Here is a 71375-nt window from a genome sequence, read left to right as displayed (position 1 = left end):
TGCGTGCCCCGTGGCCGTGACAAACATAGCAGTGACTTTTAGCACACCTAGAAACCACGTCCTCAACTTTCTGCTGATGTACCTCAGCCTGGTCAGTGGAGTCACGCTGATTTCCACCATCTGAGGAACCATTCCTATATTTTCACCTGGTCCACAAAGATTTATATACTAATTCCCTGCAAAGCACTATAAGGAAAAAGGAAAAAAAAAAAAAAAAGTCTCCTAGCCAGGTCCGCAAGTCCTATTTCATAAATGAGTTATCTCAGCATGGCTGGGTCGGATCTTACTGAGAGGACAATACATTCAGTGCTGTCATGTAAATCATTTCCTTTTGAATACTTACGTCTAATCAACTTCAGACCTTGTTTTGGACACATTGTACGTTTCATAATCTGGAGAACTCTCTCTGATGAAATCCTTGCCTCCTGACCCCAAAATACATCTGAACAAAATTGTCCCATCAGGAGTTCAGATAATTGCTTGGCCTTTCCTGTCAGTCATAAAACAGACCAATCCAACTTTTTTGGACACTTCCCCACACTTTAATGTGCTTTTCAAACACATTCCGAGCAGCATAACAGAATCGGAATGGTGCTTTTATAAATGTGTGGTACTTCGTATGCTCAGGCAAAGAAATCAGAGCCTCTCTCTGCTGGTTCCGTGTGTATTATTGTGCGAAAAAAGTTTACCAGCGTGGAGCTCAGCAATTATTGTTCTTACAGCTCCGTTAGTCTTAAATCTTATTTATGTAAAGTGGGTTTTTTTCTCTCACTGCAACTCCTGGGCTATCCCTTGCCTTCTGCCAGAGCTTAGGAAGCACCGAGGAGCCCAGGCACAGTTTTAAGACTGTCTCTCATGCCCAGAGTGAGAGTTTTTAAGAGAAATGCCCTTCTGCAAATTGCTCTGGGGCCGGTGCACTGGAGGAAGCCCGGCACATTTCTGCCGGTGAATGGCAAGCTGCCCCATGCACTTGGCCGCTGCTAAGTCCCGAACAATGAGAAGCATTGCAAATATTCAGACATCACAGACGAGGGTTTACCGAGATCACAGTCTCAAGTTGAAAGCCTGGGAATTCCTCAAGGAAAAGGTGTGGTCTGGGGCAGCGCATGTGAGCTGAGAGCTTTCCAAGTGCGTCTGCAGCTCTCAACATCTGATGGGAAGATTAAGTTCGTGGGCAAAACACATTGTGAAAATGGAAAGCAGACTGCTACATTTATCAGCAAGCTGAAAGGACAAAATGTACATGAATGCTTGAAAAGAAAAAAAAAAAATATTAAAAGGCCCTTCTACATCAAGAGGAAACCTTCCCAAGGAGCAGCCAGCAGGGCTCGGGTGCCACAGGGAAATCCTGCAGCCGTGCCCTTGAGGATGCTCCAGTGGATAGGGTGCTGTGTCAGTACAACTCACAGCTCCTGTGGGCACCTCCAGGCATATGGGTGCTGTGCATCCCAGCCGTGCTCTCAAGACTTCCCAATTCTTCCCAATTCTCCCTTTGCGAGAGGGTAATCCCATGCAGAGCTCTTGCTTGGTTTATAAATCAAGCTTCGAGTCCAAGGAAAAGCGTGGCTCTTTGGAGAGAAAATAGTTATCACTTTTTCATAGCCCTGCTTTTCTCCTCTTCATTTTTTTTTTTTTTTTTTTTTTTTTCTGGGAAAAGCTTTTATCTCATCAGTCCCCTGTGCTGTGAGGTGGTGCTTGTGATTTCCAGGTTGGATGCCCGTTTTTTCTACAGCCACCTTCTTGTTTCTTCACCTCACCTGCTCTTTGTGGCTGCTTCATATCTCTGGTGGTGTTGCTGGTGTATCCTTGCAGTGCAAAAGGCTTGCATCATGCGGGAAAAACAGCCTGGATGCTGCTGCTTTGGGCACAGAAATGAGCACACCGCAGGCCAGAGGTTTTGTCAGCTCTGGGCACCTCAGCTGTTTCCCTATATATATTCACCCCAGGAAATAAAAATAGTAAAGTAGAGTAGAGTAAAGTAAAGTACAGTAAAGTTAAGTAAAGTAAAACAAAGCAAAGCGAAGTAAAGTAGATTAAAATAAAATAAAATAAAATAAAATAAAATAAAATAAAATAAAATAAAATAAAATAAAATAAAATAAAATAAAATAAAATAAAATAAAATAAAAAATAAAGAAGTTTGCATTTACTACTGTTTTAATCAGCACCTTCATCAGCATCTCTTCATTACATCCTGGCCATGTGCAAGATTGGTTATTCGACTTTTTTAACATTTTATGTTATTTTTTCTGTAACTTACTGCTCACTCCGTGTCCCCCCGGTGCAGGCAGCTTCGCTGGGGCTGTTTGCAGCCCGGAGCCCCCCGTGTCCGTGTCCGTGCCCGTGCCCGGTCCCCACGCCGCGGGGCCGCGAGGTGTCGCTGCCGCCCCGGGCACGGCACGGCCCGGCCCGGCCCCGGGCTGCCGCGGGACCCGCTCGGCATCCCCGGGACAAACCCCCGAGATTCGCCACCCGTGGGGCTGCCACGCGTGGGAGCATCACGGCATCACCGGGGTTTTCAGCTGAGCCTATTCCCCAGAAGACTTGTCGCGTGTTTTTTTTTTTTTTTTTTTTTTTTTAATAATTATTATAATATATATATTTTTTTACTGAATTTAATGAATTCTGAGCTGTGCGTGGTGATGCTCCGTGGTTCTCCCGAGTAGAGGGAGCGGTTTGTCATGGGGCTTAAGGCAAAGCCTCCTCGCTGCCTATTTCTTCGTGCTGGCCCCCGGCACGCGTCCCTGAGCCAAGCCACTGTGGTGTGACCTCGCTGTGAGTGCCAAGGATGCTCCTGGCTCTTGGCCCTGATAACCTGGTTGTGGTGGTGGATCACAGCACCCAGATCTGCCCAGGACCTCAGCAGCATCCTCCCTGCACCAACGTTCAGCAGTCAACAGCGGCTCCCTTCTAATTCAATAGGAGTTTCCAATCGACTTTCATGGGAGAAACATGGAAAACGAGATTTGGGGTAACCCTTCAAAGGCATTGGGAGGCTGAATGGGAAAACCTGCCAGGTTGTTTGCTCTTTTTGCAGGTTAGCCCAGGTGCTGCCCTAGCAAGCTGCTGGTGCTCCATCCTGCATCACCCTGCGCCCCTGTAGGAGCTCGAGGAGCTCAGTCCCTCAGGTATCTGCTCTTCTCCAGGCTGGGCTTTGGGAAGCTTCATCCAGAAGCAAGCCTCTGCACATTTTGAAGATTTTTCTTTGGATATGTTGATGCTGTGGTAGGTTTCACGAGGAATCAGTAAACAAAGAGTGAAGTTACCGTAATAAACAAACATCGAAATGCAAACACTGGAATGTCAAGGCAGAAGTCTCAGCTTGGTTTGCATTTTAACAGACACAGAAATAACGACAAGCTGAGGAAACATGTGAGTTCCTAAGGCTGCCTGAGCAAACCCATACAAGTCAGACTGAGAGCCATCAAACTTATTTATGCTGAATAATATCCCGTTGCTCCCTGAATGCATAAGGGAGTCCTCAGTGGAGCTATCAAGGAATCTGATTCCAGTAAGTTATACACAATTCTGGCCTTGTTTTCTAAACATATGCATTAATTTTTTGGTAAGAAGCCCACTACATTTTTTTTTAATTTTTATTTTTTGGCCAATGCTCTCCTTTTCTATAGCTCTGATAAAGCTCAGTCTGTGAAATCCTTCTTAAGATACCTCAAAGACAGTGTTGACATCAACAAGAAGGAAGCGGTGCTATAGCAAAATAAATGTAATAAGGGAAAGTCTGGGCTGTGATTACAGGTGATGGAATAGAAGATGCCCTGCCAAACAGCCAAGCACTGCTATTGCCTTGCCTTGGGGTTTAGTCCCTTTTCCAAATAAATACTGGGGGATTCTGTTGAACACCTCCTCTTGAAGGATGCCTGCCTCAGGGATGGCATAGTAAGGGCATGGGCAGGACTTAGATTTGTGGAGAAAGAAAGACAACTGCTGCTATTAAGCAGAGAAAGCTGAATGGAATAAATAGCTTGCCTGAGTAAAATGAAGCTTTTCTTTTTATTTCTTCTTCTTCTTTTTTTTTTTTTTTTTTTTTCTCTTATTCTTTTTATGCTCAACAAAAAAGAAAAAAGAAAAAAGAAAAAGGAAAATAAATAAAAAAAAAAAGGAAAATCCCCATTGATTGCATCCAGCTGTTAAAATTTTATGATACAGAGATCCCCAGTTGTCATGACCACTTCATGTAGTTTAATATGCAGTCGTATTCTTTTCAGTTTCATTTTCTCCCCAAACTTTAGTTAATAAAACACCTTTCAGACAGCCTGTTCCTAGCAGTTATAGACTGCCTGGTCTTCTTGTACAATGAGGAGAGACCGAGTGTGCAGCTTTGGGAAGGAATTCCCACACAGGCACGTGGGCTGTTACCTGTGGGATGCTCGGCATGTGGGGAAGGCACCGCAGCCACAGCTCCCACGGATGTCAGCCAGAGCCACACTTAAACCCTTACCCGTATGTTGGAGACACATGCTGAACAGAAGCAGCTCGTTCCCAATAACCCTAGAAACAAAACCTCTCAGCCCTGTCCAAGACTCCCCTTGCCTTCAGAGGGCATTGGGCTCAGGCCCAGCATGGATAAATCTCTCCAGACCCTGGAAATTCAGAGGCAGACCAGCACATCCCGAAACACTGTGCATCTCTCCTCTTTTTCATCCACAGTGAGCGCAGGGGATGAACCTGCACGGTGCATTTCCAGCCTGGCTTTCCAGAAGGCTTGTCTGCTGTTCAGTTGTCATTGATAAAACACCGAGTGTAAAAGCAATGCCCATGTTTTCTGCTTCTGGAGGGGCTAATATTTTCAGTCTGCTGCTGGGAATGCTCTTTGCTCACGCAAGCTATGCTATAGCATGCTAGCATTTCTCTGGCTTGCTACCAGTACCCCTATATGCAGAAAAAAAACTACATTAGGAAAGAATAAAGGCTGAGTGTATGTATCGGTAGCTCCAGGATCAGACCGGCTGATTTAATTAATCCCAGAGCAAGTGTTTCAAATAAGGGAATCCAAAATTACAATTAAACTACAGAAGGAATCAAAATACACTATGGGTCAGGGGGTTTTGCCATGCTCTGCCTTGTGAAAGCTTCTTTTTGAGCTTCAGCAGTCCTTTGCATCATTCTTTCGCCTTCGTGGTGTTGAAAATCGTTTGGAGAATCCATTTAATGGTGCAGTTTTATGTAGAAGGTAACTGCACGGCCGCCCTAAATATAAAGCAGTCGGAGTGACTTCAAATAAACGGGTCTGGTTTTGCGAGGGGTAGCGCCGATAAACATTTGGGTCAGCCAATGCGTTCTGCGGGCAATGTTTAAAGGAAACATTAGCTGTTAACATGCTTAGCTTGAGGAAGCTGAGTCCTCCCTGTGCCAGTATTTATAGTAATAGTTTAATAGGAAGCCTCTAATGATAACATCTTACTACTTGTTTAATCCTCTTTTACTCAGCAAAATAACTGAGTTAATTTGGGAAGGAGAAAGAATGCGGATGCCGTGCCTGGCTTGGGACAGGACAGCATCTCTGGGCGAGGACAGCTTCATGGCCCCACGGACAAGGTGCTTCCAGGGGCAAGGTCACTGGCTGCCCCTTTTGGTGCCTATCTCTTGCTGCATCTGGGATGGGAACAGTGGGTTTTTAAACGAAAGAGAGGAGAAGAGAGGACAAAAGAGAAGAGAAGAGAAGAGAAGAGAAGAGAAGAGAAGAGAAGAGAAGAGAAGAGAAGAGAAGAGAAGAGAAGAGAAGAGAAGAGAAGAGAAGAGAAGAGAAGAGAAGAGAAGAGAAAAGAAAAGAAAAGAAAAGAAAAGAAAAGAAAAGAAAAGAAAAGAAAAGAAAAGAAAAGAAAAGAAAAGAAAAGAAAAGAAAAGAAAAGAAAAGAAAAGAAAAGAAAAGAAAAGAAAAGAAAAGAAAAGGAATTTTCAGCTTGGGGGGACATTTGGTGAGATGGAGTCCAGCAGAATAAAAAAGAAAGGAGGAAAAAGCAGTAGAATTACTACAAGAGCTGTCACCATCACAGGGCTCATTCAATCTGTGCCTTCCCTTCCCGTGCCCCCCAGCTCGGGGACGGCTGCAGCACAGCTCCTGGCACCCAGGCATCACCACAGCACTTTTATAATTTTGCCTGGAAAAGAGGTGCTTCCAGGGGGGCTTCCTCCAAGTTGAAATGAGGGAAGAGGCAAAAACAGAAACAAGGAGAGATGCAGGGAAACTGCTGAGTTTGTGTGAGTACAGATGAGGCTGGTACCCACGTCTTTGAGGTCTCTGCTAAGCTGCATCCCGACATCTCCCAGGGCTGAGGGACCTGTCCTGGTAACAGGATAATGACTGGGACATCTTAAAGTCCCCAGCATAGACAGGGTCTGAAAGTAGAAAAACCCAGCTGCCATGCTCAACATACCCTCGGCAAGGCTGGAGTGATGAGAGCAAAGTGAGGGAAATCAGAAAGGAATCGTAAAATGAAAGGATGTAAATAAATTCCTTTGTGCTGTTAGGCCAAACCGCGGTGATGCATTTTTTTTTTCAAGGAGTCCCTCTCTAAAAAAAACAAAAAAAAAGGAATTTACTGCATGTCCCAGTTAATCTGCAGAAAGAGTGTGTGGTTGGGATCGTTCATGACAGGGAACATCATTTCAAAGCACCAGCCTGCGTAAAGCTAAAGCTGGAAGCCTCGGCTGGGGTATTCACCAAAGGGAAAAAACAAAAAACAGGACAAAAAAAAAAAAAAAAAAAAAAAGAAGAAGAAAACACCCCCCCACACACACACACATAACTAAATCTAATTTCTCAAATCTGTAAGTATCCTAATGCAGAATTGAAAAGTGCAATAAATGTCTGCAAATTATTCCCCATTTTTTTCTAAGATCAGAAGCTGTTATTCATGTATTAGTCCCTGCTCTCGTTGCACTGAAACAGAAAGCAGTGCTGGGCATATGGGCACTAAGTATTAAAGACAACAAAAATTATGATTCAGCCCACAAATGGAGGGCTGGATCCTGCCAGGGCTGAGGTCCTTTTGTGTCCTACAAAATTAGGAACCGCGGATACTCAGCACCAAAGCAGAAATGCTGAGTATCCTCCGGGGCTGGGCTCAGGGCTTAGCGGAAAGTCAGACAGAAAAGAAAACAATGAATGCAAGTGCCACCAAGCTCGGACGAGACAAAAACTGCACCAAAGCTGTCGCCTTTTGTTTTTAGCCCCCCAGCAGCTGGAATTAGCCATGTGAGGCTGCCCAGGCACCTAGGCAGTGAGTTGTTCCCGTTTGGCAGCTGGCAGCAGGGCATGCACGTTATTTAGAAAAAGGAGAAATTGTCCGAGTGAGCAGCGTAGCCGAACAAATCATAAATGATAATAAAAGTGGTGGTTCAGTTTATATAGCTGGGGCTCCGAAGCAGAATTACAGATTATGACAGGTTAATGGGGATTGTGACATTCCCTATACATGTAAATAAACACTGAATTTGAGAACCTCTGTTTTCCCAAAGCACTAGTAAATAAAAGTATAACAGAGACCTCATGTAAAGTAACCATATGCTTATAATTATACAAACATTGTAGATCCCCTGTGTGAAATTTCACATCTTTATTGCTTCTATTTTAATGTTTACAAAGTTGGTAGTAATTTTTCAAAAACAAATCTGATCCTAAACAGGAAAGACAATTTCCTACATAATTTTAATTTTCTACGCCAGGGCGGACGAAATGAGAACCACTCTGATATTACAAACATCCCCACTTTCTCGTGCCGCAGTTTGTTTCCCCGATGTCAGGATGTGTTTCGATGCTCCAAGAATGCAGGAGTGGCTCCGCTTTCATGCCCATATATTAAGTTTTTAACTGTGAGCAGGAGACAATGTGGTTCCAATCTAGGACAGTGACAAAAATGTGGGGAGCTTGCAGGGAAGCGACGTTGCCACTGGTTCATGGCAAAATAAAACGCTGCGGAGAGCAACAGTTGTCGCATAGGGTTAGCCCCGTTACTTTCCCCGACTTTGACTTTTCTTGTGAAAAGACCGACCGGCGAAGACAGAAGCGAAATGAGCAGCAACATGAAAGTCCTTGCCTGCCTGGGGGACTGTACAAGTGCCCGCAGAGAGTGTGGGGCTTCCCTGGGGGAGCCACGCATCCCATACGGGGTGGCCGAGAGCGAAGCTGCTTTCCTTGCCGGGCCGCAACACGAGGCTGGTGCAGGATTTTCTAAAGCAACTCTATTTATCCGGGCGTGCTCTGCCTATTTTCACCTCCTTTTGGTTCTCATGCTGTTGTTTTGATGGTTAAAATTCTTGGTCTGCTTAGGTTTTTGAGGTTTATGTAGCAGTTTTCAAAGTGTGCCGGCTGAAACATGCACGCCGAGAAAAAAAAAATGATGGTTTGCTGTAACGAGCGAAAACACAAAATTCGGCTAATGTGGTGGGCCAACAGAAGGCAGCTTGGTGCTGTGTCCTCGAGGATGCTGTGAGCTGGGATCAGGCAGGGAGAGGGAGAGAGAGAGGAGCTGGAAGGAGGAAGGTCGCTCTGGGAAGTGGAAGCAACTTCTGGGTCAAAATCCACCTCCCGAAAACAAATATTCCTGCTAGTACAGGGCACTGCACAACAACATTTTCGGGAGTGCTGCAGCAAGGAAGCAGAGATGCTAAATATGTTGTAGATGAAAGCGACGAGAGCCTGATGCCCCAGACCTGGGGCCTTTGGAAGACAAGTCCCATTCCCAAAGCCATGGCGTGTGGGGGCTGGTGTAAGGCTGGAAATCAGCACATATGGACCACACGGGCGTTTCAGAAAAATGTTATGCTGCCTGCCATGCCCGTAGGAATCCCTGCCCCCTGATTATGTGATTTGAACACAGCCCTTAAGTGCTATTTGTGGTAAAGGAGGAGGAAGCCCATATTATTTGCTAGTCATCCTAATAGAGGATGATTTGGGGTCGCAGAAATAAAAGCACGCGATGCGGTCGTTCGTGTTAAAATCAACCACAATCTAGCTGAAAAAAAAATATTAAAAAATAATAAAAGAGAGGAAGAGGGACTGCCTGCAAACTGATCAGCACTGTACAAATGCCACTCGCACACCTTTTGTAGATCTTCCAAGAGCCCACAAAATAGAAATGCACCGAGTGTTGCTTAGGCCATCGCTTGACCACTTGTGCAGGGATGAATTTCCACCTCTTACACCAGCCCCCCAAAAGCTGCTCCCTTATTGATAATTACGAGATAAATTTCTATTAAGTTTTCAGGGGATAAAAAAATAAATTACATTGTTTTTAGCCGTCTCCTGGTTTTCAGATTTTGCCTCTGGTGATCCTTTTTTCCAGAATAGAAAAATTGACAGAAAGCAAGAAATTCGAAACATGTGAAAATTGTGTGTCCTTGTGCAAGGAAATTCAGGAAACAGCCTTTAAAACTGCGGTTTAGAAAGCTTCCCCAAATTGCTTCAGCTTGGAGAAATGTATATCAAACAGAAAATTGTTACAAAATATTTATAATGCAATTATAACCTGAAGCCCGGCCAACTTTTATTGTTGAGAAAACCGGAAAGGAAACCATTTAAATAAAAAATAAAAATGCTATTATTCTTTTCTGGCCGCGGCTATTCTTCTTTCCCTGCTCTCATTGTTGCTGCTGCCGGCATCGTGCCGTGTGCCGAGCCGCGAGCCCCGGGGCCGCCGCCTTGGTGCGTGGGCCCTGAGCCTCCCAATTTTCTCCTCCCCAGAATGACCCCAAACTTCTCCAGGCATTTGGGGACTTGCGAGTCCCTCGCGCCGATGGGGCCGTGGCACGCCACGTCTTCTCGGTTCCTTGCGCTCCGTCCTTCACTTAGCTCGCTGTTGTGACAATTAACTGCATGCTCTTGAACAATGGCATTGTCTTCGGTCATGTCAATAGGACGGGGCCTGACGCTGCCATAAACAGGCCGAGGGGCAGCACGGGTTGGGTTATTCTGCTCTTTCTGCTACCTGCTTACGTTGTTGGGGTGCTGGTTTCATGACAGCCCGAGCACCGAGAGGTGACCTGAGCCATGAAAAGACCTCTGTGGAGTGCAAGGGGCTTCAAATCGAGCCCGTGATACATAAATGGGGATGGAGAGCAGCCGTCCGAGTCGATTTCAGAGAGTGCACAAAAAGCACGAAAGCAGCAGGTAGAAATGAAGTCAGCGTGGTGAGGGGTGCTCTGGGGACCACTCGACCCTTGCAGCTCCGCATTAGTATGAAACCACCTTCCCTCGGGAGGAGAGGAGGCCGATGGAGGAAAAAGCTGAGAACAAAGAGGGAAGGGGAGAGAGGGACTGAGAGACAAAGGGAGGAAGGGAACAGGCACGCGGGGAGCTGCAGGGGGACCCTGGAAAACAGCGGGGTGGGAGTGGGAAAGGGCAGCCGTGCAGCAGCAGCAGCGCTGGGCACCACAAGGAGGGGATGTGGGAAGCGGAACAATATCAGAAAAGGGAAAATAGGACAATGAAATGCAGCACGACAGAAAAGAATGGGCCCCGGGGGACTCAGGTTGGGCAGAAGTTGGCAGAGAAGAAACCAGAGCTGGGCAGCTGATGGGAGATAGCAGAGAGGAGCGTGGAAAGGGTGAGGAGGGCACAAAAGGGGCAGGAGGAAACAAAACAACAAAAAAAAGTAGCGATAAGGCTCCAGCAGAAAGTGGGTCACGGCCAGAAAAAATAGCCCAAATGCTCAGCATGGAGCGGAAAGGATGGGAACGGCGAAGGGGAGCAGAAGGAACAAAAGTGAGGCACCAGAGCAGCGGGGCTGAGGGGAGGGGAGCAGAAAGCAGCAGATTAAAGGGAAGGGGAATGAACATAAGGGGAGACGTGAAGCCAGGGGATGGGCATGGGAAGTGAAAGACGAGACAGAAGCCAAGCCAAGGACTGGCCCTCTCTAACCCAAGTGATAAGGGGTGTCCCGCATTCATGTGGTCCCATCCAGAGTGCTGGCTGGGGGCAGCCCCTGGCACAAACTACAGCTTGGAGCAAGACCAGGAGCTGGCTGGGAGAGCGCAGGCTGGCAGGGACCAGCACCAGCCCAGTGGGGCTGCCCCAGAGTGGTTTTGTTCCCCGGTTACTTGGGACCTGAGTCTTGTAGGCTTTGAATGCCCTCCTCACCATCCTCATGGAAGAAATGAGGACAACGGGGTAAGAGAGGAGAGCAGAGGAGCTCAGCATGAGGCAGAGCAATGTGGGGAGGCAGAGGAGGATGGGTTGTGGCTGCGTGCTGTGGTTCAGGCAGGATAACAAGGAAGAGTTGGGAAGAAGCAAGGAGGGAGCAGGAGAGAGGGGATTGCGCAAATTTGTCCTTTTTGTCCAGGGCTGTGAACCCTGGAGGTGGATGGATGTAATCATTTGGATTGAAAAGTCTTACACCAGGGGACGCAATTTTCTGAAAAGCCACATGTATCTGGGTGGGTGAATCCTTCTGACAGTGCAGGAGGCACCTGGGCCCTGCAAGGAGCGGGCTGTCCTGACTGCCCCGCTGATCCCGCAGGTGCTGCTGGTCCCGTGCTGCCATTCCTGGGCCCCAGCCTCCTCTTGGGGTGGTTTCCTCTCAGACAAATTGTAAGAGAAAGACAGCACAGAACCATAGACACATTAGGGTTGGAAGAGACCTTCAAGATCAGCTGGTCTTACCACCAATGTCACCCACTGAACCGTGTCCCCAAGCACCACGTCCAACCTCTCCTTGAGCACCCCCAGGGACGGTGACTCCACCACCTCCCTGGGCACCCCGTCCCAGTGCCTGGCTGCTCCTTCTGAGCAGAAATGTCTCCTCATTTCCAGCCTGGTGCAACTTGAGGCCATTCCCTCTAGTCCTAGGGCATTATCTGTGAGAAGAGGCCGACCCCAGCTCCCCACACCTCCTTCCACTACCTGCGACTGTCACTTACGACGTGACCCTGGGCTGGCTCAGACCTCCCCCCCCACCCCCCGCAGGTGCCCCGCACCCCCGTGTGTCCCCATCAGCCCTCCCCTCCCGCGTCTCCCCTTTCCCTCCCCGACCCCTCCGCGCACCCTTGGCCCCCCTTGGCCCCACATCGCCCCTCCTCGGCCCCCCGCCGCCGGCCGGCCGGGGCACCCAGCCCGCCCCACGGGGCGGTCCGGGGGCGGCGGGGCGGTCCGGGCGGCGTCGGGGCGGGGCGGGCCGAGCCGGGCCGGGCCCGCCCGGGTGCAGTTCCCCGCTCGGCGCCGCTCGGCCGCGCAGTCCCCGCCGCACGTCGGGCCGCCGGAGCCTCACGTCGGGCCGCCGCCCCGCCGCCCCGATCGCTATGAATGCGAGCCGGGCCCTGCTCTCCGCCGCCTTGCTCGCCGGCCTCCTCTGGGATTTACCGTGCTGCCTGCCGGCCTCCCTCCCCGCCGCCGAGGAGCTCGCCAAGGGCGGCAGGGGCCGCAGGGCGCCGCGGTCCCCCCGGGAGAGCCGGCAGAGGCAGGGGGGACAGCCCGGGGGCCGGGCGCCCCCCAGGGCGGAGCCCCACGAGTACATGCTGTCCCTCTTCAGGACCTACTCCATCGCCGAGAAGCTGGGCATCAACGCCAGCTTTTTCCAGTCGTCCAAGTCCGCCAACACCATCACTAGTTTCGTGGATAGGGGACAAGGTAAGCGCCGACCGCCCCCCCCCCCAGTACTCCCCCATCTCCCCGCAGCGTGCTTTATTTTTTTGTTGTTACGCTTTTCTTTTCTCTCCTTCTTCTTTCCTTTCCTTCTTTTTATTTTCCTCCCCCTCGGTGTCTTTGGGGAACTCGTGCTTTTATTTTAAAGCAAAGCGGCCCGCAGCGCGAATCGCGGAGCTGCGTGTGGGGAGCCGCGCGTGGTCGTCCCCAAATCGGCTCGGGGGCAGGGAAAAAGCAGCCCCCGATCTGCACGGGTGTAAATGAAACCTTGACAAAAAATGAAAGAAAAAAAAAAAAAAAAAAAAAAAAAAAAGCTCTTCTGGTTTATTTCCTTCTGCCAAAGAAAAGATCTCTCTCCCTTATCGCTCCAGCTCTAAGGCAAATAGAAAGTTCAAACTGACCGAGGGCAAACATTTGCTGCCTAAAGCCGCCCTGCTTTATCGGGATTTACCTGGAAGAGCCCCGGGAAGCGCCGGGGCCGGGCTGCGGCGTTTGCCTGGGGCCGCCCCGAGCCCAGGTAGTGCCGGGCCCCGACGTGCCCCGACGGGGCGGGCGGAGCGGGGCTCAGCCGCGGGCTGCCGCCTGTTTGGGGCCGCATCCCCCTTCCTTTAAAAGTCCTGGATGTGGGGACAGCCCCGGGGGTGGCCGTGGATGAGGAGGACCCGGCCCTCGGCTCCCCCGGGGCAGGGGCTGCGCCCCTCGAGGGGAGCCCCTCGGAGGGAGAGGCGCAGGTAGGACGGGGAGGGGACGGGGACAGCCGTGTCCCAGGCCTTGACCCCGCTGTCCCCAAGGCAGCAGCGATGCCGCTGGGCTCCCGGGACCCCTCCGCGACCCGCAGCCCCGGGGGGGGGCCTCGCTCTGCTTTCCCCTCGCTCTTTGATGGCTCGGACTCAGGGCAGCGGGCACAGGTTGCGTGCGGGTCCGGGGGAAAACAGAAATTCCCTTCCCTCAAAATGCCCCCCGAATAGTTATTGATTTATTTAGGTATTTATTAATTCGCATTATGCCGGTTTGCGGGCCGTTAATGACAGACTCATTAAGAGGTTCTTAACGAAGGTCGTGCGTCTTTTCCTTCTCCCCATCCTGAAGACCCCGCAGCCCCCTCCCGGGATCCCTCGGGACTCGCCGGGACCCCTCGATTTTGGGGACCAAACACGGCACCGCGCAAACCCCACGGCTTCCCGGAGCTGCAGCAGCCCCAAAACCAAGCCGGATCCTTCTTCGACCCTTCATCCTCTTCTCCCCTACACCCCCTGCAGGGGCCAGCTCTGTCCCCGTCCTTGTCCCCGTGTGTCCCCCCCCCCCGGCTCGGGGGCTTGGGTGTCCCTCGGTGCCCCTTGGGTGCCGGGGCCGGGGGCGCCGTCGGGGCTGGGGGCGTGGGTCGGTGCCCCCGCGGTGCCCAGACGGCTCCTAGGGACAGGGGACAAGGGACAAGGGACAGGGGACAGGAGGGATTTGCTTTCCGCCTTCGTCCCATGAAGGTCTTTAAAAAAAGGGGGTGCGGGATGGGGACTTCCCAGGCACAGGGTTTCGAAAGCTCAGCCTTAAAAGAACGGCCTCGGCCGCTTTTCCCCCGCAGGAAAATCGGGGGAGATAAAGCCCCGTTCGCGATCATCCTATTCTTGCTAAGCCGAAGAAAGACAGTTAATTTAACAAATTTAGCTCATCTTGCTGCATGGGAGATTGTACTCCGGGGGAAGTGATTTGCTAACAGAAGTCCCGGTTTGATTAAGGGAAAGCCTCACTTTTCCCCCATTGATTTTGATTTGATGTGTCACAGGCTGTGACCTTCTGCTGGACCTTCAGAGGGTTGCTTAGCATCAAGCCACTGATTGGAGTATTTCAACTCAGTGATCTAATTGAGTGTTCATGTCATAACATATCAAATATTGTCTAGTCTCCCGTAATGAAGCGGACCAGCCAATGGCACATCACCAAAAAAACTTCAAGAGAAGCTTCCGTTCCTCTGAAGTGGGAGCTGGTTTGCTGCCCACCTCCCCGTGGGCTCCTAGCCCGCTTAATTGGCGAGCTGCGGTGGTGCTGCTGATGAGCAGCCTTTGCTGGGGGAAAGCAGAGGGGGTGGTGGTTGGGGGAAAAACTTGCTGTCGATTCATTTGCAGACAATCTAGCCGCCCAAATGGACCCAATTAGACGGGCTGCGCTTTACCTACGGCCGTGGCCCTACCTTGCGGGCAGGATTTGGGGGGGATGCAGCCGAATAGGGGGGCGGTTTTGGCCGCACAGCATCGCTCCCCGATGGGGTTCGCACCCTGGGACGGCCCTGCCCGGCCCCAGCCATCGCACCCTGATCTCGGCTTCTTTCTTTCCTTCCCCCTGGAGCTAATAGGATCCCTTTCAGGCTAGCTCGAGAGCTGCACCACTGCCATATATACATACATATATATATGCATTTTTTTTTTCCCAGCGATAGAAAGAGTGCAAAAAGGGATGGGGGGGGGGGAGAGGATTTGCGATTCCCCCTTCTCCACCCCCTCCCGCCCCCCACTCGCTCCCCCTTGTTACGGTCGCAAGATCAGACAGGACCTAGCTGAATGTAGGAAAATTACTGTTGGCACATGAAGTAACTCATTAAAACGCAGATGGTGCTCTCGCTGGCCTCAGGACCCCCAGCATTGGCGCTCCACGGCAAGGCAGGACAATTAGGAGCTGCAAGGGCTCCACCAGGCAGGAAAAAAAAAAAAGAGGGGGGGGGGGGAGAAAAAAAAGAGGAGAGCGGAGGGAGCTGGAGAAGGCAGCCCTAAACAAGCAAAGCCACAAGGAGCACGAACGGCGGCACGGCTCGGAACAAACCGAAAAGCAAATCGTGCGAGGGATGCGCGATTTTCAACGGGGTGTCCCTGGAGAAGCGGCACCCGCGGGTGGTGGGGGGGTGGCTGCCGGGGTTTCGTCTCGCCTCCCCCTTTTTGGGGCCGAAAAGCTCCCGGAGCAGCGGGATTTTCGCCCGGCAGGGACGGGGAGACGGCAACGGGAGCTCGTCTCCTTTTTTCCTCCCTTTTTCCTCCGCCGGCTCCATCGGATGGGCTTGGGGTGAGCTGCCTTTAGGGTAGCGAGGGGGGCGAGGAGGATGGGGGGAGCCCCCGGGCAGGGGCTGGAGGTGGTCCGGCTGTTCGCAGGGCAGAAGGAGAGAGCGTAAATCCCTCTCGGAGTTCCTCTGGTGCAACATGTTGATGCAAAACAGCGGGTTTCTGGGCGGACCGAGAGCTGCGCCGCAGTGCAATCCGCGCAGCGCCTTTTGCCCAGGCAGTGTTGTCGTTGGCAGAAGGAAAATGAAATATAAGCGGGGAAGTATTTTAATGGGGAAGGAGGGAATTCGCAACTGTTAATTATTTGGTGACCTTGTATTCGATTTGTTTGAGCCCCTTATAAAAACACTAATGCACACCAGACGGCCGCAGCGAGGCAGCGAGCAGCCGCTTCCAAGCCCAGCCGTGCGCCCGGGCGAGGAGCGAGCTCTAAAGCCGTTACCGGGGCAAATTCGGTGAAAAATATATTTTTTTCGATGATTTTTTTTTCTTTTTTTTTTTTTTTTTTTCCTTAGTTTGCGTTCGTTTCCTTTTGGGAATCCTCCTCGGGCAGAGGCGGAGCGGGGACGCGCAGCGCCCGCGGCACAGGTAGCAGTGCGGGGTCGCTCGGAGAAGGGAAAGGGGGGGTTCGAGCGTGTCGAGATGCCCATTTCGAACCCCATCCTACAACCGATTTTTATTTTATTTTATTATTATTATTTTTTAATCCAGAAATCCCCCTGCAGGGCTTGCTAGGAGGTCCCTTTTATGATGATAATGATGATGATGATGATTATGACGATTATTATGATTTTATTATTATTATTTTTTTTTTTTTTTTTTTTTTTTTGAGGACGGTGGGATCGAGCTCTCCGCTTTGGGGCTTTTCAATTTCCAGTGGCCAGGGCCGGGCTGACCCTAACCGGGAACCCGGAGGCGAGAAAACCCGGGGCAGCCCCGGGCCAAGCCCGGGCAGCGGCTGAGCCCCCAGCCCGCAGCCTCGCCGTCCTCCTTCTCCTCCTCCCTCCGCAGTCCTGGAGAAAAAAAGCAGCTGGTCGGAGAAATGCTCGTTCCCTTTCGCCGGAGATTTCGCGGCAGGCTGCGATCCGGACTCGTTGTGTGCCTGAAATGTGGTTTCCGAGCGAGAGGGGACGTTTCAGCCCTTGCTAGTTGTGGGCAGATCTGGATATTGTTTGGATTTTTTTTTTTTCCTTCCCTGAATCCCGGCTCTTCCAGCTCTATCGCCCAGAAATAATCCTCCGAAGCGTCCCCTCGCTGCTTTTCTTAGCTCCGAGCCCCGGGGATATTCGGTCCCGTTCCGGCGACGCGAACGAAGCCGGGAGGGGCAGGGAGACGCCGTGATTTCTCCTCGATCGAAATATTTCGGGGGGCGAAACGGTGGCAAACGGGGGGGGTGTTGGTGCCTCTTACGGCAGGCAGAGCCCCCCCGGGGAAGCCCCTCTCCTCCCCAGCGCATATCCCGCGGGGGGGCGGGAGGACCCGGAGCTCGGAGCCCCCCGGAGCCCTCCCCGGAGCCCTCCGGAGCCCCTCCCGGAGCTCTCGGGGACCGGGACCGGCTGCTGGGAAGCGGCGAAACCGAGCCGGGGATTGGGGCTGCCGCTGCCCATGCCGGGGCAACCTTCCCGGCACGGATGCTGCGAGCCGGGGATGGAAGGTAGGTTGCAGCCGTGTGCCTCCCCGCCGAGTTTTGGGGCTGGAAACAGCCCCCCCACGTTGGTTTGCTCGGCTTTGGGCAGGTTTAGGAACTCACCCGAGGAATTCGTCCGTCTTTCCCCTGATACTCGCCAGCCAGGCGAACGAAACGTTTCGATCTCCTCAAGCCGGTGTAATATTAAAAAAAAAAAAAAAAAAAAAAAAAAAAAAAAGGAAACACGCTCAGAGCCGGGGAATTGAGAGCAGGGGAAATACCACACATGGAGACGCAGCCCCTTGTTCGCAGGGCTCCGAAAGCAAATACCTGTCAGCGTTGCGACTCCGCAGGCAAGGGGCAGCCCGTCCCAATTACACGGGCTTTAATTTCGAGCGAGCGGCTGCGAGGGGTCTTTGAAAACGGCAAATGTGCTTTTGGTTTGCGAGTTTAAATACGGCTCGAAAGAGAATTAGGGAAGCGGGGGAAATTCTTCTCGAATGCGGTTTTGGGTATAATTTGCAGTGATGTAAAGTTCAGATCCGAGCCCTGATGAGTTGGCCGGCAGCCCGGTACCTGATCTGCCATGAAAAGGGAAACTCGGCGTAGCCTTCCTTAACCCCCGGCTCGCCTCTAAGGCCGGGCTGCCTGCGACAAAGAGGGGCTGGGAAGCCCGAGGTGCTTCCCACGGGGAATTAAAGGAAACGTCGCGGCCCCAAAAGGGGTTTCGCTGCGGGGATGACGGAGACGCCGGCACCGCGAAGAGGGGAGAAGCCGGGGAAGGGGCGGGCAGGGGGCTCGGCACAGCCCCCCCGACCCCTGCCCGTGTCCCTGCCCCTGTCCTTGCCCCTATCCCTGCCCCTGTCCCCGTCCCAAAGCTTTGGGGAGGGCTCTGCTCCGTCCCCCGCCGGTGGCACACGCTTAAATCCGGCGTAGTCTGCTCCCTTCCCTCTCCCCCCCGCCCGCCCCCAATATTTTATCTTGGCCTGCAAAAATAAACAACGGCGAGTGGAAATAAGGCTAATGCTCCTTACGCAGCTAACATTCGTCTAAATTAACGCTGCGAGCATAAACACGTCCCCTCGGGGCGTTTGCAGCGATGTGTGCTTCCCCCTGCCCGGCTCTCTCCAAATAATTCAGGAACGGGAATAACAATAGGGACGGCCTCAGCTGGCCCGAGAAAAAGGCAGAGCTTTGAGCAGGGTGGTGGAAAACACGGGGTTCACCCCAAATCCTTCTCTGGTTTGGAGGAAACCCGGAGATGCCGAGTCCCGGGACGCACAAAGGGATGGGGACAGCCCGGGTGTCCCCGCGTCTCCCTCGTCCTGTGTGCTGGAACAAAGGTCCCCAAAGCAGAGCCACCCCTGCCCTGCTCCTGGAGGCTCCCGAGGTGCCGCTTTCTCTCCCTGATTTTTTTTTTCTTATTATTATTTTTTTCTCCTCTGTGTTTTTTTGATTTATTTATTTTTTTTTCCCACCCTCTCGACCGCACTGGGAGCGAGCCAGTCCCGGGTTAGGATTATGTATTCATCTGGAATTATTAGGTTACGAGAGCGAATAAATAGCGTTTATCTGATCGGATCCGAAGCCGCTTATTTAAAATAGCCGGGATCCCTGCCCCTCGCTGACAAAAGAGCCGGGACCGCCGCAACCAGAGGGGCTTTTCCACCGCCGAGCTGCTGCTGCCGGAGCCCGGCTCGCAGCCCCGCTCGCCCGGGGCCACCTTCCTGCTCCCGGTGGCCTTGTCCCCATCGTACCGGGCCACACGACGGGCCACCGGAGCGCCCCAACCCTCCAGGCTGCGCTGCGGCTTGGGAGGATGCTGGTGGAGAGCGCGTTTTGCACGGCCACCCCCCCGGGGAAAACTTTGGGAGCCGCAGAGAGGAGCTGGTTCCCCCCCTTGCTCCCCCAAAAAGGGTCTGCAGAGCCTTCACAACCCCAGAAACAGGGACCCGAAGGGAGTTTGTCCCCCCTTTTCCCTGCTGCCTAACCCACACCCCCGGCGGGGCCGCGCCGCGCTGCCACCTGTGCCCTCCCCCGGGAAAGGGCTGGGGGAGGAGATTTGGCTCCGGAGGGACATGGGGCTGGAAGCAGCCCCCTGCTCCCCCCCTCCACCCCATACCGAAAGGGGAGTAACAAAGAGGGCGAGCATCTCCCTCGGGAACCAAACCTGCCCCCCCCCCAACACCCCGGCAGAGGTGGAGCCGTGGCCAGTCCTAAAGCTGGGGGGTGAGGGCAGAGGTAAGGGGGCCGCATCCTAACCCCGGGGGTGAGGGCAGGGTTAAGGGGCTTCTCTGCTTCCCTGGGGGTCGCTGGAGAAGTGGGGGGGAGGCGGAAAGCTTCGCCGCAGCCCGGCGATGCCAGGAGCCCCCGCTGCACCCACCAGGTGCCCCCGGCCGTGTGCGCGCAGGCAGCGCTGGGGGGGCGACAGGCGAGGGGGAGGAGGAGAGGGGCTTGGGGGGAGGACGAGGAGAGGGTCGTGCCCTCGGGGTGCACACCCCCTTCTGGCTGACCCCCCTCTGCGCCGCTCCCCAGGGCTGTTTTTATTTATTTTATTTCATTTTCGGATCTATAGAGGGGATGTAATGATCACCTGGGGCATCCCCATCTTTCGGGGGGTTATTTCTTACAGTCTCCCCCCGGGACCTCCCCGACAGGGCTCCCTCTCCCCAGGGCAGCCACTGGGGCAGGTTTCTTCCCCACCGTTCCCACCGGAGCCCCCACCCTCCATCTCTTCCCTCTCGGTGGCTGGGGGAAGACGCAGCTCCGGTGCGTAAATCCGCGCTGCTGGCCTGCGTGCTGAGCCGCACTCATTTTTACATCGCTGTGGCATGCCTGAAGGGTCTTGGTTTCCATAAATCATCCCGTTGTCCCTCCTGCCCCCCCAGGAGGTTCCCCCAGACCTGTCAAGTAGAGCCGAGGTTGTGAAATACACTGATTAGGAATAGCGATGACCTTTGGTATCAATAAATAACAGGGGCTGTATATTTCTTTAGGCTCCCTTTCGGCCTCTGGAGCAGGCTGAGCTTGGAAAAGCAGCGAGGGGCTGCTGAACAGAGGCTCCACTGACACTTTTACTATTGAAATATACACAAGCTTTACTAGCTTCTGGGGAAACCCGGGGGCTTTGGGAATTTTTGTATTTGCTGGGTTGTAAACATTTTATTGGAAAGCAGCTCAGGGGAATCTGGTTTGCTTTCTGTGCTGCATTTTGTACACCCATGTGTCAAAAAAGAAGTCTATTTTTTTTTTTCTCTTGAAGAAGAACATATAAGTATATATGTGCATATGTACATGTGGGCATATGTATACAAGCACACTGTGGATGCTGGCTGGGCTGATGGGCCAAGGCCATGCCTGAGTAGAGTAGGGGCTGCCATGTGCTGCCTCTGGTGTGGGAATGGGATCTCCTCTCTGGGGTGGGTCCCTTCCCTTCCCTTCCCTTCCCTTCCCTTCCCTTCCCTTCCCTTCCCTTCCCTTCCCTTCCCTTCCCTTCCCTTCCCTTCCCTTCCCTTCCCTTCCCTTCCCTTCCCTTCCCTTCCCTTCCCTTCCCTTCCCTTCCCTTCCCTTCCCTTCCCTTCCCTTCCCTTCCCTTCCCTTCCCTTCCCTTCCCTTCCCTTCCCTTCCCTTCCCTTCCCTTCCCTTCCCTTCCCTTCCCTTCCCTTCCCTTCCCTTCCCTTCCCTTCCCTTCCCTTCCCTTCCCTTCCCTTCCCTTCCCTTCCCATCCCCATCCCCATCCCCATCCCCATCCCCATCCCCATCCCCATCCCCATCCCCATCCCCATTCCCATCCTTCCCTCTGCACCTTGACCCCACCTCAGACCCAGGGGTCCCCCCGGGGTGGTTTTGGGGCTCCCCACCCTCCCTCCCTCCCCCTCCCCGTACCCCCCTCATCTCCCCCACCCCGAGCACTCCCTTTTAATCCTCTTTTCTCCCCCTTGCAGACGACCTCTCCCCGGCTCCCCTGAGGCGCCAGAAGTACCTCTTCGACGTGTCCACCCTCTCGGACAAGGAGGAGCTGGTGGGGGCCGAGCTGCGCCTGTTCCGCCGCCCCCCCCGCGGCCGCCCGCCGCCCCCTCCGCCCCCTCCGGCCGCCCCCGTCCTGCAGCTCTTCCCCTGCCTCTCCCCGCTGCCCCTGGGCTCCCGCAGCCTGGAGGCTGGGCCCGGAGGCTGGGAGGTTTTCGACGTGCGCCAGGGCCTGCGGGGGGAGCGGCCCCGACGGCAGCTCTGCCTGGAGCTCCGCGCCTCGCCCGGCCGCGGCTCCCCCCTGCCCCGCCGCTGGCTGGACCTACGCGGGCTGGGCTTCGGCAGGGGGACGAGACCCCCTCAGGAGAGGGCCCTGCTGGTGGTCTTCACCCGCTCCCGGCGGCGGAGCCTCCTCGGGGAGCTGCGGGCAGAGCTGGGGGCTCCCCCACCTCCTCCTCCTCCTCCTCCTCAGCAGCCCCCCGCCGGCCGCCGGCCGCCCCGTCAGCGCCGCACCGCCTCGGCCAGCCGGCACGGCAAAAGGCACGGCAAGAAGGCGAGGCTGCGCTGCAGCAAGAAGCCCCTGCACGTCAACTTCAAGGAGCTGGGCTGGGACGACTGGATCATCGCCCCCCTGGAGTACGAGGCGTACCACTGCGAGGGGGTGTGCGACTTCCCGCTGCGCTCCCACCTGGAGCCCACCAACCACGCCATCATCCAGACCCTGATGAACTCCATGGACCCCGGCTCCACGCCGCCCAGCTGCTGCGTGCCCACCAAATTGACTCCCATCAGCATCCTCTACATCGACGCGGGCAACAACGTGGTGTACAAGCAGTACGAGGACATGGTGGTCGAGTCGTGCGGCTGCAGGTAGCGGCCGAGGAGGCCGGGGCTGCGCCGGGCGGCGGAGGGCGAGGAAGACGTCGGATGAAGAGCGAGGAAGGGCGAGGAGGGGGGCGGCGGGGAGCCGGGAGCCGCGGGGGGGACGATGGTCCCCCTCTTTCCTTCCTCCTCCTATTCCCTTCCTCCTCCTCCTCCTCCTCCTATTCCCTTCCTCCTCCTCTTCTTCCTCCTCCCCTCCTCACCTCCTCCTCCTCTCCTCTTCATCCTCTCCTCCTCCTCCTCTCTTCCTCCTCTCCTCCTCCTCCTCCTCCTAGCGCCTCGCCGGGTCTCCCTTCCCCCGCTCCCCCCCCGCCCCGGGCTTTATCTGGCCATCTCCCCTCCCTCCGAAGGTGAAGGCAATTCCCCAAGTACAAAAAAAAAAAAAAAAAAAGAAAAAAAAATCAACAACAAACACACACACACACAAAAACAAAAACAAAAAACAACCGGGGGAGGGAGAGGGAGCGGACCGAGCCCCGTCTCTGAAGTTCCTCTGAAAAGGGCGATTTCATTTCTGCCCTCTCTCTTTCACATTCCTGCAAGATTACCGGCCGCAAACAGCCTCCCCCCCCCCCTTCTCCCTCCCCCTCGAGGAAAAAGAAAAAAAAAAAAAAAAAAAAAAAAAAAAGAATTGCTCAAGATTGTAATTACCAGTTAGGTTATATTTTAAGACAGCAATGAAAAAAAAAAAAAAAAACTGTGAAAAGAGCGAAGTGTTACAGAAAGCACAAGCGGGGTGAAGGGGAAAGGAAAACTCCCTCGGATTTCACGACCAAGTGCAGCGAGGCGGGGACGGATCCCTGGGCAGCCCCAGCTCGGGGGCTCTGGCAACCTGCAGCAGTATTACACGCGAGTGTGGCGCTGGAAAAGGCATTTGTGTCCGCTTGCTGGTCCCTTCCCACCTCTGGGCTCAGCTTCACCCGAGGAAAGTGCACTTGGAGGCGTGCCGAGCCCTTTTCCTGATGCAACTCTTTGTAGGTTCAGGCTTTCCCCCACTGATGGCCGGAGTCCTTAGCTTCTCCGGCGTCGCAGAGCTACAAATTGGTGGAAAATGGAAAAAAAAAATAAAAAAGAGAGAGAAGAGAATAATAATATAAAATGCTAGTAAAAAGACTCGACCAGGAGCAATAATTTAAAATGCACATTTTGCCTGGGATGCACTGTTGTTCATATAAAAGTTGTAAATATTCGTTTATTTAAACAGACTGAAAAGTGCAAAATGGAGATGAACAACAGGCATTTCTCTTTTTTTTTTTTTTAAATGTACAAAACATTATATGCACTCGAAATGTTATAATTTCTAATATTTTTAAAAGTTTATATTTGAGTTGTACAGAATTAAGCATTAATCAAATATTTCATTCTTACTTAACATTATCATTTCCTTAAAATATTATTACAAGATTTTAATTCTGTGCTAATAACGGAGAAAAGAAACTTTTTTTTTTTTTTTTTTTTTTTTTTTTTTTTTTTTTTTACTGTCTACCTCACTATAATGCAAGTATTTACAACTCTAAAGTTATCTGAGGTAAATTAATATTCAGAACATTTTTACAATACACCTTTACTGGACGATACTACAACTATTACTGTATTATTAAACTTTTTTTTTTCCAAAAAGTCAGCTTGCTTTTATATGTTCTATTATTTGGTTAAGCAGATCTGAGCTCTCAAATGCTGGCTCCAGTGCTAAAATGCTGCAGAGCCGAGTTGGAGCAAGTGCCACTTTAAGACTTACCTAAAGCCATTCTTCCTATTCGAAGACTTTTTGTAATCTCACGAGATCTTTGGTATGTGCTGGTGGCAGAAATTTGCAAGAAGCTGCATTATGATTTTATGCATTTGATGCGGTGATTTACGGTACTGTAAGGGGGAGAATGCATGAAGTGGGAAAAATTCAGGCAACCGTTTGTAAATCTCATCTGTACTGGGCACGTGTATATACACTGTATTATGATGATGAGCAAAAGATAATGAATGTTTTATAAATGATATTTATTTTTTGATGCAATGGGTAATATATTTATTAAATCTTTCCTGGTTATCTCGTAGATAATGAAGAACTATTCACTGAGTAGTTGTTTCAGTAAGAGAAGTCCCGTCCTCTCTCATGGCAATGTGTGCAGAGGACGGGGTGCTCTCGAGTGCAGGCAGCCTGGGGGGTCTGAGACCCCATCACAAAACAAAACACCCCCAAAAAAGCCTCATCTTACATGCCTGAGAGCTGCAAGAGCTGCTCACCTTGCGGCAACTGTGGAATGTGTTTGAAAACAAGGTTCCTTTCATATAAAGTGGAATTGCTACCAGATCACTAGATCTGATCTCGCACGCTTTTCTCTGGCAAACCTCCTGCTTGGACTGGGGCTTGAACAAAGGGCTGCAGGACTGGGCCCAGGCATCTGAACAGCAGCAGCTGAGAGACCTGCAGAAGAGTCCAGCCTTAGTGTCAATACAACTTCCAGAGGAATATTTCTCTTTAGCATTTGCTAGTGCTTTGAGTTTGTGACTAATAGTAGATATGGGGATAGCAGCTTTAAAAAAAAAATATGGTTTTAAAGCTGGATTTAAAGTGCCATTCTGGCTGGTGTGGACTTTGGTGGCTGCTCCCATCTCCCTGGTCTAGTAGTCATCAGCTCTTGCCCTCATTATGGAGAAAAGCAATGGAAAAATGACACAGAAAATCCACAACCCAACAGGCTGGAACACACTCTCTGGGCAAAGGTAGTCAAGACACATCAGGTGCCGTAAACTGGAAATGAACACAATGTAAAAAGCCGAGATTTTACAAAATTCACAGATAGCAAAGAGATTGAAGGCTGAACGACTCACCTCTTGATTTCACTGATTGGGGAGCACAAGTGCACCAGGTGTAAAGACCATGCATTGGCTAAAACTGTTTTTCATGCAGATTCCTTTCAGCATGAAGCCTGATATTGCTTATATTGCAAGCCTGTACATGGCACGCTTCGTAGGAAGCTGCAGTGTCACTGAGCTCTCCTTTCTGGTGCACCTCAGGTGTGCTTTTGGGGAGTTTGGTCAGACAAAATCCAGCTGGGGGAAGCCTAGGAAAGCTCTCCACAAAAGAAATCCTTAAGAAGCAACAGTGAAGATTTTGCTGTGTTGGATGTGCACTGCAGAGCCCTTTGTACCTTCTACATTAACCAGTTTTTAGGAGATGCCTCAGATGGCCAGAAAAGGTTTGAAAGCTCTTTTACCAAATGTCTCTGATTTTTTATCTCCTAAGGGAATGAGAAGACCTGAAAAAAACAAACAAACAAACAACCTAAATAGTCAGAATCTGCAGTATCTGCTTTGGAGACAAACCTTTTGGACTTCATTTGCTGCAAGAGTGGAAATGCTGGCCTTGTTGAGCACGTCCTTTGGATGCTATAGCTAATGTAACATCTGAGCCCATTTTGGCAAGTCTGCTCTTCCTAAAGACGGGATCTCTCTCCATTTCCTTTTTTAGTTCTGCAATATTCTTTTGTACAATGCTGAGGAGGAGAAGTGAAAGGATACAACAGAGCTGACAGATGGTCTTCCCTCTCTGCCCCTGCCCCTCTCTCCCCCCAAGTGCTAACCAGCGAGCTGAACAAAAAATACCAGTAACTATTTTTTCAGCTTTTACCACAAATACTGAAAGCCTTTGTTACAGAGAAATCCAAATATGGTAACTCAGTGGATGTGTAGCTCAGATCTCTTTGTCCTGCCAAAGTAATATGAATTTTCTTTTCCATTTCTCAACTCCCCATGCTCAAAATCATATTTGAAAAGGGGAAATGATTTCTTTTATTATGTTGCTGGCCAGAAGAGGGAGCAGAATCTAATAAGTAGTGGGAATAGACACCAGCAGATAGAAGACAGCTGAAGACAGCCTGCCTGGCTGTGGGATGCCTATCAGTGAGTGTTACCCAATTCATCCATCCCACTAGCTGTGTTGCTCAAACACACAAAAATATGACCTGCACTTCTCTGAAATACAGATATTATCCATCAGAAAAATTAAATAATGAGTATTTGAATGGAAAAAAAAAATGGTTTGGAGCTTAAGGCCTTTCTTTGCAAGTGCTGTTCCCCCTTTATGGACCCCAAGTTCTCTCTTACATTTATTTATGGGGGCTGTATTTTTACCTTTTTTTTTTTTTTTTTTTGGTGGAAAAATTTTGTACTCCCTCGCTCCTCACATGACCAGCCTTCCAGGTCCAGCCTTCCTCTCCATTATCTCCATGTAGATGAGAGCTCAGTCTGTTCACTGACATACGCAAAATTAACATGTTCATTTTTCACACCTCAGAGTTTAACCTCAAATGCTAGTGGAGGGACAAAGCCGCTGACATTGAATGAAGCTTCCTTCTTTGTAATCTCTCCACCTTTGCTTCAGAAGCACATCTGAAGCCTTGGGGAAGCCGAGTGACTGACGTTCAGGCCTGTCAGTCATCCAGAGGCTGGGCAGCAGGACAGTAGGTTGCAATAGCATGCAATTTGTCCTCTTGCATAGCGGCCATGTGCCGTAAAGGAGTTTTTTCCTCTGGAGTGGGGTTCTCCTGTCAGCATCCAGCTATATTATATGTTAGATTTCCAAATATTTGTGCTTGTTGCTTTGCAATGTCAGGCCGGTTGTAAACTGTGGATGTTCCAGCTGTTCAAGGGAGGAGAGTCAGTGTGTTACCCCTGCTGTGCTCATCAGCTGCCTATTCCTCGATGACTACAGCCCTGCAAAGCACCACTTGGTCTGACCAATCTCAGTGAATACACGTTATTATTTAGTGCATTGTACAGCTGGGAATTAGGAAGGGTTCTTCCAAGGTTTTAACTGGGGCTAGTATTGCCTGGCTTCAGCCTGATGGGCCCCTATATTTGGTCACATGCTAGCATTCGGGCCACCACGAGCTGCTGCAAAATTAGTGTTTGTTTTAATTACGTCTGCTGTCGACCCTCTCTTTGGAGCTGAGGAACCTGAAATCAGCCTGGGGACTTTTATCCCCCAAGACCCGTTTTCTACTAACAACTTTCCACCCTGTTCTTTATGAAGACTCTCAGGGGAATTTCCATCTTGCAGACCATTCTTAATTAGCAAAAATACCATTATTTTTCAGAATGACAGAATTTTAGTGCTAGGGAAGAATGAGTGAGAAGGATCCAAGGACACTGGCTTTCATCTGGGAGGGCAGGAGAGACCTCAGGTGAATAGGAAAATGGGAGGTCTGGTTGACAACTCATTTTTGGGGTGGAAATGGGAAATTGCAGGAGGACCATAGAAGGACAGAAGGGATAATGTAAGGGCAAACTGCCAAACATCTGAGATGTCTTTACACTAATGCTAAGAGTATGGAGAATAAACAGGAAGAACTAGAAGTCTTGGGACACAACAAAGGCTACACTTTAATCAGCATCACACAGACTCTGCAGAATAAATTGCAGAACTTTAATATTAGTGGAGAGTGTAATTTGTGTGGGAAGGACAGGCAGGAGAAAAGGGAAGAGTATTATCTGGCTTATTATGAATGCGTGGCCAGAAAGTGGGGAGGGACAGAGCTGTTGGAGATAAAATAGAGAGGAACAGTATGGCTCTACTAATGATCACCTAAAGGGGAAGAGGAGGTCGATGTCAATTTTTTTGAGCAACTACCAGAAGCGTACTGAGGATATGAGGTAGTGGTAATCAAGGACTTTATCTAATCAGATATCTGTTGTAAGAAAAATCAAAAACAAAACCACAAAAAGCAGCAGAGCACAATTCCTCAAGTTTTTGGAATGTGTTGGGACAACTTTCTGTTTCAAAGTGTGGAGGCAGCTACAGGAGACACGGCCAGATAAGGCTGTGATAGATATGAGTAATAAAGAGGAACTTGCTCAAAGACAATTGGAGCTCATGCATTGGTGAGGAGGATTGAGAGGGGGAGAGCAAGACCAAATGACTCCTGTAAGGCAGATTTCCACACATTCAGGGAATTGATAGGGAAGGTCCTTCAGGGAGGGGCTGAAAGGGGAAAGGAAGGAAGGAAACAGGCAGTTTGGTAAAAGTTCATATACTGAAGGCCCCATAGGAAGCTATCCTTCTGGCAAGGACAGTGATGAAAGAAACCAGGGTGCCTGAGTTAGGAGCCATTTGGTTATCTGACAGCAAAAATGCATTATACAAAAGGTGAAAAAAGACATCCAGTTAGAGGCCAGTCACAAATGGTGTAAGAACTAGGGCCAGGGCTCAGTACTGGTGCCAGTTCTCTTCAATATCTTTATCAATGATCTGGATGAGGGGATCGAGTGCACCTTCACTAAGTTCCCAGATGACTCCAAGCTGGGCAGGAGTGTTGACTTGCTCAAAGGTAGGATCCCTGCAGAGGAATCTGGATAGGATGGACCAATGGGTTGAGGCCAATTGTATGATGTTCAACAAGGCTAAATGCCGGGTCCTGCATCTGGGCCACAACAACCCCATGCAGTGCAACAGGCTGGGGGAAGAGTGGCAGGAAAGTTGCCTGATGGGAAGGGACCTGGGGGTATTGGTCAATATCCAGCTGAATATGAGCCAGCAGTGTGCTCTGGTGGCTAAGAAGGCCAACAGCATCCTGGCTTGTATCAGAAATAGTGTGGCCAGCAGGACTAGGAAAGTGATTGTCCCCCTGTACTCAGTTCTGGTGAGGCTGCGTCTAGAGTACTGTGCTCAGTTTTGGGCCTCTCAGTACAAGGACATCGAGGTGCTGGTGCATGTCCACAGAAGGGCAACAAACCTGGTGAGGGGTCTAGAAGAGAAGTCTTACGAGGAATGGCTGAGGGAACTGGGGTTGTTCAGCCTGGAGAAAAGGAGTCTCAGGGGAGATGTTATTGCTCTCTATAATTACCTTGAAGGAGGCTTTAGTGGGGTGAGGGTTGGTCTCTTCTCCCAAGCAACAAGCAATAGGACAAAAGGAAATGGTCTCAAGTTGTGCCATGGAAAGCTTAGGTTGGACATTAAGAAAAATTTATTCACTGAAAGTGTTGTGAGGCATTGGAACAGGCTGCCCAGGGAAGTGGTTGAGTCACCATCCTTATAGGTCTTCAAAAGACACATAGATGTGGTGCTTAGGGACATGGCGTAATGGTAGACTTGGCAGTGCTAGGTCAATGGTTGGACTTCATGAGGTCTTTTCAACCTAAATGATTCTATGATCCTATGATTAGCAAAAGAGAAAGGCTAACATGTGAAGAATGTAAAAGGGGACAGAAAAAATATATGAGAGGAAAAGAAGGAAAAAGATTATCACTTCAGGGGGATGGCAAACAAAGGACAAATGACAGGGCAGGCTGAAGTGTGAAGCAGTTTTATGAACAGAGCTTACCTAATACAAGAGGCCATACACTCTTAGAGCTAGCAAGGGAACAGAAACACAGACCACAGGAGAAAAAAAAAAAAAAAGTGAAAGAACATTTGAATTAAATGTACTCAAGTCCTGATGACAGTTTCTCTGGTATAATTAAAGAGTCAGCCACAGTAATTTTTTCAAATACTAAGAATTATATTTAAAAATATGGAAGAATTATGAGTTACCAAGAATTACAGATCAGCCAGCCTGTCTCAGCTATCTCAAATACATTGAAAAATACTGAAAAAAAAAAAAAAAGCAAAAACAACATTGTGAGCTTCATAACTGCAGAATGATGAAGTGATAAACACAGCTGACATGAATTTATCCAAAACAAATGATATCCAGCTAGTCTAATTTTCTTCTCTGATAAGAGTGAAATGAAGCTCAAGCACTTAAGAAAATGGATTTCCAAATGAACTTGCTACATTAAAGGGGTGGTTTGACATAAGTACAGTCAAATGTGGTAGAAAGAAGAGTAGAGTATTACATTTAAGGTGAGATAATCTCAAGAAAAGGATGCAAAGTCTGTCCAGAAAGAATCTGGGCTTTTTAGTGGGATGAAATCTGAATGTGAGGTAACAAATTATCCCATTGCCCTGGATATTTCACGATAAAATAACTGGGATAATAGATATGGGAAATATTCCATAGTGCTTTGGATTGATTAGGGGTCAAACAAAGTCCTGTGCCCAGCTTTAGAACATGAATGATTATGTTCTTGCAGATCATTTTCTGATGTTTTCTGCTGAATGCTGACAGAATAACAGTTGGGCCCGGTGATTTTATCTGGGCATGACAAGTGGGGAGCATGGATATCTTGTGGCTAACAGACCAGGCCTTCCTCTCCTCCTTTCTCTCTATTCTCTCAGAAGTATTTTCAAAAATGACTACCTGGATGGGCCTTATTAGGTCAGAAGAAGAAGCAGCACAGCTCCTGGGGACTCAGTGTATGGAGAACTGTCTGCAGTGTCACAGCACCTAAGGTCCTTTCATCATTAGCTGCCTGAGACGAAGGAGAATGGATGCCATGGCGCTCCTAAAAATCCTGCTAAGCACTCATCTGCAATTAACTCCCTTGGGAAATACAGGCCTGGATTTTGCAACTTAAAATGGGGAGAAGGGGATTTATTGCAATGCCTTTTGTGGCACCTCGACTGGACGGTCCTGCTGCTGGGATGTCGTTAGCGGAATAAATGTCTCTGGTAACTTTATATAAGGCATTCTGTTTCATGCAGACAGCTGAATGCTTCAGGGTGAGACCCTTTGTTTGCTCCCACTCCAGTGGAGTCCTGTGCATGGGAAGAGACTCTTGTTGCTACCATAAAACTGACAAGTGGCTTATGGCATGACAACGATGTACAGTTTTGGTGGGCTTCTGTGCATTCGATAGACAAGATCTGCTGTTGACACCTATGCCGCCCATAAAAGTCCAAAACCTCGGTTTCCCAAAAAAGTTATCTCAACTTTCCAGTAGATATGCTGCACCCAATGCTGCCATGTACTGTAGCTGACTCCCAGAGACTTTTCAGAGATGGGGTTTTGTTAATTTGACATCACTCTTCTTTTTATCATTTACTATTGATATTTGGCCAGATGAGGATCTCTGAAGAGTTTTGTATGTCATGGTGATTGGCCAGATAAAAGCACACAGAAAGCTCTGATCCACCCTGAAACAGAAATCCTGCAGGCTCAGGAGTAAACACCCCTCAGATGTGTCTGCCAGCCCTCGGGCACAGCCATGAGCTGGATGTGGAGTACCTGCTCTGTTCATATACCCATTCACACATGTTCCACCACTGAAGATCAGCATCCACGATGCCACAGGCTCCCCAGTTTTAGCTGATTTTTCCTGTTATTTTAATGAAATAAGTAACTGTTGGAACTGGAATGCTGTTAAACATATTCCTGTCTCTTTTTGCCAATACCTAACACCAAGTCACCTCTTTTCATTAATCGTGCTGAAGTTGTACTGACCCTTCATTATTGTTTAGTTGCTGTTTCTTTTTGTTCTTTGAAACTAGAGCCCTACAACACTGTTTAACCCAGGATGTATCTCTGCCAAAGGCAGGTCTGCCAAGGGACAAGGCAAGCAAGTTCACCACTGATAAAACAGGCAGCAGAGCCACCAAATATAAAGCAGCTACAGCAAATCTGGCTGAAGGGTTTGGGGAGATAGAGAGGAAATATAGAAGAGGTGTTCAACATTAAGGACTTTCAAATATTTCTGACTTTCTTCCTAGTGAGGAATGGGCCTCCTTAGGAGAGGGTGAATGCCGGAGGGGGTAAGGCAAATGGGATCACCCTGGGGCCATTAGAAACATGCCAAACAGTTCAAAAATAATTAGATTTTCTTGGGAAAACAAGCAAACAAAAAAATCAACAACCCTTATTCTGTATTGCGTGTGGATTTTTCTTTTGGCCACGTTGACGTATCCTAGCAGTTCATCCATGTGAGGAGGAGCCATCTTCGTGCACGAATGTTTTCTGAATTTTTCTATACCGCCGAGCACTATAGCATTAGAAATTGCTGAGGCATCTACTCTTTGGCTCCCTTTTAAGTGCTGCACTGTTACAGATGTGGAAGAGCTAGAGCAGCCTTGAGAAAGCCCGAACAATGTACTCCTACGCATTGTGCTTTGTATAGCTCGATAGTGCTAGCGTGTCTGCTGCTATTGCATGCTCCAGGCCCTGCTCTCTCCACTCTGCCCAGCTTTTAGGGCAAGGTTATCAGTGAGAAGGTGGAATTTGTTTGATGCCTTCACCTCCCTACATCTTTGGTTCTGCTTTTTGTTTGTTTTTTTTTTTTTTTAATATTTTTGTGGCAGAGCCTCACCAGAAACTGCAAGGCATTTGGATTTGTGGCCATTTCAGCAGGAGGGTTTTGTTTTGTGCGAGGAAGTATATGCGTTCAAACTCAAAGCAGATTGTTTTATGCAGTGTCAAATTCTGTGCAGATGGAACATGATATGATATGTTGAAGCGGGATATATAGCATATGGCCATAATTCAGGGAAACACATTTCTCCAGCTGGATACCTGCTATTGAGTTGGAAAACATGTGTCCTGCATTCTGGTAGGCTTCTACCAGAACGGCGAGAGGACATATAAGACAGGTCATTCCTGGTATTGAGTATCATCTGGTGCTTACATCTATCTCATTGGTTACATCTATCTCGCTGGTTTCATAGTGCTGCTCACAATCAAGACTCTTGCAGTCACAACAGGCAAAGTACAGCCCAACAAAGCCATTGCTGAGCTCTGCACCCCCAGGTGCACGTTCAGAAGCCAGCACATGCAAACAGGCCGGGCTCCTTCGTAGGGCTATGACTTCAGGCTGGCATTGCCATGCCTTGTCCCTCTTGTCCTCAGGGGAGATGAAGAGCAGTGTCCACCTCTTGCTTAGCCTGTGGCTCTGCCTGGCTCCCCCATCACCTTGAGAGGTACCGGCAGCATTTCTTAGCATCCCTGGTCTGGCAGGAGCCCGGTTGCTCACAGCAGACCTATTCCTCAAGGAGAACGGGCCTGTGGAAAGGCAAACTGTAAAGTGACTTCAGCTGTATTAATCATCAACTTCTGCCTCCTGCCAGGCGGAGGTAGGCTGTGCGTGCAGTTCCTCCTGTGGTTCAACTGCTAAATACCTCGTGGTCAGGCTCATGAGTAATTACCTGCCTCAGCCTACTTTTAAATAATGAAGCGAGTACAAACCATCGCCCCGGAGTGATCCATCCCTTTCAGTGCTGCCGTGCCCTGCCTGCTGGTCACTCACTTGGCTCCCTTGTACCCACCCAGGCTCTGACACTGCTCTGCTCCATCACAGCCAAGCACTGCTGATCAATAACCATCTCGGCCCTTTGCTCAGGCTAACAACCCTCCTGTTTCGCACCTTCCCTGTGCTTTTTCTTTTGCAGGCTATGTTCCTTGTGCACTCAGCTTTGCTCTCCAGGCTTTGCACAGCTCCTACCCAGTCTCTGTGCTATGGTTTCACAGGGCACGGTCCCTCAACCCCTCAGATGATGCTCTCTGCTCATTCTCATGCCTCTCCTACCCCCTGTTGTGGCTTTTTCTGTGTTAGCACCAGCTCCCAAATCTCTCATTTTAATAGTTATAAAAAATATAATTTCATTCAGAAACACTATACCCTTGAAATCCCTGCTAGTTCAATTCACCTTCCCCCCAGTGCTAGCCTGGGAAAATAATGACAGCAAAGGTAGGGAGTGACTCTACTTCAAAACAAAACAAAACACAACAGAACTTTTTTTTTTTTTTTTTTTTTTTTCCATTGCAAATTTGTTTTCTCATTTTTGTATAAAAATAACTACAATTTTTTATGATGGAAAGTTTTCCCTGGAAAAGACAGATTTCTAAACAAGAACAAAAGAGATTTTGCTGTGGGAAAAATAACATTGAAACACTGTCACTGTTGGAATTAAATAAGATTTTGCAAGGATGGAAGTGAAATCCCACATTCTGTGAGTTTTCCTCTCTATCTTCTCCATTTTTTTTCTCCCACCACCAGTTCATTTTTATTTTATTTTATTTTGCAGAGGCCAGACTGGCCCAGCGTGGCCATGCTGCCTTTCCCGAGCTCTCTGGTGGCTCCTGCTTGACCTAACCTGACACAACTTGCACGGAGCAACCGATCCCCTGTTTTCATGAATTCAAAGAGATTCCTCCTAGAAGGCGGCAGAAAGGGGAGAAATATGTACGTGACCCCAGGGCAGACGGAGGTGGCTCCCTCAGCAGAGACCTCCACGGCAGCTTGGTATTTTGCTGAAGCAGATAGCCTGCGATGTGTCCCGGTGCAGCAAGTAGTACAACTGCACTGAGCAGTTCTATTTTTTTTTTTAGATTGCAACGAGGACTGAAAACAGTAACACAAACACTGCCCAGAACAGCGTGTGGACATTGCAACATGCTTTCTGCCTCTGCATGTTGCTCTTTGCAGCAGACTCAGTGTACATTCCTGTGCACAGGTTCTTGTGTGCTTCGTGCTGTAGTATTGCAAAGATGGGGGTCCACAAGCAACAAAACATTAGACTTTAAAATGATATTTTTAGTATTAATAAAACTAAATGCAAAATCATTTATGTATATATGGCTATATAAAGGAACAAGCAGAAATAAATTGCAGAGTCCTTATGCTCTGAATTTGCTGTAATCTGTGCAGGGAGAAGAGATAATACTCTGTCATGGATGTCACCAGTAGTAGCTCAGCAGCACAACTACAGTTCTGAATATTGTGCTCTGCAAGCAGGGAGGTTTAGACTGGACATTAGGAAGAATATCATGATGGAGAGGGTGGTCAAGCACTGCAACAGGCTGCTCAGGGAAGTGGAGGAGTCCCCATCCCTAGATGTTTAAGAGATGTGTGGATGTGGCACTGAGGGACATGGTTTAGTGCTGGGACTCGGTATTTTAGGGTGATGTTTTGACGACTTGATAATCTTGAAGGTCTTTTCCAAGCTACATGGTTCTGTGATTCTATGAAAGCAGCCAAAGAGGATGAGCAATGCCTGCTGGAAAATGTGGTGTGTGCATCTTCCCTCAGTGGCATGACCCTGGGAATAAATTGGTCACTGGGAGATTTCCACAGGTTCCTGCACAAAAAAGGTTTAACTCTAATGCTGGCAGCTATGTACAGACTGAACAGCTGAGGCTAGGCACAGAAGTGACTTTAGGGTCTTCAGCTTCTGTGTTCCCAGACTGACATTTTATTCTAAATGTTCTGGATTTTTAGCAGCTTTAGCATTCAGTACATTTTGTGTGTTGAGATTCCTCAAAGGCTCTCAGATTAGGGACCCTCAAATCAACCAGCAACAACTGGCATTGGATTTGTTCATTGGGACTGATGATATTAGATATCTACAACCATTTTAACCTCTCAGCACCAAGTATGAAACCTTTCACCTGGAGGAGGATTCCCAGGAGGCAAAACAGAGCTGTGGTGAGGGCCAGCAGACAAGTCTTGCCTGATGATTTGTATGAGGCTCAGCTGATGGCAGGGGCAAGGTGGGTTCATGGCCCCTGCCTTAGGTGGGAAAGTAAGAGCCATTACTAAGCCTGTGAGGAAATGCAAGCTTTGATTTACCTAACCCTTTCTGCAGAATAGTGCACAGCAATGTCCTGGTAGGGATAAGATCTGCTTTTGTAGGTGAGGGAGTATTTGTAATCAGGGCATGTGGATGCTGCCATCCTTGGGAACATGGGGAAGCCCTGACCCAACACCTTGGGAGGACAGAGCTGGATATCCATACCCACTAAAAATGGACTCTGATTAAGCTCTTGGTGACAAACAGTGTTCGTCTCTAATGATCGAGAAAGTACATTAAGTGAATAGTTGACACACAGTCCAAACTTTGGACAGCTCTGTCTCTCTTCAGCCATGTGTTTGTGATAAGTAAATAATACTTAATGGCCCACAGTAACTCGGAAGACCTAAATATTTGGCTGCCTGTGTATTTCTCAAAAAGTTCACTGATTTTAAAAGGTCACACAAATATAACAGCTTGGCCCAGATGTGAAACCAGAGCGACTCCCTTAGCACTGTGCAGCAGCAAGCTGCTGGTCACCTTCAGATGCCACAGCCCTTGCTCATTTGTTTGTCTGATGGGCTGCATGCAGCAATTACTTCCATGCAGCTAGTGAGCCCAGGATACACTGAGCTGTATCATCTATATGGTCTCTGGAGAAAAAAAAAAAATAATAATATTTTTTTTTTCAATCTCCAACCCCTTCCTTAATGAAGAAATGGTCCAGAATGAATCTGAAGCAAAGGTCCTCATGCTGGCTCTGTGTTATAAAGCAGCAGGGAGGATGCATTGGCTGTATTTTGGCTGATGTGTGAGCCAGACGGGTTGGAGTGAGGGATGGAGCTGCTGGACCTCGGCTTTCGTGGTGCTGGTGTCAGGTGTCCCCAAGCATGCAGCACCCTCAGGGTGACACCACCTCTTCACTGCCAAGTTTCAAGAGAGATGTCCCCCGTGCAGGGCTGTAACAGAAAAACAGCACACCACAGCAGGAACCGAGGAGTTTTACCTCCATTATCAGAACTTAATTCCTTTTGCTCTCTAGGATTATAAAGATCTTCTTCCAGGCAGGGTGTCTGTGCAAGACCACATGAATTATGCCTCTGCTTCCCTAAAACAGCGAGAGGTGAAAACTACACCCACCTTTCCTTATGGAGGTGGTTATGTGAGCAGGTGAGTCACTGACAATCCGAATGCAGTTCTGGCATGATCATCCTTCCTGTATTTACCTTGGCACGTGGGTTCAGACAAAATGCCAGAGTGCAAAAGCAAGGCACAGATAGGGAGCTACTGAACCTTCTGTTTAGATTAGTGTAACAATTTGAGAGGAGAAACTGGGAGATCTCACGCATGGTCTCTGTTGGCCTGAATCCACGGCTGCTTGATTTACTGCAGCTGAGGATCTGGCTCTGAGCTCCTTTCTTCCTGCATAGATGTAGCTGTAGTCAGGCTCGCTGGTATGTATCTGCACAGATGGGCATCCAATACTAAAGCCAACAGACAGCAAACAAGGGAGTAAAGTTTAAAGCAAAAAAAAATATGTAAGTGTTCAGCTAATTCATGCTGTAAGCCCATGGCACTGCTGATCTGCAGCTGGTAGCTCAGGATGGTCTCATCTCAATAGCCATGGGGCTTGATTTAGGCTCTGCACTGCTTTCCCTGAGCCTTTTTCCCTCCTGTCTCCTTGCAAATAGCCCCAAAGTCCCTGCTGTCTTGGATAGAAGTGTCCTGCAGGTGGCTTTCAAACACAACCTGCTGGTGAGGCCACATCCACCTGCTTCAACCTCAGACCAGGTTCCATGCAGTCTCTCCTTTCAGCTGTGCATGGAGGGGGCAAATCCTTATCTAGTGTAGAAAGACACTTTCCTTTGCAGGGGATGGAGTTTGGATGGGCCACGAGATTTACAAATGTCTACAAGATTTACAAGTTTTACAAGGAGGGAACAGCTGGCATGAAGGACATCAGGCTCTGCCCCTAGATGGAGATCTCACATACCAGCATGGGAAGGACCTTCGGACATGGCATGCACTACGGGGTGTTTCATGTGCTGGGGGAAGGGAATGCTAGCTTATATAGATTTTCTGTAACGTTTCCCATGTGTAACAGTGCAAACACACTGCTCTGATGCCCAGATGAAAAAAAAAAGGAAGAGAAAAATAAATAAATAAATAAATAAATAAAGAAAGAAAGAAAGCTTGTTAACATTCCTGCTTTCATTCATTCTAAATTCTGCTTGATGGCCAAAAAACATGTACAAAAATTTGTGAGTTTATTTCCAGCATGATGGAGCCTTCTGCCTGCACAGACCACTGCCTACTTCTTCTTTCTGTTCAGTCAAAGATTTGATCCCAGGAAAGCACAGAGCCACTCATCATGCTATGTAAGGCACTGTATAACACATCTCACTGGCTCCTCCTGGTACTAAATAGTTTTTTTTTATCAGTGAAACAATATTTTCCTGCTCACCTCTTGGCTCTCCCTCCTTGGGATAGAAGTGTGCTGGAGTTTTACCTACTGACAGAAGTTGAAGGCTTCCTGCTTTAGTGTTTATTTAGTAAAACATTTTACATTCCTGGGGAGATACCAGCCTGTCATTAATGGATTCTTGGCTTGATGCCAGCAGCTAATAGTTTTATTGGTCCTCAAGCACAGCTCAATGGTTTGGGTAGCCGCGCTGAGCTGCCTCTTTCCTTTCTTCAGCTCCGACCCAGGGAAGGGCACTGATGGAGGGACAGTGTGGGGGAAGAGATGAGGGTCTCTGCCCCATGAGGGCCACAGGGTGGCTGCTGGCAGCTCAGGACCTCTGTGGACCCATTTAGGGGTAGGATGATGGCAAGGCCAAGCACACGTTGCAGTGGTGAGTGACCTTCACAGTGCCCAGAGCCTCTCCCCTGCTGCCCCTAGCCCCATCACACAGGGATGCTCGACCCCCTTCTTCCCAGCACAACCAGAGCTGGGTCGCCCCTGGGGCTCTGTACCTGCAGTATGGAGCTAGGTGCACAGCACGAGTGTATGCTTGACATACCTGTCTCCTTCAACCTCATTCCCCACTGGTAATTAAGATCAAGCCTCTCCTTTCTTAGAGCCTCTCCCTCTGGGACAAGGTGGGAGCTTCATTATTTTTAAACGGGGGCTTGCATTTGTCTTTCAGCTGGAGAAGCCAGGGTTTATATACGTACATATGCATTTCAAGGGTATGACGTAGCTGGAGAAAAATGAGTGCTTTGGTACTGCAGGTCAAGTTTATTTAACACTACAATGTTTTAAAACAGGGTGATGCCATTTCAATTAAATGTCCCAGAATGTTTTGCAAAGTAATCAGTTTAAGAAACTGTTCAGGACTACTTTTGCAAATCAGGCGTGTCTCGCATAAAACACACTGGCAATAAAATAGTACGTGTTAGGAAAATGAAGCTGGGGACTTTACTAGAAATGAGGGAAGCAGTAATATTCTGTTCAGGACAGTCTGGTTTGTAACAACACGTTGTTACATAACTCAGAATTACAGCCTGCTCCGTATTTCTTTTACAGCATTTGAGTATTGCTTCTCTCTTGCTGCAGCCTCATGATACTACCACGAGGAGCACAGAAAAGGTGGAAAAAAAAGCAAGGAACATTGCATTCGTGTTGCTAGCACACACTCAGACCTGCTTGCTGCTCTTTTCCTTTCATCTGCAGCATCTTTGCTCCTGCTCTGAGAGTTCCCACTCACCAAATTCAGCCCCACTGCTCCGATCAGCTGCGACCCACAACAGGACAGATGCCCATGTGGGCTGGACAGGGAGACAAAGGACACTTCAGACAAACTCTGCCCAGTTCTCATGGCACTGCAACCTCTGGATTTGTAACACTGGGAGATTTCTGTTGATTATGCAAAGTTTTGCATGGGATTTTATTTCATTTTTTTTTCTTTTCCCCAGGACTGTTGGTTATTTGATCCTTTTCTGTACAGAAATATTTGAAAAAGCTGCGGCACAATGGTGTCTCATTCTGTTCCTAGTAAGGATGGAAATTGGAGGAAGGAAGTTTCCAAAGCGAGTGTCAGATTCTGATCTCTTTTACAGAAGGGTAAATCCAGAATAATTCAGTGCAGTTACTCTAGATTTATGCTATCATAAATAAGATAAGAATTTGGCTCTGGGAATCACTGTAGCTCCCCGTTTGCTCATCTAACAGCTGGCAGCATGCTTCATGTTATTCCTCTTGCTTTCTGGGCTGATTTGTCTTGCCTGGTGCTCAGGTCAGGGCCAAATGAGCTTGGGAGTTGGTTAAATGAGCAAATGTGTTTCACACAACATACAGCTATGAATGGCTCGAGATCCTTCACATGATCATACATATTTCAGATTTCCCAAAGGCCAGAAATTAATGGCTAGTAAATGGATAGAAATATTACTTCACACAGTATGTAGTCAACCTGTGGAATTTGGTGCTACAGGAGGTCACTGATCCAAACAATGGGTCAGGGTTTGAAAAATGGCTGGATAATTTCATGTCAATTAATTACACTGCGAGCCGGGCAAGAAATGTCTGAGGTGAGCAGACCTCTTGCACCAGCATACACATGAGCTCTGCTGCAGGGACCAGGGATGAATTTGCCCCCAGGGCATGGCTGCGCCCAGCTGGCAAAGTCAGTGCGTTCCCCAGCTCTCCTCGGCTGCCCCGTGGTGGGAGGCAGTGGAGGGGAGCGAGGGAAGTGGACATTTGCAGGGCTCTGTCTGCTCAAAACCTCGGATCCCAGCACCTCCTGGTTTTGAAGGAATTAAGGTCTTGATCTAGAGCTGAGGACCTGGACTAGTTTTGGTGCTTGCTCAATGTTTTCTGGGTGCTGGGTCCAATATGCACATGCCCACTGATGGGACACATACGGAGGACAAAACAAACATGCACATACACGTGCAGATGCACTCACTGCTGTCTGTATTTACAATTTATCGAACTATAAAATCTCTTCCAAACCATTTTAGATGTGTGGCCTACCTTAAGCCACTAGCCCCCCTGGCATTTAAATGTCTGATCTAAGCCCAGCTTTGAGAGTTTTTCCATGGGAGACACCAACCAGCTCAGGGCAGTAGGTGTCTAATGCCATTTAAGATGTCCCCAGACACCTAACCATCATTGACAGGGAGAGGGTTTATGGAAGGCTGTGCTCTCCAGCTGCTGGGGCCAGGTGGGACTGGCTAGGGCGTCTCAGATAACCCTGGACACCAAAGACGAGGCAATAGAAACCTGCTTACTGTGTTCCAGAGTGAACTTACCTCTCATTCAGTATTTCTCCAAAAGGGACCCGAGGTTATTTGCCAGGATGCAGAGTACTTTCTGGCACAGTTGACCATTGTCTCTGGCATGGCTAAAGGGGTTAGTGACAGATATACCATGGGGCTAGTTGTTTATGTCTTTAGACCCTGACCAGCCTTGCAATGTGGTCATTGCAGTCTGCAGGCCTGAGGAGTGGATCTAGGTTTAGCAAATAGTGAAAACATGCCCTTAGAAATGCAAACCTGCCTTTCTAAGAGAGCTGGCTGAATCAGAAAGCAAAGAAGAAAGGTTGAGAGCATTTCCAGTGGAAGTGGTGGTGAAAGACATGAGCTCTCAAAAGATATTTCAGTGTAGTCAATGCACCACAGGTAGGTGTGACTTGGAGTCTCTGGATTCTTGTTTAGCAATGCTCACATTCTCTGGAGATGCTTAGAGAGGTGAAACATGCAGTAAATAGGATAAGTCTTCCCATCATCTTCAGGAAAAAAAATCAGGCAACTGTAATAGAAAAAAGACGTTTTAGAATTGCACAGCGGAGGCACACAACTTTAACAGCAGCACAAGGAGGGAGCCTGAGGACTGCACAGAATTGCATATCACTGGATTTTGGTCCATGATCCATACACAGAGTCATTATTTTTTATTACTGAGTGTTCTGACTGCATAAAACACCTGAACAATAAAGGCATCGTGATTTCCTGTCACAGCCAGGAAAGTGAAGTCAATGGGAAATCTGTCCCCAGCTCCTCTCAAACCGGCAGCTTTGCCTTTGTGGGTGCCAGAGGAATCTGAGTGGTTCTGCTGAGCAGTTGCAATATTCTGGTCTGGTCAGACTTAGACCCCCCAAAAAAAGTCTCTTCACACAAAGAAGGACTTCCAAAGAGGTTTTCACAAATGGCAACTCTCTAACTTGACTCAGGGGAGCTGTCACTTGGCAAGTTTTTTGAGAAAATCCTCGCTTTTCTGTATGGAAGCTTGTTAGGAGAGCAGATCAGCACATGGTAACTATCAGTTCTGAACAAGCTCTGCCCTTACCTTCTTTAGGTTCAGCTGAAAATGAGTCTGCAAACAACCTCAGCACTTCGGGTGCTCCTTTGAAATGTTGATCAAAGAAATCATGACATTTCTGCTTCGTTCAGTACAGCTAGGGACAGCTAAACACTCTGAGATGATCTTTTTGGCAAGTAGGGGAACTCTTTCTGCTGAAGTTGCCCATGATGAAGCCTGCAGCTGCGGTGAATAATCTTTGGATTCCCAATCCCTTGCAGATGCAGACACAGGCCTCCTCCCCTATGTAAGCAACAACCTCTGTTTTCCTCTGCTCCTTTGTCAACTGTGAACAGAGACCTGCCAGCAGCTGCAGTATTCTCATAAACAAAGAGCAAAGATCTCTGCTCACCTCTGTCCCCCAAGCAGCTGTTCACAAATATCCTGTTCTTTACCACGTTCAATATGTTGAAGTACCTGCAAGTAACATTTTGTGAGGTGTTTAGAGTGCAGTCAGCCTGTGGGGCTCGGAGGTACGTGATAGATATACGTGGCCAAAGGACCACATCCCCAGTCTTGCAGTGACGTGGAGTTCAGAGGGGCAGATGTACTGGTGGGCAGATCCCCTTGGATACCAAAGTTTTTAATGTTGAAATGCTTCACAGAAGCACAGATTCATCAGAAAATATCAGCGTGGAACACTTTTCTAAAACACAGCAGTACCTAGAGGAAGCTGCTCAGCAAGTTTCTCAGATTCAGAAGGAATTTCTGGTCACATCAAGGGAGAGGTTACTCACCTCTCCTGGGAGAAAACCTGTAACATCAGAGATGGAGAGTCTAAGCATTTAAGTAAAAACGTAAAAATGAATATATGCAAAAAAAAAAAAGATCAACAACTAACAATATTTAAATGACCATATCCAACTTCAAGTCAGCCTTGAGCAACAGTGAGACATTATACAGTTCTAGAGCAGGGGTAAGGAAACCTTAATTTGATGAGTGTTAGAAAACCTTTCAGACATATGTCCTTTATTAATAAAAACATGGAAAAAATGAGCTTTTGTGTCTCTATCTGGCTGATAATCTTTGATTTCCTTACCTCTTCTAAAGTTTCTAGGCTAAATCTGCTGGCTTTACCAAGTGTGCTTGCCTCAAGGTGCTTGTAATGGTGTGGGTATGCAGTGACTGCAGCATGCAGCCTCCAAGGTCTCATCTGTGCAGCGTGAGACCTGGGGAAGTGATGGTCCCCATCACACACGTGCTGGTGCAGAAGCACTGCTGAAACAAGGAGAGCTGGTGGAAAGCATGGCTAAAGGACCGTGCTTTTGTCCAGCAGTTCTTGGTTCATAGGACTGGGAAGGCTGACTGAGCAATGCTGTGGTACCGACCTGTGCGTACAGCCTGGATCTGTGACTGATTTAACTGTCCTAATAATTCCAGGGATATTTACAATAGCATTTTATTTTCTGAACTGTGTTAATGCTTTGGATGACTGTGATGTATGTCTCGGTGTCCCTGCAGAGCTACTGATAGCTAGCCACATTATCCAGCCATTGCAGCACGTGAGGGCTAACCCTCTGAGGGGGTTAGTTCATCATCACGGTTACAGTCTCTCCGGGGTCCACTGCAAACAGTTGTCATCCACATCATCCTCCCCCTCTGGGTTTGCCAGGAGCTGTGCCTGACCTCCAAGGACTTCAAAACGTGATTCATTGTGTGTTAGGGCACGTCCATCCCTCTGGGCGGCGATTACACCGCCTTTGATGTGGGTCGCCGTGGAAGGATGAAGGCTGCATGATGTCACCCCTTCCCCTCCATCCCTCTGACGGACCCGTGCACCGCTGCCAATGTCAACACAGGGCGGTGATGCTGGCTGGCTGCGCGGAGCATGGTGCTGAGTCCTTCCAGCCCTGCAGGAACCACCGGGGTTTTATCAGCCTGCTCGGCTGCGCCAGGCAGCGGTTTCACTGGCCCCTGCAGAGAAAGCAGCACAGGTGACTGTCTCGTAAGTCTGTGTGGAGCTGCGCTGCAGCTTCTATTTTAAAATAAGTATCTCGACAGAACTTTTTTTATTGTCCCGCCCGGTCTTGGCTCTGCATGTGTTTGTGTGTGCCTGCGTGGGTGGAAAAGGAGTGTTTAAGACCTGGGTGCATCTAATGCTGTGTTTCTGGTGTTCTTGCAGCCATGCTGAACTCACTGCTTTGGTACTGATGGCTTAAAAGAAAGGAAAAAATGAGTTCTAACTGGTCTGCAGGTACCTCCTGATTTTATAGGACAGTAGCAGCCAGCTTTTAATCTTTTGTGATAGTAGAAGCAGGATATGGAGTGAAGTAAAGATGCAGATATTGTTAAAACTATACACATCTAGCTATGGGAATATGTTTGAAAAACTAGCAGATAGGTTGCTGGGAAGCAGAGGGTCCCAAACTGCTCCCTATCTGTTCCCAAATCACTTCAAAGCAGCATATCTAAAGCTGGTGGCAATTGATGCTGCTAGCTCTGGCATGAACACTTACAGACACTGTGGAGCAGGTGTCATTTGCCTCTGGTGAAACCTGGTATCTTGACAGATAGATTTACCAAAGCAGATGCAAGAAACCCATCCCAAGGTGCAGGTCATGAGTAGGAGTGGCACTAGGTGATATCTGAAGAAAGTGGGCAAAGGGTGGCCCAGGAGAAGTGGTATGTCATGGAGGGTGGCCATGTTACCCTATAGCCTGACAGACTGCCCCCAGGAGCTGAGAGTTGTCCCCAAGGCTCCCCATTACCCCAGTCCTGTCCCAGGATGGGCTGGACCCAAACTGTCCAAACACAGCCTACAAGTACAAAAAAAAGTGAGTTCATCCTCACCATTCCTGTCCTCAGGGACCCAAGAACTTCAGAAAGAAAGTGGGTCTGGAAACTCTGCCAGGGTAGATGAAAGAAAGCAATGAGACCGCTGCTATCTCTGGCTCTCATTTCTTGAATTTAGGGAAGCCCCAAGCCTCTTGTGCCCATTTGAGTGTGGGCTCCTTACATGAATACCAATGTCTTGCAGTCAGAGGATCCTGAATACCCTACCCACAGGTAACACTCAGGGGACAGATATGTTTGTGTTGATGATGCATGGGAGGATTTCACAGCCTGATTCATCTCCGCGTGGACCAAAACTACATTTAAAGCAAGAAGAGTAAACTGATGGGCATTTTATTGGCATGATGTCTCTCAAACCTGCTGCATATTAAACCTTCAGGGAAGCAGTCACCGCTGACCTTGGTTTTCAGACTGCAGAAATCCTGTTCTGGTGTGGAAAATATGTACCTGAGGGAAAATATAGTGCTAAGGCAAAACCCAGATGAACAGCTTCTCCCCTTAGAAAATGTGGGTAGAAGTAGACAGACACACTTTTTGATGTGGGAAGAGGGTGAGTTGGGTACAGCTGTACATTGGCAACTATTGCTTACCTAGGGACATTTGCTGAGGCTGGGAAATGCCATGCTTATAACCCAAAGCACAAATAATCCTATTGATTACTACCAAGAAATGTTGAAGCTTGTGAAAGGAGAAAGGCAAGCAAAACAAGAAAACTCATTGATCATGCTGTGGACAACAAGCAGGGCTGGTGGAAGGGAAGCTGTGCAAGCAGAGGTGTCACTGGGGGCAGGCAACCAGCTGCCAGGCGTTACCTGTGGTGGGACCATGACATGAAAAATGAAGGCAGATCACCAGAGAGCTCAGCAAAAAGGGCAGCGTAAAGCTACAGACAGCCAGAGGGAAGAGTCTGTAATGTGATCCTGAGAGATCTTAACAGAGCACTGCCTGGAAATGAGGGCTAGAAATAGCTAAGAAATCGTATCTTGATGCTTTGGTCCAAACATGTTTGTGGAACACATTAGCTCTTTTTATTTTTGTAGCTAAATAGGATTACATGAAAGAAATCCCTGCTAATTCCACCCACTTTTCTTGCCATAAAACAAGCAGGAGAACTCCCAGTCCTGCTTGGACTGGGAAGCACAACCCCATGTCAGGCAGAAACTCAACTGTGGCACTGGGGCTGTGAGCTGATGGTCTTACTGAACGGAAAGGAACCAAAAAAAACCCAGAGATATCAAAATGGCATGACTGAAATTAGGAAAAGACCTAACAAAATTATAATAATAATAAAAACCATTAATAATAATAAAAAATAAAACAAGACATAGAATACAGCTGAAAAGGAAAAGGAAAAGGAAAAGAGGAAAAGGAAAAGAGGAAGAGGAAGAGGAAGAGGAAGAGGAAGAGGAAGAGGAAGAGGAAGAGGAAGAGGAAGAGGAAGAGAAAGAGAAAGAGAAAGAGAAAGAGAAAGAGAAAGAGAAAGAGAAAGAGAAAGAGAAAGAGAAAGAGAAAGAGAAAGAGAAAGAGAAAGAGAAAGAGAAAGAGAAAGAGAAAGAGAAAGAGAAAGAGAAAGAGAAAGAGAAAGAACTTAATTTGGAAGTTTTCCCTGAAAAGACAAAGGGAGAAGCCTTGGAAACAGAGGAAATTGCTGAGAGAAGCATCTACAAAGCATTGACTACCTCAGGAGGCCACCCAGCTACATCATTTCAACTTGCCAAGGTTTTCCTGAAGTTCTTGGCAACCTGATCATCATAGTCCAAAGGAGATTTTCCACTAAAATGAAGGAATCCAAATCCTTCCTTATATCTAATCTAAATTTACCCTCTTTTAGTCTAAGCTCCCTCAGCCTGACTGCATAGGAGAGGTGCTCCAGCCCTCTGAGCATCATATAAAAGACTACCGTTGTCCCTACAGAGCTACTTTGCAATGGTGTGTCCCATAAAGCTGTTTCACCACAGTTTCTCATGGCAGGAAGCCTGTGACTGGGACAATGCTTGCCATGACCCCATGTGCTGCTGGAGGCAGAGGGATAACAGTGAAGTTGTGGGGTTGTAACTGTGCACAGCCCTGGGCACCAGGTCATTCCTGTGCCCAGTCCAGGCTGTATGGGTGTATATACAAACAAATAAAAAGAGAAGGATGGCTCCTCTTCTCCCACGACGTCCAGGACAGCAGGGACTTCTGAGATGGGGGGATTTTCCCTCGTTGTGCTGTAAAAGGCATTTTCTGCACACAACAGGACAGCTTGGACTAGAGACGAAATGTTGGGTTAGAGGTGGGGAACACTCATCAGAGTACCATGTTTAAGGGATGTTTAAGGGTATCTGGGAGGCACAATCATAGAATCACAAAATCATTGATGCTGGCAGGTATCTCTGAAGATCATCTTGTCCAACGCCCTGCTCAAACAGGGTCAGCTACACCAGGTTGCCCAGGGTCATGTCCAGCCTGATTTTGAATACCTCCAAGGATGGAGACTCTATATCCTCTCTGGGCAAGCTGTTCAAGTGCAAGACCACCCTCACCATAATAAATAAGTAAGTAATTTAATTAATTGTGTGTTGGTTTGTGAAGCTATTTTGTCTGATAAGGATGAGCAAGTTGGTGCCTGCAGGAGAGGGGTGAGGGACAGGATGAGGGTCTGCCTAATGGATGGGATCCTTTCTGGCCATCAGAGCAGTCACCAAGGGCAGAAGAAGGTCCCTCCAGAGCCATGTCCTTGCTTGGCCAGAGCTGATGCCCGTTGCCCTCTTTTGGTCAGCCCTTTTCCATCAGGAAGGAGCAGAAGAGTGCCCACCTGCCTTGGCCACTACTGGACCCCACCAGCAAGAGGGTGTCACTAGAGAACACCTCCCAGCTTGTGGCAGGATGAGGAGGACACTTCTGCCTTTCTGCTTACGTGGAGAGGGTTTGAGTTAGGAAGAACTTGGTGTGGGACTGTGGTTTTGATGTCCCTTATCTCCTTTTCCTAAAACGTTCTTGGGTATATTTGCATCCAATTGCCTCCCTTTTGATTTTGGACTCAAAAATAAAAACAGTGAAAAAGAAAAAAAAAAAAGAATTCCTGATGGTGACAGCTCAGCCTTAGATGTTAAAATCAGCTCTCCTTTGTGGGTAGGAGCTCATTTATACACATGATTTATGCCTGCTGGAATGGGAGAGGGACAGACTTAACAAACGACAGGTTTTGAATGGTTACAAGGTAATGTTATTAATGTCTGCTGACTTGGTGCCCTGCCCAACTTTGAACTTCTCCTTTCAATTGCATGGGGCTGAACAAGAGCTGCATGAGTTTTGAAATATTTCCACATAAAATAAGCTTCAAGACAGATGGAGAAATGTGAGTTTCCTAATGGGGCCTACTAAAAGAGAGTGCAAGAATTAAATAATAATAATAAAAAAAAAAAAAAAAAAGCAACAAGAATCTTCATCAACTGAAACAAACCCAAGAAACTGGAGGGAATAAACTCCAGTGCCAAGCACCCTTGCCTGAGAGGGCAGGCTTTTAAAAAAAGGCATTTGTGACATCTTTCACCCACTTTGCAGCCCTGGCAGCTTGTGCCATAGCCTTGGGGTCAAGCAGCGCTGCCTCTGTAACCACAGGAGCAGCACTCTCCTGGGCGAGCGAGGCCGAACCCGAGCCTTAATTTATTTAAATGCGTACAAGATGATTCAGTAGGTGCTAATGCTGCTAATTCAGTAGGTGTTAATGCGTGAATAATTATAGACATATTTAAGCAGCTGGTGCTGTGCCTTCAAAAGTTTCTGTGCATGGAAACGAATAGCTCTGTGGTTGCATGTGCACTTTACATGTTATAAAATGAAGATGTTAGTAGCGGCTCTGCACTTAAGTTTGAGTCAAGATTTGCACTTGAAGTAGAATCAAAGTCTTTGTTGGACACTTTAATGGCTCCAGGCACAACACAACTGATCTCAGAAAATAATCGATTTTCCTTTGCATTCTTTTAATAAAATGCTCCTCGTTTTCAAGCTGCATCTGTTAGGAATTCTCCTTGATTTCCCCTCATGTTTCTCAGGTTCCCCAAGAGTGCAAGCTCCGTCCCAACATACTTCCTCCACACACGTGTGCTGATAACATCTTAGAGCCTGGCCAGCTGAAAGCAGAACACACAAACAAATATTTACCTTATTTGGAATAACTCTTTTGGGCTGTGTGATGACCAGACACTGGAGATGCTTCGTGCGTGGTTAATGCCTGGCCAAATACTTCCAGATTAATGCCTCAAGTCTGATAAAGACCTCCCATGAGCAATCAAGGTGCACGAATGCCGCAGGACAGTTCATTTTGTACCCTGCTGATTACAAATAGCAATTTCTTACACATTTTGTTGTGGTGTTGAGAAGGTTTCAAGGCATCTGCTCAGAAGTGCTCAGCACCTTGTAGGGTCGGCCCCTGCAGAGACCTGGGCTGGTGCAGGCGTTGGCAGCAACATCCAGAGGTGTCAACCCTTTGGCTTTGGGACAGAAAACAGGGTCGAGCTGATGCTGTCTGGTACATCTCCCTGGGTTGTCCTGACAGCTGCAGAAAGCACTTTATTGCTCCTACCAGATAACCGGGAAGCCTGCTTTCTTTCTGATCCCCTGCCCTCTCAGAAAGCAAGTGTCAAGGCTGCTTCCCTTCTGGCTGCCTGGCCAGTGACAGTGCCCGGCACAGCCTTGCAGGGAGGGCTGCGGAGCTGGGTATTTCCTAAATAAACATGCACCACAGGAACAGAGAGCTGCACCAGCCAGCACTGCTGCTATTCCAGATTTTTTTTCTCTAGCAGGTGATGGGGGCTGTGGTCCGTGTTTGTATGGATGGCTGCAGTGGCCACTCTCGCAGTGTGGCATGGCTTTGGATGGGAACCAGCCCACTGACATCCAACATGTCACAAAGTTTAGATTAATTAAATAGGCATTGCTTTAGCAGCTGTTTTGAATAGCTCTGCACGAGTCTGTCTTCCAGTGCCTCAGTTTTTAATAGATGACTATCACGTGAAGGTTTCACATTATCATTTGGATGAAAGTCAGATATTTGAAGATGGAAAGATATCCAGTACTTTTCTGTATTTCTGGGAATTTCATGTTGATATGCATTCTGTTCCTTTCTAAAAAGCATAGAGCTCTCTCCCCGGTATCAGACATACTGCACAAGAATGACTTGCAACTGCTAATTAAAAAAAGTCCAGGATGACAGGCAACAAGGTCTGCTCTCATGTGCCTTGTGTACAGGCAAGGAAGTCTCTGAGTTCATGAATGGTTCATTTATACTGCACTTTAACTTATCTGTTTCTTGAGTGCTCCCATTCCTTTAAAAATGTTGGATAAATTTGCACTGGATACCCCTCGCCTAAACTGATTATCAGTATCAGATCCAAAAATAATTTAATTCCTCTAAACATTACCTGTTGCTTCCTGTTACACGGCACAATAGTTTATTGTCTGGCTCCGTTGTGCCACATTTTGTCATGTCAGCCGAAGCCACAGATGGGCTGAAAGGGGAGATGAAAGTGCTCTGTGCTCTTTTACAAACCGTAAGCCAAAAACCAGGGAATGCACTTTACATCAGATGCCCCCTAGCCATGTAGGTAATGACTATTTTACCTTCATCTTTGTAGAGATATCTGTGAGCTGTCTGGGATGCAGAAAGTATGTGCGGTGCACGGGGTGAGGGGGCAGAGGGTGTTCACAGATAAAAGCCAAATTTTCCGGACTTGTCAGAAATGTGCAGTGTGAAAGGACTCATTTTGGTTTACAAGCAGTTCCCAAGGATTTTCTTTCTCTGTTATTAGTTACAGAAACTGTGGGTGTTTAGTGTAACCTGGTATTTTTCACAAGATAGTCTTGCAGGAGCAGAAATACAAGCAGTGTCCCATTTCTTCCTCCTCGTGGACAAGCCTTTCTCCTCTGTCCCTTTGTCCTCTTGCCGGGGAGTCTGGTCTCCCTGAGGTGCTGCTGGAGGAAAACCTCCTCTGTTTTGAAGGTAACTCGGGTATGAATCTCAGGTATAACTCAGGTGTGACCATCCTTTACTCACTCTCTGTTTTTCACTCAATCTAGTCTTCAGTCTTGCCCTAATTTTTCTTCGGGCTTTCTGCTTTTCATCATTTCTTTGCTTTAGTTTCCAGCCTCTTTTGAGCTATTATTATTATTTTTCTATAAAGAAAATAAAAGAAAGAAGGAAAACAAAACAAAATACCTCCAAAAGAAAAAAAGAAAAAAGAAAGAAAAAAAAAAAAAGAAAAAAAAAAAAAGAAAAAGAAAAAAAAAGAGAAAAAGAAAAAAAAGAAAAAAAAAAAGAAAAAAAAAAGAAAAAAAAAAAGAGAAAAAAAAAAAGAAAACAAGAAAAAAAAAAGAATAGAACAGGGCTATGCAGGGCTATGCAGATCCCTTGGCACAAGCCCAAAATGCTGCCACAGGTGCATTTAGGCTGGAGCACTTGACCCACGTCAATCCTGCATGCAAGAACAATGAGCTGGAAGCTTCTTCCCATCAGGAAACAAGCGAGAGCTTTTCCATTTGTTAAAGAGAGAAGTGTACAGTGAAGGTGGGATTTGATTGCTGATTCCCTAGCTGGGCTTGGAGCTCAGCCCCAGCTCTCCCAGCACATGGGGAGCAAGAAGACTATTCCTGGCTTTCAGAATCCTTGAGAAAACTCACTCCTGTCCTCTCCCAGCAGTATGAAGGTGGGAGTTTGCTTCAAGAGTTTTGTGCCTCGTGTTGGACCACTTGTTCATCAGGGATTCCACAACAGGGACCATCTTGCTGCCACCAGAAAACTGTCTTCTTGGTATCTACATTTTGTGCTTCCTACCAGCACTCCTCACAGTTGTCCTGCTGGCAGCCTGGACTCTTCTTCTAGCACCTGGTTTCTGCTGTTCACTTGAGATATCCCTTACCTCAGACTCACAAAACAGAGTAGCGAGCAAGCAGACAAACATGGGCCCTTCCTCAGAGACAGCCTTGCCAACAAATATACTTTAGCAAAAAAACAAACAAACAGAAACAAACAAACAAAAAAACTCTGAAAAACTGTATTTCTCCAGTGCTATCATCACAGCAATCCTGAAAGTCCCATACTTAAGGGCTGTCAGGAGGTGAAGCACATAACAAATGAGTGGTGGCAAGACGGTGAGGGGTACATGGGACAGGAGCTTCACTGACTGATATTCAGTGACTGAGTCTATTTGCTGCCTGCAGGCAAGACGAGGAGGCAGGGACCAGCTATGAATAGGAGACAGCAAAGATACAGAGGCTGGAGAGGAGGACAACAGCAGGCTGGTGATGTAGAGCTGGACATGGACCCAGGGAAGGACTCCAGCCTGGCCAGGGCACTGCAGCCCATTAGTGTTACCCCTCTGTCTTCCCTCATTATTGCAGAACTGACAGATAAAAATATGTCAGATGATATGCACTCAAGCATATATATATATATATATATTTTTTTTTTTTTTTGCGTGGTTATTTTTCAGACCCACTTTTCTGTAGAGGAACAAGGACTCTTAAAGAGTCAGACAGAGAAATGTTAATAAAGTGTTTAATTCTTGTTGGAATCACCTTCTTAGACCAATGTGTTGCCAACTGCAGTGCTAGTGAGTGGGCTGCCCTAACAGGCACACTGTGTGTCTGGATTTCTGTAACATCAGCACTGGGTACTAATGCGTGCAGTGAATTTTCTCTCTTGACCCTACGAACTGAAGTAGAAAGTTAAGATCAGATAACATGAAAGTATATCTTTCCTAGAGTGTTTCTGCCCTGTTACCATTAGCAGTTGTGGCTTCTATGTGCACGTGAAAATGAAGCATCTGTCCCTCCACCGTACCGACCCTAGAGACCCTCCAGGAAGCCTGTTCTTTTCCCTTATGCCCAAGGCAGGAGCATGGGGAGCATGCTGCAGTCACCCACGGGCTTGTGCTGGGCTTCTGCGGGCCTGGAGAGCATCTGGCTGTGCTGGTACAACGAGCCAAGTGCCAGGATCTGTGTGCTCAAGGGCTGGATGTGCCAAACCCTTGCCTGGCTCAGTCCAAATGCTGCATCACACAGCATTATGAGGGCTTCAGCTAGCTTTGCCTTCTTTGTCTCTTAGCATGGGGAACACACAGTGCTGAGAGCCCTCAAAGTGATATAGGACTCACAGGACATTCTCAAGAAGATTATAAATCTTTTCTTTTAGGGTCTAGTTTGGCAGCTGGACTTGCAGTCATAGAATCATAGAATCATTAAGGTTGGAAAAGACCTCCAAGATCATCTGGTCCAACCAGCACCCCACTACCAATGTCACCCACTAAACCATGTCCCTAAGTGCCAGGCCCAACTTTTCCTTGAACATCCCCAGGGACGGTGACACCAACACCTCCCTGGACAACCCGTTCCAATGCCTGACCACTCTTTCTGAGAAGAAATGTCTCCTAATTCTTTTAATTGTTGAAGAGTAGTGCTCTTTGTTCAATTCCTTAATTATTGAAGAGTAGGGGCATGATGTTTCCCTTTTTTTCAGTCATCAGGGACTTCACCCAACTGCTGGGACTTTTCAACTATGATGGAGAGAGGCTTTTCAGAAATTAACCACTCACAGTCGCTTACACACTACTATTTTCACCCCTCAGTCTGTTTTCATGTTAAAGGTGCATGGTGGCCCTCCAGAACCCCTTGTGTCACCCAAGTGCAGCAGCCTGAAGGGAGCTGGGTCCTCTCTTGTGCTCTTCCTTGAGGCTTTGTGCAGAAGGGATGCCACCTCTTGCACAAGGGCTGGGGGATGGGAAAGAAACACTCACACAACCCCTGAGAATCAGCAAAATTCTTTATTGCCAGGACATCTTGCAGGTGAGCCTCTGGGATGTCTGTGGTGTTTTGTAGCTCCAAGCTAATGCTTGGGATGGAGCCTGCACAACGAGTAGGGAGCTCGCCGGGCACTGCTGCGACGCTGTTTGAGTGCTCGGGTGGCAGGTAGCAAAGACATGCTGGGGTAGTTCCAGGTCTGCTGTGGCTGAAGTGGATCCACTTCCATCAGTTCCTCCACATCTGGTGGATCCACCTCCATGGGCTCCACGGTGTTTGGCAGCAGGACAAGCCAGTCCTTGCCCGGGACTGCTCAAATGGGATACCTTCCACTAGGGATGTTTTCAGGCCAGGGTGCAGAACCAGAGGGTTGTCCAGTTCCACACTGATGTCCCATGCCACTCTCCAGTTGATTTCCATGCATGGGTTCAACGTTGCCATTTGTTTCACAGCCATGGCTGGGTCCCTCACTGTGTTCTGGACGATTGGCATGCCTCTGCTCCCTGCAGCTGTCTGCCTGGCGCTCCTGCCTTCGCCCAACACCACCATTGTGCCAATGCTGTTTTTTAGGTAATTTCATTCTATTCTTTATGGGAAAGAACAGAAGCAAGATGCATCTTCAGTCCTAATTCCCATGTGCACATTGTACATGTGCTTTCTGGTGTAAGCAGATCGGTGTACACAGAAGTTACCATGTACCAAAATGGCTGTTCTGCAGTATAAATAATAATAAACAATAACATGGTACCTACCACGCAATGGTACTTGTAAGTACAGAATATTACTCAGATACAGAAACTCAGTCCTAACATAAGAAATTAGCCATTTGTAATCTCTTGCACACTACTATTTTGAATCATCACAGAATCATAGAATCATTAAGGTTGGAAAAGACCTCCAAGATCACTTGGTGCATCCATCCCCCTACCACCAATGTCACCCACTGAACCATGTGCCCAAGCACCACGTCCAACCTTTCCTTGAAGACCCCCAGGGATGGTGACTCCACCACCTTCCTGGGCAACCCCTCCCAGTGCCTGACTGCTCTTTCTGACAGAAATGTCTCCTCATTTCCAGCCTGAACCTCCCCTGGTGCAACTTGAGGCCATTCCCTCTAGTCCTATCACTAGTAATCTGTGAGAAGAGGCCAACCCCCAGTTCCCCACACCTTCCTTTCAGATACCTGTGGAGAGCAATGAGGTCTCCCCTGCTCCTCCTCTTCTCCAGACTAAACAAACTCAGCACCCTCAGCCTTTTCTCATAAGACTTGTTTTCCAAGCCCTTCACCAGCTTTGTAGCACTTCTCTGGACATGTTCCAAGACCTCGATGTCCTGCTTGTACTGAAGGGCCCAAAGCTGAACACAGTCCTTGACATAAGGCCTCACCAGAGCAGAGTACAGGGGAATGATCACCTCCCTGGTCATTAACACTTGATTGTGAGATGGACTACTTAAATTTTCTTTTGAGCAATGCCTCGTAAAATTGTAGCTGTGGGTAGACAACCACAATATGATTTTTTTTTTCAGTTATGGAAAGGGAACTTATGGTGTAGGGAGTCCAGCCATTGCTACTGAAGGTACCCATGCAGTCACCAACCTCTTCTAGTGACGCCCTTGGACTTGAGCTTCAGCGTGGGCTGGAAGAGGTTGGAAATGCCTCTTCATCTGCCACCATGGACTCAGCCAGTACAAATTGGAAGGGCACTCTCCTTGCAGAGGTCTAACAGATGTTGGAAGAGGTAGAGGATGAGGTCAGAGGACCAGAGGGTGCGGAGCTTCCTCCAGAGATGTCATTGCTGTTCAGGCAAATGAGGCATGGAAATGGGGCTTGAGTGCATGTGGGCTTGAGGGACTGAGCTTGACTTGAGAAAACAGGGGTCAGGCAGAGGGCTGGGTCAAGACGGTAACACTGGCTGGTGTAGTGGCTGGCTATGTCAGGAGAGCACTGTCATCTTAAGGTACCTCCTTGGTCTTGACACCTCTGCACTGAGGAGCTCAGAGGATTCTTAATGTTGCATTAAAGACCCTGTAACCTAAGTTCAAAATTGTGACCCCTCTGTTCAGTTGCTGCCTAGCCCTGAGGCACCTGACACTGTATTTACTCCTGCTGACAAGTGTCTCCGTTTTGATAGCCTACAACAGCTCAGTGCCTCTCCTAAAATAGGTGTTGTTCCAGCTGTACTGCCCAAGCTCTGCCCAAGCTAGCTCTGCCTGCACCTGAAGTTATGCTCAGTGGAAGTTTGGCACAGAGGGAGCATCACGGTGGTGCTCTGATGATCAGTTAAGTGTTGCATGTTAAATAGTCATTTCATGAACTACATATGCGCTGGAACAAGAATGAGATCCCTGGTCTCCCCTTCTTGGTGACTGATTGAGCTCGGAGGCTGAAAGCACTCTTGGTCTGTGTCTCCCTGTGGCCCAAATGATTTTTAATGACTCCTTGCAAAGTGGAGGGGTTTCAGCAGGAGGGGCTGATAATGCTTCTTTTTCCTCTCTGGAAACTCCTGGGGTTGGAGTCCTCACAGGCAGACAGCAGCTCCATGCCAGCAGGAGTCTGAGTGGGAGATATCACTGTACTTCATCACAGCACTACTGGTGCTAAGTGCGATTCTCTTTGGGTCATTTAAATGTTGCAAAGCATTAGCTTGTTTTACAGACAAAATACGATAAATAAATGATCTCGTTAAAAAATATTTTACAAGAATATGAATGAATTTAAACACTGCAGACTATAAAACATTTTAATTATCTACTAATGAACAATGAAGGTGAAGCTCGTTTCATGAGTCAGAAAAAATAAGCTGAAAAAGAGAGCCAGGGAATTTTGTCTGTGGTGGAGACTTACTGCTACTACTGCCAGGAAGGATGCATGCTATACCTTGCAGTTTGGATTACAGAGACATTTACAAATAATTATTTAACAAAATACACAACTAGGAGATGGGTAAACAAAATACACAACTAGTTCTCCCAGCAAGAAGCTAGAGAAGACAAATTTCTGGCACTGACATACCCTGTGCATACAGTGAGTTAGCTCCTCAGGAGATCAGAGCATCCCCAGAAAAGAGACAACATAGTGGTCATGAAGAACATCCCTACCCTTTGGCCACATCCATCATATGTTATCAGACTGGAAACTCTTCATGTTGGCATTAATTATTGGCTGATTTCTTGAAAATCCTTTTGCTCTTAGAATCAGACCCTAAGTAATTAAATGTTCAAAACAGCAGAGAAGACATCTCAAAATGTGCTTTGATCATCTACAGAGAAAGCAAGGTGTAATTCCAGTTTTTCCCGGTGCTTCAGAATGGCCAAGCAAGTTCCTGACCTGCCTTTGACCTGCTCAGGGCACACCTTGGAAAGGGATCCACTAGCTCTCCGGCCACAGGCTGTCTCAGGACAAAGAGTAAGGAGGTGTTTGCAGGGCACAGTGAAGTGCCTCCATCACTACCTGGCTGTGGTGTTATGAGCAGACATGGGACAGGAAGATGAGAAAAGGTGAGAGTTGTGGGGACAGCCATGAGCAACCATCTCCTCCTGAGGTGATGGAGAGAAGGAAGCCACAGGTACAATTTCTTCTTTGGTTACAGCGAAATGTATGGAGTAAGCAAGGTTTTCTGGGTTCATGTGGTTATGCTTTATCTCAATGCTGCCTCAAGCTAACCAAGACCCTGGTTTCATTCTAAAGTATGAAAAAATGCTTTCTTACAGCTTGTTTTCTCATGCAACAAGGGAAAGAAAAGTGAGGCAGAGGAAAAAATATATGCTTTGAGCACTTGTGCTTCAATGGTAATGCTGGACTGTGTTTCTGCCCTCCTGGTGCTTGCTTCAGGGCTTTTATCTTGTGGCAACCAAGAAAGACAACAGTGTTGTTGATTTCCCACAAACTCTTGTCTTGAGTGGGAGATTTGCTTTGGAAATATTGAGCTAGCAGCAATGGAAGGAACAGTGGAGCATGGTCAGGGTATGGTCACTGACATCAAGAAATGTATGTTAATGCAAGAACAGGTTGTCCCCTGCAAACAGGAGACAAACCTCTAAGAAATGCAACAAAATGTTTAATTTCATAAGTGGGCTGTGAGAACTCTCCAAGCTTTGGGAAAATGGTGCCTTATGTGCCAAACACCTAACAAATTCATAGGAAAGAGAATTAAATTCCAAATTTGCTGAAACATGGGAATGTCAAAATACTGGGTCACACCAGCACCACGCTGGGAGTTTGGCAGGATTAGCTCTAAAAGACTACTGTCATGTCTGCTATTTTTGGTTCTGCAGGACAAATGAGCACCTGGATTTATTTCTGAAAAGATTATTGAGCAGGGCAGTGCAGGTGCTGGAGAGAAAGTTGTCCCCAGGGTAATATGGTGCCATGGAAATACAATCTGATGGCCAAAGTCACCAGATGGTGCTATTGTGCACACTATTGGTGTGCGCGTGTGACCATTGCACACGCTTTGAAGAGACATTGTGGGATTTCTCTTTGAGATGAGTTGCTAGTTCTGGGGTGGTTTGCCATCTCCCTTTGTCCCCGCCTCGACCAAAGCAGCTGTTGGGAACAAGCCTTTGCTGGGTACTGCCTTGCTGACTCCAGCTCCCAAGGTGGGCACTGCACTGGTGCTATTTTAACCACTGCTGTTTGAGTTAAAGTATTTAAAAAAAAAAAAAAAAAAAGACAAACAAATAAACAAGGAAGTTATACACAGAAAAACAAACAAACAAACAATAAACTCAAACTCTTTCACTGATTTCTTTGATGTGAGGAATGCTGACATCTCCAAACAAGAGGACATAAAAAATAATAAGCTGGGGCTCCCATGGTGCCCAGGTAGACAAGGAGCACATTTGCCTTTCTCTTTTTAACTGAAGGGCTTTCTGAAGTATCTCAGAGCAAAGTTCCCCTGCGGTTGGGCACAGAATGTCTGGCCTTTGGGCTAGGGTCCTGAGGAACCAGGGGGCATTGCTCTGTGTCCCAGGAGAGTGTTTCTTTATGGAAAAGTTCTCACTTCTTTTCTGTAGATCATTTCCCAGTGGCTGCATGGACTGAGCAAATCTGCTAGTCTGAGGTGTGACAAAAAGAGTATGGGGCAGGTTTACTGAGACCTGGCTCAGACCCTGCTCCCTCCACAATAATATATATATGATATTGTATACCTACACTATATAGCTATTTAACAATTATATATCACATGCACACAGGCATATAGTTATATACATGCATATTTACATATAAAGACCATATCCAATTATCATTATATAATGTATAATGTAGTGTATGCCTCAACAATGGTACCTAATACCTACATTTGTAACATTACATTAGCATAACACAACATAACATTGCCATAACATACCTCCATGGGACCTTCTCCTAGGGTGGGATTTCACTGTGCTCTCAGTCATGCTTGTTGACCTTGGCATCACCTATAGGAGCCAGCTACTTTATCTCTTTCTACCTAGAGTCTTGTTCTCCACTGCCATCACGAAAAGGCGCTCATGAGAGTCACTGTGCAGGAAGAAGATATCAAAGATATTGGCCCTGTCCCAGATGTGCTTTTACAGATCTCTGCATCAAGGGACAAAATCTGAGGTGCAGCATAGTGCTGCCTATGGGGAACATGTCAAAGTGGCAAAGCCAAGACTTTTCTTCTGCATCCACAGAGGTAGGGGTTGTAGACTTGAGCTTCAGAAGGTAGAAAGACTTGTATCAGCTGGGCACATACAAGTAATTGCAGAAAGACTTATTTCCTTGTGAGAAATGTGGGAAAATGTAGGGAAAAAAAAAGACCTGTGTCTCCAGCCTTGTCTGTTGTAGGGTCTATAGAGGGAAGGTCAGTCCAGCAAACACTGCCACCAGGATCAGGGAGCTGGATACAAGGCACAGGATTATGGGATGTTCAAGTTTGTGAGTGATACTTAAAATATGGGCTTTGTGCCCATCCTGCAAGTCTCTTAGAGAACCTGTTTGGTCTAGTGACTGTCCTCAAATTCCTTTTTGTTTTAAATGCATAAGCAGTAATCCCACTGGTTTCTAAACAGAGTTCATACCAAAAGCGTGACCCTGAGATCCTGAGTGACAAGTGAAGGGTACTAATAGGCATTTTAAGAGTTCCATTACAACAGATACGTCTTTCATTGGGCTCTTTGGAAGTTATTTCTGTGATTTTTTTTTAAAGGCTTGCTCTTTAAACCAAGCAGTAAATTACACTAAGCAACATGTAAAGGTGATATAATGCACGAGCCTTTTTTAAGAGCTTGTGGTTAAATAATGTTTTACAGCAGCATAACACTTCAAAGGACAATGATCTTTCACAAGCTCCTGGTGAAAAGCTGGGCACCTTCCACTCACGGCCACCACAAGAGGGATGGACACTCCTTGGCCACCTTACGAGGCCACCCAGCAGCCCTTAGGCTGCACCAGCCTTAGCAGCAAAGGTGGTAATTTGGGCCTGGCAGCTGCTAAAGGCCAAACACCATGTAGTAATGGGAGCAGAGCTCACAGCCAGATCAATCCCATGCACAGCTGAGCAGACCCCTTGGAGATAATGGGATTACTGTGGTGGCCCAGTAAGTGTCGCCTGTTGGGAGCACAGCTGAGAAGACCAAACTTGCTCCAGCCTCATCTGCTCTAATTAAAGACCTGCTGCCGTGCAGGCTGAGGGAAGATGTAAGGAGATGTTTGGTCTGCCAGGGCATGCACACACCACCCAGAAATGCTCCAGGGCCACAGCAGGACCCTGCTGGATCCCTCTCCATTGTGCACTGAGAGCATGAGTCCAGCTTCAAGCCCAGCCAAAAAAAAAGTCCTTTTGTCCCAAACTGCTGGCTGAGCACACTTCTGCAGAGGCTGCAACCGGAGAGCACCTTTTCAACTCAGAAATAGAGGGGAGCAACCCCTGATGGGTGGTCACCTTTTACTTTGCCCTCACTGGACCATGTTTCTGCAGAGACCCTGGCGAAGCAGGATGAAAAGCCACGGGGAGAAGCAGCACTGGCCTGCAAGGGCCCCCTACACGGGGGTGGGGACAGGGCTGGGGACAGGGCTGGGGCGCTCCCCTGAGGGGGTGCAGCTGCTGGAAGGGGATGCAGTGGCATCCGTATGGTTTTAGCAACAGACAGAGGACTTGAATCAATAAGACAAGAAAGCCTGTGGTCGACGGCATTTCTGGCCACAGCAGATGGACCACCATTCAAGGAAGGGTTTGAGGCTTCCTCTGCCTGAGGGGATTTTAAACCACATTCCCACATTTCAGGCAAGTACCCTCATCTCTCTCTGGCCTGTAGGTCCCTGGAGAAGCTGCAGCATCACACAGACAGATTTGCAGGAATCACAGGGCTGGTAGGAAATGAAGCCAAATGTGTGACTTAGTAGGGTACTCAGCTGTCAGGGGCTGTCCTGGTATCTGCACCCCAGAGCACCTCCGTCTGTGGAGATCCTCATACCTCAGCTGGTTATGACCCTGCACTACCTGATCTAACTTGAGGTTGGATTTCACTTTGAAGTTGGCCCTGCTTTGAGTGGGGGTTGGACTAGATGACCTCCAGAGGTATCTTCAAAGCTAAATTATTCTGTGATTCTGTGCTTCTATCACTGGTTTTCATCCAGTGGCTGTTTCATGTAAAAATCCCTCCGTGAAGTCTCCTGGCCATTAGGTAAAGGCATGTTCCTTCTTGCCTGTTCTACCTCTGCCTCCATAAATCTGGGAAAACTCAGTTGTGGAGGTAGAGTCCTCAGCAGGTTTTTAGCTAATGCGTAAAGATTAAAAGCTACTACACTTGCCGGTAAATGCAAGGCACTCAGAGACACTCTAAATTAAGTTAAAGCTCCATTAATTTGATCAAAGAACTAAATTATACATTATAGTGATTTGTAGAACATACGATTATTTAGTTCTATCTACAATTTTGCATATTGAAACCATCTATGTTTCTCTAGTACCATTCAACAAAGAAATAACTCCAGTGTCTTAGAGACAATAATCAAACATATTTAATCACAACAAAAATACATTGTTAGTGTATTGTTTTGGGTATAACTACATGTGGATAAATGTAATAACATACAAATATACATATATTAAATGGACCCTGAAAAATCATTAAATTGATTATATCTTTTCAAGGAAAATAAGTAACTCTATAAGTAAATAAATACAACTGTATTTTAATATTAATTTAAATATTTCTTAATTTTTTCTCTATTGGTTTTAGATATGAAAATATACACTACTCAGCATTCACTGTATAACTAAAGATAAAAATATTATACATTAACTGAGACAGTGGATAACAAAAATGCCTTTTTTGACATTTTTAGGGTGAAAAGATTTATACTAAAAAAAAAAAAAAAAAAAAAAAGTGTGTCCTGTTTTCAAACCACATTTATTTTCCACAAAGTAACCAGTTCCGAAACATGGTGTGTTCTACAGCAGATGAAAATATTTAGTACATTAAATTTATGGCCAAGGGCAAAAAGCTGAACTTGGGAACCTATTTAAAGTGCAGTGGAAGTCTGTAAAGATAACGATGGGGAGTTGAAAGCAGCGAAGCCTCAGACAGTAATATCTCAATAACAAAGAGCTAATACTTTGCTGCAGAGGCTTTCTCAGCAACAGTTGGTCCATTTTTGTCATTACGTCTAATCAAGTCCAGTCTTGCCTCAGCCTCCCCAGCCAGCAGACATTCAGCACTTAAATATAACCGTATGTGTCCACTGTGATTACCAGCACCGCAACGCACTCCCGGCTCTGTCCTCCTGCCTCCAGCTGGCCCCGGACCTAGGGGTGTCACATTCCAGGTTTTATCCACCGAACGTGAGCACCCATGGCATGTCAGGCTGCCTCTTGCTGGGGGTCTTGGGGAGGGGTGTGCAGGGGCTGGTTATCATTCTCTGGACCCTTCCCTCCTGAGTTTTGCCAAAATCCCCAGCCCCTTGATCCTTCCCATACGGGTGATGTGGCATCTGACATGGGCAACAGTGGGGGCACAACCTGGGAGTCACCCTCTTCTCTCTGCTGGTCTGAAATTGCCATACCCAGTTTTTTGTTGCCAAAATCCAGGCCAGAACCTGGTCCCTGTTAATCGCCTTAAGGCCACTTCTCTGAGCCCAAGTAGTATTGCTACAGCTGGGGTCAGGGGAGACTCTCAAGCTGTTGTGAAGCAACCTCTCCCTATAGCGAGTTGTATATCCAGCTACAGAATGAAGGCCTAGAAAAGATGCTTCTGCTACGATGTTTTTAGCATTGAAGATTGCCTTTTGGTGCAATGAGATCTAATAACACTGGGGAGCACAGGGATGGGCAGCGAGCTCTGCCGTTTCTGTCTTGTGTCCCACTTGCACCAAAGGCCTGGAGGGGGTTGTTCTGGGCAAGCTGCTACATATCTACAGTATGAATAAGCCAAACCACGATTTTAGTGAGGAAGCAGAGGTGACAAGCAGTGCATCAGCAAAGAGGAAGGAAAATGCCAATCCACCTCCCCCTCCTGCCCTTCCCTCAAGTGCTGTGCTGAAGATGGGCAGGCAGGAGAAATGTTGGGAAGAAAAGGCAGTTGGTTGCCCCATACTTCTCCCTTAGAAAGGAAGCTGAGCTGCTAATATTATCTGTATTTCTTGTATTTATGTGGCACTGAGCTCATCTTTGAGACATCTGGGCCCACCACCAGTAATTAAAATGAACAGCTGTTGACAGCAGTTGTCACAAATTGAACAACTGGCATAAATCAAACTGCCTGGAGTCTCAGCCGTCTCTCCCAAGGAGGGGATAAATACCATCTAGCCAAATTAAGAAAGCACTGTGGAGAGCAAATGCTTGTGGCACGGAGTCAAAAACATGCCAGTGCTGGGCTCTATTTGGGTTCTGGAGGAGCAACAAGTCCCCTGCCCAGGTGCCCTCCTCGTGTGCCTCCTGCTCCCCCCATCTCAGCCACCCTCTGGTTCCAGCCATGGCACAACCAGGGAAAGTTAAAGAGCTCTGTCTGATGGCAGAATTTGCATTCAGGGCAAATACCACTGGCTTTGCTGTGGACTGAAGATTGAAGCTAGTTAATGCACAAAGCAAACCCAAACCCCACCCCAAACCATTTGAGGCCCATGCCATTCAGACTTAGGGTGTATTGTGAGTACCTGTGGCAGACAAGCCCACCAGGGAAAAGATCTGTCTAACCTGATAACCCATGCCCTGTTGGGGCCAAAAGCAGCAGTTTAGGGAACAACAGCAGTGGTGCCATCCTCCAAGCTGTCCCCCACCTTCTGGCAACCCAGAGGCACTTAAATGGCAAGGCTTGAGAAAGCAAGATCTAACTTCAAACAACCCTTTGCCAATCATATAATAATAACAGATTGAGTTCTTGGGACATATAAATCTGTGTAACTTCCTCACTAGTTTCCTAGAAGGCTGATAGATTTACTTTGATTTAGACCAAAGTCCAATTTAACACCAAAGTCTATTTGTAATTAAACAGTAGCTTTTCTTCTCACTTTAAAAGGTTTTAGGCTTGGCTCTGTGTAGGGATCCTACCCAACACCCTCCTTTTGCCTCACACAGCATGGAGCTTTTCTAAAAGGGGTTGCCAGAACTGCCCTGGTGCTGATGCTCTCCTGCAGCCTACCGGCTCACCACAAAACCGGGGCTGAGTAAAAGGAGGAGAAGACACAGGGGCAACCCCCTGCCAGACCCCGAGCCAGCTGGACGGAGCGGGCTGCAACACGTCCTCAGCCACAGCGATGAAGGTGGGACAGAAATGCAGGGAATTATTTCAGGAAGCTCTCCGGCTTGGGCAGCACTTGCTCACAGGGCGCGTTCCTGAGTTTTGCATTCATGTGGCTGCAAATAGGTGCAGATGCTTGTGCCTCATCGCATAGCTCTGGGAGCGGGGTTGGAAATGCAGGGAGCTGCATGCGGGATGTGGGAACAACCAGAGCAAGAGGCGTAACAGCAGGTCAGGCTTTGCTGTCTTTGTTGTCCCCAGCATTGCTCCATTGCCATGCATGGCGTGGCACAGAACAGCCCTGGTCCTTTAAGCCCTGGCAATTGCTTGCATGTGCAGTGCTGGCTTGGGCTAGGCTGGCTTTGACCTTCAGACCTCTCTCATTAAGGCTGTAGGGGTGCTAAAATGGGTTAGGGGTCTCACTTGATGACATTTGTTCTTCTTTCCTTGCTTAGCAGCACCCATCCACCTCTGCAGACCTGAGATGACTCTGTGTTTAGATTCAGACAAAACTCATTTTTTTTCTTTATTTTTTTTTTCTCAAAGTGGTATAAAGGAACAAAGACTTCATGCACACAACTTTTCAAATAATGTTTTCAGCTTTTTCATTACCCTTTTTGGCTCCAGCCATGGGTTCAGGTACCATTATACCAGGCACCATGCAAACACTGAGCAGAAAGACTGACGGTGACTAGAGGAGCTTGCCTTCTAAATAGCATAAATCAGTGCTGTGACAGTATGTAGAAAAAAAAAAAAAAGCTAATTCATGCTGGGGTGCTCCCAGCTGGAAAAAGAGAAACAGATAAGCTCTGCTTATCTTCACATAGTCCCCATTGCACTCTCGCTCACTGCATCTCTGCTGTTTCTGATGGGTTTCTGATGGTGATCCCTTCCAGCCACCCTCAGCTTTGTCCCTCACAGGTAAATGGCACACTGGGTAACACATGCTACCTTCTCCTGCTGGGTGACATACACAAATAACAGTGCTTTTCCAGTACAGAGGAAGCCTCTGTTGTCTGGAGGGAGGATCTGGACTTGGCTCTAGGTCCTCAGAACTTGGTCTTATTAATGGAGCTAGGATGGAAATAATAAATGTGATTTATTTGGAGTGTGAGAGCTGTGTCGTGAAAGGCAGTAATCGTGGCAGAATTTTACTTTTGGTAAGCTAAAGTAAACAACGAGCTATCTAGATGGATGCTGTGTCCAAGTACTTCCCTAGCACAGGGGCTGAGACTTTGGCTCTTCCTGCTCTGCTTGCACCGGCCAGTATAAAACCATCTGCATACCGTAATCTGAAAGGAAAGGTCAGTTTAGAGGTCGCATGTTTTAAGGGTGCTACTTCAAAGACATTTATCTCCTTTACGACACCATTAAGTCTCTGGTAATGGTCTATTGTCTTTCATCATCTCAACCTCTTCACCTGCCTGTTTACATTCAGCCAAGCCTCCCGATGCGGGGCGCGCTGTGCGCAGGTGTTTGGTGGCTCCTGCTTGACAGAGCACACGCCGTGTCCTCTGAGAAACTGTGACCACAACCATCCTCTTCCCCCTTCCTGCAGAAACTGGTAGTTAAATTTTCAGCTGTTGTTTCTGATTCAGACTTTCCTATTTTGATTCCACCATTCTGGTTGGAATCTCCGCCAAGGTGGCTCCCTGATATTTCCCTTCTCACACCTCTCTCACCCTGGTGCTGCATAAGGCTGAGTTTGTTTGTCATCCCCAGGGAGCATAATGGCTCCTCTACTTATTATTTTTTTTATAATGAAAGATGTAAGCCAACCCAATTGCCACTCTTAGCCTATAGCCCCCGAGGCCAGATCTCCATTTCTCACTGCAATAAATCAGGTACCATCCCTTTGACTTTGGTGTGCATCGCTGCAGCAAAGTCCACCAGCTGATGTATCCAACCAAGCTCCTTCCTTAAGACCTTGGTGATGTGTCCCAGGGTTGTCATCACCTCAATAAATGTCCCTCAAACTTCTTCAGGGTTTCCATAATACCTGAAGCACAGAGTCAGATAGTACTAATGTAAATTCACCCCAACAGATAAATTCAAACACTTTTTTTCTTGTACCTTGCTTTTTGCTATGGTGCACCATTATTAGATACCCATGGCCTGGTCATGCTCACAGGACAAGGTTTAATCTCTTTGCACCTACAACACCTTCTAGGACCCCATAATGTTCGTAACCATGATGAGAGAACTCTCATCTCTCCACAGTTACCATTGCTGCACTGAGAAGCTGAGAACAGAAAAAAAAAAAAAGGAGGGTGTTTTTATTTCCAGCTCTCACTTTCTTCTGATTGACAGCCAGGTTCTTGTTTCCTTCTGATTGACAGCCATGTGCCTTCTAGAGATGGACTACATGGGTGGTGTGAAGGGGTAGGGACTGCGCAGGGCACATCGTGCATGGGATTGTGCTGCTGGACAAGGAGGGCTGCTGAGCCCCCTGCCCAAGAGGGAAGGAGAAATTGGTACCTCAGGTCCTGGCCAAGGATTGCTGAACACAGCACGGGGATTTGCTCAAGAACAAGCGCACAAGCATGCCCAGATGCCTGCTTCACGCAGAGACTAGGGCTCTTCCTGTAGTCTTGAGGCATTATCAGGTGTTATTATTATTAGTAGTCTCTAAATTTTACCGATTTGATATCACATTTCTTCTAAAATTGTTGCTGGGTTTCTCTCCATTAGATAGTAACAGGGGACATTTTACAGGTTTCTCTAGGAAGAGTTGGTAAGTGCAGTTTCCACTTGAAAGCTTTGCATAAAAGTTCATCTTCCCTACACTTGTAACTACTGAAGATAAGTGTTTGGCCTGAAGTTTCCCACGCCACATTGAATTAGTTAGGAAAATACACAAATTAAGTGGTCTGGACTTTTCTATCAATACGAAAATAAGAAAAATGAGTAGTCTTTGCTCACGTTAAAAACAAGAAGATTTATAGCCCTCTCCCAGATGAACTCTAGCACCACTGTGCTTGGACTTTGTGTCTGAAAATTACTTCAGGGCTCGGAGTATGCCCTTTCCTGTTCCCATGAAAAGGTAGTCAAATTAGATGAAGCTGTGAGCTCCTGAAAAAGTTCAATTTGCTACAACTCAGTAGGGGTTGCCTGAAGTTTAGCAGCTATTATCCCAAATATTCTGCCTGCACTAAGCATGACTCAGGTCGAACAGGCAGAGACTGAGCAGGGCTTTTCCTGAAGCTGCTTCACTAGGGCAGGAGGGGGTATGAAACAGGCGGTGAGGAACATAAAGGTATAAGAGAGAGGGGAAGAGCAGCTGGACAAAATTTATTCATTTCAAATGAAGAAAGCAGGGCCTGGAGCAGATCCAGATTGAGGAGCTGGAGAGGAAGAAGACAGGAAGGATCAGGATGGCAAAAGTGTCTCCTGTACGCTACAGCACCCTTTTCTCTAGAGTTTTTGCTTTTGGTTTTGCATGTTCTGCTGGCAAGTGAAACCTCTGGTAAAGGCTGATGAATAACCAGAATTCCCAGCCACTAGAAGCCCAGTGACAGAATTTTTCTTTTTGTTCTCTTTTTGTTCCAAACTGGGATGAATAACTGAACTGCTGAAATTTTTGTACTGGGTAACATTTTTTACAGTGGCATCCTTAACCTTAGTATCTCGTAACTTTTAACTCTTTGACTTCACAGTATTACTGTCCTTTAATATATAAGTTGTGTGTGATTTTGTACAAAATAGGAAACAATATGTCTTAAGATGATACCGTGTGATAACCACATGCGTGAATGTCTCTATATCTCTGCATATTGCATAGACATAGAATTTCAGTTTCCATTTATTCTACAGCAGAGAAAATATTTTAATAGGAGCTCTGTCATTCCCAGGAAATTTATAGGTCTAAACTGTGTTGGTTTTACTTACCACAAACGAAAGGTATTTATTTATCTAAACTCCACACAAGTAGATCCATGTGTATACACAAGTATGTATTTACAGGAATTCTGAAAGGAAATTTATAATTCTGATATCTCTTTTGCTGGAACTATAATTTGACCTAACACGTATTGCAGATGCATTGATTTATTAATTGCATTATCAGGCCCAGATTTTGGAATTGAGTTTTCTTATGTGGACTTTTGTGGTCCCACACTCTGATTTGCAGGCTGAGGCTGAACATAAGAGCCTGTTTCTCATCTCTTTAAGGCAGCTTGCATTTTAATGGGAAAAGTGCAGAAATGCTTGCAGCTGATAGCTGGGAACTGGCCTCTTTCAACCTTTGCTCTCCTCCTTGCACTGGCAGCTTCACTGGAAAGCAGAGGGGACACGGCCCAGGTTCTCAGCTGGCAGAAGGTGGATAAATGCCAAGAAACTCAAAAGCAAAGCTATGCTGAACTTCACCAGCCAGAAATTTGCCCTATAATTCTTATTTTAGGCAGAAGAGGGAGAGTAAACATTTCCATGGATCTGGAAAGAAGAACTCCTTTCTGCGTGCTTACTACATGCTCCAAGCGGCCGTTTTTAGAAATTAGTCAGTAGTCACTTCAAAAGTGAAAAACTGGCCGATTCCTTAGCTTGGTGCCAGCAAACTCACAAAGCTGGTGTAGTTCATAACTCATTGCATGGAGGGAGAATTCTGCACCAGCTCCACAAAAAGTGGGGAAAAAGTGTCTAATGGGATTTTCCCCAGAAATTCCAAAGCTCCTGTTTGTTTTGCTTAATTTGGCTTCTTGTCCAGCCCCCTGTTCTCCCCATCCCTGAATTCAGATCAGTGCATCTCCCTTCCAGCTAACAAGGCTAATTATAAAGGCTGATCTGGTCAGTCTGGAGCAGGTACGTTGAAAAGTTAAAATAATGTCTTTTTTATTATTATTTTTATTTTAACAAGACGGAACCCCAACCAAACAGTTCTCTCCTAAGCTACAGGGAATTGGGGTCAGCTGCCAGGTACCTGCCACACAAATACCCACAGCTGGGTGACTAAGTCCTAACCACATCTACTAATGTTATTTAGATGTCTGCATGTAGTATTAAGCTAAGAAAATAGGGAGAAGTCTGATGATGACATGTTGACAATACTCATGGCAATTACCCGCTTCAGAATAGAAATGGTGCCACGTTTCTGGGATTGTTCCCCATAATGGGATTTGAAACAGCTTATTTCCAAATGATTTGGATCTACCTTTGATGCTGCGTTCTGCCTCTGGTGGATTCGTTTCACCGACAAAACTAAATGAGCCAAAACAGAACTACCATGCTGCCTGTTGGCTCCCAGATTTCATACAACCTTCTCAGTGGAGGTGGACTTCCTATTCAAGTGAATACCCCATTTTTATTTTCTATTGTGCACACAGACAGTATTTTGCAGAGGTCCTTTTCTTTTCAAGGATGGTCATCTTTGAGAGAGCTGGACAGCAAGGTATATATATGGATGCATGACACAAAAAGTATAGGTTTTAAAAGGATATCCCTGCTTGCTTCGTAGGTCCTTTCTAACATTTCTTAATGACTGTGTTGTTTGGTTTCAAGAGAGCTGTGTTATGTATTAACAGACTAAAAATCAGGCCCAGGTTTTGTGCCAGGCCCGTGATACTGGCTCAGATTTCCTTGTGGGGGAGTGGAGAGGAAGAAAGGGATGGAGGCTTTTTTCATCCTTCCCTCAATTTCTCTCTGTCTGACACCAGAGATATGGGGAAAGTTCATCTCCACCACCACACCCCATGCTGCAGCTCTTACCTGCACCCCACTTTTGGGGAGCCTAATGTTTCATGGCTGCCTGTGACCCTATACAGTGGCGTGTGATTTGTAGTTTTAAATACTCAGAGATTCAAAGAAACTGTAAGAAACAGTGGTTGACTGATAACAGAGGTTCCTGAACATGGCAGCAGGTGAAAACATGTCTGTTTTCAGAATTATTTTAATTCTTATAATAAAAGATAATCTTATAATAAAAGATATTTTCTTCTCCCTACATGCTTATATTTCAAATAAGGAATATGTGGCCCAAACCAAGTGTATTTTTCACGGGCAAATATAATATACTGCTGTAGTGTACAGTTATTTCTTCCTAGTTGTACACTGAATTCATGCTTTGAGATGTCACTAAGTCTAACCCTGGTATTTCAGAAGCCTGCACAGGCAGAGATATTTAAGATCTAGTTTGTTTTGATGAGACCCAAAGGTGAACAGCTTGCAGGTCCAGAGAGCAACATCTAGTTATATTCTATACCCCTGAGCACGGGCCACACTGGGAGCTCCAACAGTTATCAGAAGCAAAAAGAAAAGAGATGGAGAGAGGAAATACCAGAAAAATAATAATGAGCTTTATTTTTTTGTGTTCTATGCTTGGCTAATGGCGGGGAGAAAGCTGGAGGTGTATGTTGTTTGCAGTAGGGAAGGCAAAGGTGGAAAGAGAGGGGGTACATGAGTATGGACTCATAATCAGCTGTCTCTGTCTCTTGAAAATGCAGTGGAAATATTTTATAGGAGAAAGAGTAAGGATAAACTGTGTGGATATTTGGACACAAGGCCTTTTTGAATCGAGCCAGCTTCCAGAGAAAAGTGTGATTTATTTGAAAGTAATGAACGAAACCGAATGAGATGCTTGCCAGTTTGCAAGTGAGCAGAACCTATGGTTCCTGTTGGACATCTCTCCCAGGACTAGTAACTTGAGAATAGATGTTCATCCTTAGATTGAGAGACCTACACTCACAAAGAGATTTAGACATCCCGTGAAATCAGTGGGAATTAGATCCCCAGATGCCTCTGAGAATTTGGTGTAATTAGTTCCAGGGAAACACTGCCCAGGCTGTTTTCCAGTGCTACATACAGGACTGAAGCACAAGCAGGAACATTCTGCAACTGCTGAAATCGTATGCTCTTGGATTTGGGTTAGTAAGCATTTCTTTCTAGTTTTGCTCAGGTCAAAAGAGATCAGAGCTGGGGCAGGGATCTACTGGTCTCTGATGGTGAACACTTCTCAACTTGCTGAAAACACTGGGAATGGAGCAGGCACAGACACAAGTCACAAATCAGCGGGTGACACAAGCCAAAAGTAGTTTTTAAAGGAAGGCAAACAGGCCTGGTTCTTAATGAGGCCACAGATGTTACTTGAGATTTTGCTCCAGTGACTATCAAGACCGCACTAGCATTACACACAGATGTTACACCAAATGATCTTGGGAAGTGGGGGCGTGATGTCATTGGGGGGTTTCAAATCTGGAACACATAATCAACTTATCTTTGTTCTGAGACCTCTCGTTATAGCCCCCCGGGCTCGTTCAGATGTCTATTCACATAGGAAGTGCCCCAAGGAGAGATCCTGTTCCAGGACACAGACA

At 47.5% G+C, this 71375-nt stretch overlaps 1 protein-coding gene across 1 annotated transcript; it reads left to right on the top strand.

Annotated features, from left to right (window-relative positions):
• Nucleotides 1-12174: 12174 nt before the first annotated feature.
• GDF6 (growth differentiation factor 6) lies at nucleotides 12175-24183 on the top strand. Its single transcript, XM_084511491.1, has 2 exons — nucleotides 12175-12583; nucleotides 21214-24183. The coding sequence occupies exons 1-2, from the start codon at nucleotides 12256-12258 to the stop codon at nucleotides 22107-22109; spliced, it is 1224 nt and encodes a 407-aa protein (XP_084367617.1). The 5' UTR covers nucleotides 12175-12255; the 3' UTR covers nucleotides 22110-24183.
• The last annotated feature ends 47192 nt before the right edge of the window (nucleotides 24184-71375 follow it).

Source organism: Aythya ferina, assembly GCF_964211825.1.
Source record: "Aythya ferina genome assembly, chromosome: 2".
NCBI lineage: Eukaryota > Metazoa > Chordata > Aves > Anseriformes > Anatidae > Aythya > Aythya ferina.
This window is presented reverse-complemented; position numbering and strand designations above follow the sequence as displayed.

Coding starts and splice junctions, on each gene's coding strand:
- GDF6 (XM_084511491.1), top strand. CDS start 12,256: ATGAATGCGAGCCGGGCCCTGCTCTCCGCCGCCTTGCTCGCCGGCCTC. Junction 12,584..21,213: donor TTTCGTGGATAGGGGACAAG/GTAAGCGCCGAC, acceptor TCCCCCTTGCAG/ACGACCTCTCCCCGGCTCCC.